Raw genomic sequence first — 72,089 nt, 5'->3', positions numbered from 1 at the left:
GTTCAGACTCCCCTACCTGCAGTGCTTATGGCCTACCAAGGCGAATCAAGTGCTATGGGAGATCAACGAAGGTCTTTACGGCAGGCCCAAAAGGCCCTACAACAACTATTTGTAGACAATGAAGGCCAACGATAAGGTACCTAACCAACTCGTGGCCATTCGCACAATGGGGAATTGATATACTTCGCCCCTTCCCATCGGTAACTGAGCAGAGAAGGTTCTTGGAAATAGCAATGGACTATTTCACCAAGTGGGTAGAGGCTAAGTTGTTAGTATCCATCACAACTCGAAATGTATTGGGCAAAGAAGGTTCCTTGCATGCTGACCTTCGACAATGGAAAGTAGTTCAAAGATATCAAATTCCAAAATTGGTGTGCCAAGATGGGGATCCAATAGAATTTCATCGCGGTAGCTCATCCTCAAGTGAATGGGCAGGCCGAAGTGACTAAACAAGATATTTCACGATGTCTCAACGCTTGATTATCCTAAGCTAAGAGTTTGTAGGTGGATGAGCTACCCAATGTCTTATGGACATCGCACGATGGTTAGGACAACAACCGGTGACTCTGTTCAACTTGACATACGGTACCTAGGTTGCCATTCCCACTGAGACTAATGTACCTACATTGCATTCTGAAGCATATGAAGAAGAAGTGAATGAAGATGAGTTGTGAACAAACCTCAACGTGGTAGAGGAGGTTCAACACTCGGCGTATATTCAGACCGTGGAATACCAACAAAGAGTGGCTTGGTACTATAATGCTCGAGTTATGAGACACCAATTTGATAGCTATAAATATAACCCTAACAAGTGCACTAGTTATCAAATAGTATAAAAAATATCGTTCCCACGGGGATTTAACAAAATAAGCATTAGAACCACCGTCTTCCCTAATTTTCTAGACAATCGAATTTTAGATTTGAGCAAGATCTACTGAAAATAAAAACTAGCATAAGAAAGTAAAAGCAAAGGTGATCACTAATCGAATCTGCAAAGGATGGGATCGCTAGGGCTTTTGGTCCACCTAACCAAAGCAATGAATATTTATGGGTTCGATTTACTAAGATTAGTTGTCATTCTCATAAGCTGAAGTCTTACCAATTTTATTTAATATTCTCTCTCGAGATATACTAAATCTACGCCCATCAGGTAGCCCTTTGATCTCTCGAGTAGAACTCTCAAGATGGGAGTGCATTAAGTCCAAGAAGACCATGAAATTCAGATGAATCATGTATATATATCTCTATATACCATTAAATTCACACTATGAATTATTCAGTTGATTATGTGAATTCCTCTCTGATTCATTCACATAACTCAAATCAATTAAGAGGTGGTCAAGCTCTTAATTGCATTAAGCACAACAATTCATAGACCATATGAAAATCACAATCTTGAATAAATCATAAAGATAAAAATATATTCATTAACATGATTAGGCTTTCCTCAGCCCTAGCAAGAAACAAATCAGTTCATGATAGAAGAATTAAAGCAAACAAAGGGAAAGAAAGAACTCTTAGAATCACCCATGATGCTAAGATCTCCTCCTCTTGCCGCCACCTTCTTAAATTCATGCTCCTTTCTTGACTGATTGCTCCTTTCTTCTTGATTCAATCCCCAAGATTGAGTGATTGTGTGATCAAGTGATGCCTAAAGCTGGTCTGCCCCCTCCTTTATATAGCTTAAAGGGGAGGGGGTGGTCTCCTACGTCCTCTTGAAGTTGATCTTTTCAAGAATAGAAAGTCCTATCCTAATTCTAATCTTATCTTTTTATCTAATGAACTTAATCCTCTTATCTCTTTACGATTACATCAAGAATTTAGATCTGGGAGGACTCTTCTCAGTTTCTTGTTCTTGGATTCGTATTAGACCTCCTCTGTGAATTGGGCTTCAGCTGCGGATTGGGCTTTCCTACGAAATTGCCCCGACTTCGAGCCCGGATTAGACTTTGATGCAGGCCGAATCTGTGAAAGCCCAAAACATGAACGTTGTGGCTTTTTCTCTTATCTTTCCAGTGAATCTTGAATCAACCCATTCGGAGTTCGAAGACACGAGTTATGCCCAGATCACTGAACAATGTCGAAATTGTGAAAAAATCATCCGATTTGTCTTTTTTTGCTTTTGATGCCTTCTTTCATACCCTGGACCAAAATACAAGAGATATGAGTCCAATTAGATGCTAATTTAGTATAAAAGACAGAATAATTGGGGATAAAAATATGATAAATTCTATTCTCATCACAATTCTAAGCTAACAACCTAGTACTTAAGAAGGTTATGGTACCAGAGCCCGGTTCAGGGAAACTGGGTCCTAACTGGGAAGGCCCTTACATGGTAAGCAAACCGATTGGATCCAAAAAACAGTGAGAGTTGCAAAGATATTATGTCTAAGAGCATTGCAATTCCGACCTATGTATGCTCAAGTGCAGAAAAAGGTGAGAGTTTCTAAGTGTGGGAAGACACCTTGGCAAACAAGCTATTCATAACTTGACCACCCACTTTGGCAACCTGGTCAAACTGACCCATGCTATGAGCACTTTGGCTAAAAACTAAGAAAGGGTAGCCTAACCACTTTTAGCACTAAGGTACCCCTAAGCCAACCTATCCAAAACACGTTGGCAACATGTGATCGGCCTGTGCCATATGCAGCTTGGCACATTGAAACACTTAGGCGACATTGCGAGTAAAGCCAAATTTATAATACGCCAATCTGCTATAGCACTTTGTCTTGTAAGCACCCCAACACCTTAACAAACGTTTTTGACTTAGACAAATTTCTAACTTAGAAAATTAAAAGTCAAAAGGGGGAATAACACATCGGCAGAAACAGATTTTCATTAATAAATAGAACGAAAGTACATTGAAAAAAGGAGAGAAGAAATATTTATTGAGCACACAAGCTCGAAATACATCAAAGAAAAAAAATCAAACTAAGGCTACTACTCCTCCCGACATCATCTTCGTTGTCTCCACCATTAGTATCAATCTCATCACCCTCCTCGTTTGTTTTGTCCTCCTCCGTGTTGGGCTCAATGCTGACCTCATTGGCCACCTCCTTAGAAATCGCCTTGAGGGACACTACACTGAAGTCAAAATTTGGGTGAAGCGACTTGAGAAAGTGGTGGCATAGTTTGAAGCCCTTCTTAAGGGTAGGCACAGCAAGTTCCTCTTCTTCCCATTCATACTTTGGCAACTAGTGGAATTCATCAATAGCGACCTCTTATTCTCGGCGAATGTCCTTGGAGTATTTACTTCACCTATCTTTAGTTGATGGGCTTGTTGCTACACCTTGGCATTCAGATTGGTGACATTTCCCCTAGCTTCTTCCAACTAGCATGTCAGGCTAGTAGACGTGTCGATGAAATCACTAGCGATCTTCCTCAGCCTCTAGTTGAACACCATTTAGCTGAGACAGAAGGAATGCAACGTCTAACTTCATTTGGTTGGTGTTTCACTCTGAGGTGATGGCTTGGTGGAATAGAACTTGGGCCACAGAATTGGCCTACAAAAAAGATTGAAGATAGAGCGGTTACTACAAAAAAGAGACATACGAACAAGCATCTGAGGTAGAGACACTCATCGAAAGGATGTGACGAATCATCTTTAGACTAATCTCGGCAGTGCCTTTCTCGTTGTAAGATTTAGAATCCTTAGGAAGAAGAATTCCTCTACTCACTTCAAGCACAACGCAAGGGTCCCATATCCAGTCTGTGGTGGGACTTTCTAGTTCGGAATGTAGATGGAGCCACGTAAACTAGAACTGTTGGGGATGGAGTCATGGGCTGACCCTTGAGGTATCTCAGGTGGGGTGAACTGGTCTGGCACATTATGCGAGGCAGGACCGACACCGGATCAGTGCCTCATCGTCAAGGTTAAGTATGTCATGCTCCTTCTTAGCAAACCTCCCCTTTTCCTACGAATGTGAAGACTCAATAATCCTTTTCTTCTTTTTAGAGGCCCTCTTGGCAACACTCTAGATTGAAAAGGCAGTAGACATGTCAGCCACAAAAACAAGGGACAATCAACTAAGGTAGAAAAGCATGCAAAAACAATGAAAAATCTAAGTACAACAAGGGGGACCTACCTAAAGTTCTTAGACCAGCTCGGACAAGCATCGGTTCAACTAAGAACTCATTGGCTAGTGATTGCCTCCAGGACCTTTTTTATGTTTTCTCTCTAGGCCGTGTGATGAGTGCACAATTTACACATAATTTATGAGGTTTTATGCATGAATTTTATGCTGGTTTGTGTGAGTTTCACCCCAATTCAGCTTAATTTCAGGAAAACCAATTCAGGAGAAAGAAAGAATAAAACAAGGAAAAAGGGAGCTAAATTGAAGGTAATTCAGCCCAGTTGGAACAAAAGCCCAGTTGAGAGGTCAAGAGAGGGTCATTCGGCCCATGCAGCCCATGCTGCACTCTTTGGAAGAGCCCAACGAGAGAGCCTAGTCGCAGCCTTCCAAGGGAGCCTATTCGGCCCAGCAAGGAGGATACCCATTTGCAGCCCAAATTACTGCCCAAGAGAAGCTAGGGGAGGCAACTTATAGAAAATTCAAGAGAAGCTAGGGGCAGCAGCTTCTAGAAGAGCCAAGAGAAGCTAACACCAGTAAATTCTAGAAGGTTCAAAAGAGGTTAAGGGCAGTAGCTTCTAGAATTCTTGGAGAGCTGAAGGAAAAACTATATAAGGAGGTTTCTTGGAGGGAAAAGGGGTTTGAATACCTGATTTCAAACTCTCATTGACATCTTGCAAACTTGAGTTCGAATTCTTAGAGGGAGAAGAGAGAGATAGGCGCAAGAGAGGAGAAGAAAGGAGATTCAAGCAACTTCAAGAGGAGAAGAAGCTGAATTCGAAAGGAGAAGAGGCCATTGGAGATCTAGGTGTTTTTCTTCTTTGATTTCTGCACATTTGGTAATTGAAATCGGCTAGGTTTCAATTTTTTTCTCCATTAATTTTGCTTTTTTGCTGTAATTGAAGCATGAATTCTGTAATTTTAGATCTATAATTAGCTTTCTTTGTAAATTCGAATAGAGTAGATGCAATCTTGATGTTTCTTGATTAGAATTTGACTGTAGAACTGCTAGTCGAACTGTTGTTTTGCAATTTCAGATTTTGATTTTGTAATGTCTGAATTGCTTGAGAAAAAATTCAGGCAACATTAATTCTGTTTGGTGGAATTATTCTTGGTTCTTGGAAGTTCTAGAGTGCTTGAGAAAGACTCTAGAATTTCAGATTTGCTAATCAAGAACCGGATTGAGTACAAGGTTAGAGAAAAATTTGCAAAATTCGGTTGGTGTTCATTCAGTTGAAATGATGTTCATTCAGCTGAAATGATGCCCTAGAATTGCTAGATCTTAATGCATGCATGGGGATTAGATTCTTGATAGAGATATAAGAATCATCTCTCATGCATAGGTTGAACATGTGCTTGAGAGAGGCTGTTCATTGCCTTGGGGTTTCACCAAACCAAGGCTGAATCCTAATCTACTCGAATGACCTAGAGAACTAATTGTTGAATCAATTTCTATGCATATTTAGCTTGTCTTCTCAACATGCATGCAAGGTGTTTGATCCAATTTCTTAGAAATAGTTTGTTAGCTAGGATTTCAGATTTGACATAGATATACATTTCAGCTGATCAGATAATAGAAGGTTGATATATTACTAGTAGTTGCTACATAAGTCCTCGTGGGAAACAATACTCTATTCAGCACTCTATTATTTGTGCGGCTAGTGCACTTGCTAGTGTAGAAAATATGCATCAAATTTTTGGTGCCGTTGCCAGGGACTTATTGCAGTAATATTAGGAACTATTATCCACTGTTAATCTGATTTCTAACTCTGTGCATTGTAGTTCAGAATTTGTGTGCATTAACTTCTATTGCTAATCTAAGTAGTTCATATTTGCTTCTTACAACCGATTCTCTGTAACATAGGTTGTTGTTCTAGTTCAATAGTGTAAATGATTTCAGTAGTTCGATACATTACATTTCAGATCTGCACACACTAACCTACAGTATTGATTTAGGTTATCTCTTTCTTCTTGCCGAATGCTTTTAGTTCTGTACTAGGTAATCTGATTTTTTTTTCTGCTGTATATTAGGTTCAGATCTGTAGATAGAGTAACTTTCCTTGCTGATAGAAGTAGTTTTCTTGTTTATTGTTAATTGCCTTTATCTTAGTTTGCTGATCTAGTTTCAGATTTCTTTCTCCTTGCCGAATGCATCTACTCTAAGTTGTTGTCCTTGTTTCTGTAGAATGTAGCTTCTTGATTTTATAGGTTACTTTGCTGATTTGGTAGATTTCAGATTTGTGTTTGGTAGGAAGAATTCTACAGCTTGCTAGTATAGATTCCAATTCTGATTTGATAGATTTTTGACTTGATAGATTTCTAATTTGTAGTAGGATGCAAATCTATATATAGTAACCTTTATTACTGATATCAGTAGTTTTCTTTCCTATTGTTGATTTGTTTAGTTTTTTATTACTGTTCTAGTATTGCTATTTTAGCTGATTTTTTGTTTTGTATATCTCATAAAAATAGTGGAGTTCAGATCTGTACACATTATCTTTCATTGCTAAGTTCAGAAATCAGATCTGAGCACAAAGAAAAAAAATAATAATAGTTGTTCTAGTTTCAGTAGTGTAGCTGATTTCATTTTTGTATATCTTATAAAAATCTTATATTTCAGACCTTTGTACATTGACTTTCATTGTTGAATTTAGACATCTTCTTTCATATTTCCGATTGTCCCTATCTTAGGCTGCTATTCTTGTTTCAGTAGGGTGCAATCTGCTTGAGTTGATAGGTCACTTCTCTGATTTCAAGCTCGTATATCAGGTTTCAGATCTACTCATATTAGATTTCGGTAGTGTTCTTTTTCTTGAGATTTTTCTTTTTAGGTAGATTGTTGTTCTCTGTGTTTTGTAGATAGTAGCTCCCTTAGTATGTAACGGTCCCTCTTTTTTAGGTTGTTGATCACTTGATAGCATACATTGCTGTTATAGATTTCAGTAGGTTGCTGTTATTATTTTCAGATCTGATTTGAAAGATTTCTGAGTTGATAGACTTCTATAGGTTGCTTTTCTTTTTAACTAGCATCCAGCCTCTGTGCTTTGTAGATTGCTGATTATTCTTCCTGCAGACTGGTTTTGACTTAGGTTGTTGTTATAGATTTCAGTCTTGATTTATTACTTCTCTGATTTCAGTCTTGTATACCAGATTTCAGAGCGGTTTATATTAGCTTTCATCTTGCTGATTATTCTTATTCTTGAAGATTTTCTTGTTAGATAGCATTCGGACTTCTTTGCCTTGTAAATTTCTGCTATATTAGTATTTAACAATACCTCTTTCTGAGGATTGCTGATTATTTGATTATTTAAATTTTTGATTGGTGTACATTAGTCTTTTTATTGCTTGGACTTGTACAGTTTATGACAAGCAGACCTGAACCTGAGGAAATCCTTTATGATCCGGAGATAGAAAGAACCCTACCCATCCGCCTTAGAGCTGCTAGACAAGTTAGAGCTGAAATTGAAGAGATGACCGAAACAAGGACAATGATGGACTATGCCAAACCAACCCTAACCGGGGCTGCTTCAAGCATTGTAAGACCAGCCATTGCTGCTAATAATTTTGAGATCAAACCAGCCATAATTCAGATGATCCAAAACATAGTTTGGTTTTGTGGCATGGCTCATGAAGATCCGAATTCCCACATAGCCAATTTCTTGGAGATTTGTGACACTTTCAAGCATAATGGGGTGAGTGATGATGCTGTTGAAGGGATTAGAGATCCATCATATGGATGGCCAAATCCTGCAGGTAGGTTGGGCGAAATTTCAAAAATTTCCTCTCCCCTAACTTGGGAATCACATTCCCTGTTCTGGAAAATCTGCATTTTCAAAGATCAACCTTGAACCATAAATCGAACTAGATCTGAAACCAGAAGTAGGAGAGGGATATACCTGATACGGAGAAACAGTATCTCCCAATGGAGGTGTTCACGCCCAAGGAAGGGACCAAAAACTGCTCCCACTGAAAATGGCGCAGTGTAGGATGGAGCAAAATCAACAATGTTCGTCTAATGAACTGAACCCTTCACAAGAATTTCCTGGAGTATGTGAGCACAACTTCAGATCAACCTTTCTCCTAAGGCTGATATCAAGATCCAATCTTGATCGCTCCTACTGTCGTGGAGATGCACTGGCAATGGCGGCGGCGGTAGGGAGAAATCATCGCAATCTTACTAGAAGCTATTTTCTCTCTTCTGTAATCTCTTCTCTATAGGTGAGAATGTGATGATCTTCTAAAGGTTGTCGCCCCCTCCTCCTTTTATAACCTTAAAGGGATCAGCTCCTAATCCCATTAGGAGTTGTTGATCCAAATCATATTTGGATATGAATTCCCTTTAAGAGATAATGATAGACCCTTATCTTATCTACAGATTAGATCAACCCTCTCTAATCTTATCAGGAGGTTTTTAGATCTGAATCTATATTCAAATTTGGACTCTCTGAGTGGATAGGGTTAAGACCCTATCCTATTTGCTAATCTAATATCAGATCTGCCCCTTAGTTTAACTAATCAAATCAGCCCAGTTCGAAATGGGCTTTAGGCCCTATAAGTATATGCGCTCACCTAGCCTTCCAAACTATTGCCTAGTTGGGCTTCCTTGTATGGTGTGGGACCCAAGCATTGATCTACACATCAGCCACAAGGGTTCGGCCCAGCCTTTGTTAGAAGGCTTAGCCGAATTCACTAGAAAGCCCAGTGAACCCCCTGAGCCCATCACATGGACTCTATGGGCCAAACACTTACACTAAGTGGTCCATAGGCCAAGCCACCTTGTAACACCCAGTGACTGTGGGCAGATGCAAAATTAGCCCCATCAAGTATTACCCTCAATGGTCTTACACTTAACCTCTCAGCCCATAATGATCATACACTGCTCGACAAGAGAAGACCTCTCCCTCAGCTGCAAGAAACAGTGATGCACTCTTTGCTCACATGGATCCCGGAAATTAAAACCTTTTTGCAAATAATTTGAAACCGTAATATATATATTTATATCCGTATAAAATATATTTTGCAAAACAATTTCAAACGATTGAAATCGGCTACCGGTAGTCTTGGTTTCCATCAGAGAGAGTGCATCCCCGATCATTACCTTTGTCTGACAAAGGGGCTGATCCTATCACTATGATCACCCACTCAGATGAATTCTCGGATTGTCCCAACATACCCAGGTTTTGACCCCCTCTAAGGATCTCACTGATTGGCATATCAAAAATAGCCCAATCCGACACCTAGTGCAGTATCATAATCGAGTCTAGGGGTCAGGTGTAACTTTCCAGTTTGGCCCACTAATCACCAAGGTCCAAGGCAATACTAGAAATCTAGTCCGGTTCAGGGTTTCAAGTAAACCTACATTGCGTGTACCTCGGGTCTCACCCTAGCAGCTGAGACAGGCCACCCCAACACTTGGCGGTACATTAGTGTCAGCCTTAGCAGGATAAATCTCCCCAGACTTATCCAATGGCTGTGAACATTTCAAACTAACACGAGTCTCATTATGTGTCCAGTTTAAGGGTATTACACAGAAAGACACCACTATAACATGAATCAAATATGTACTTTATTCATTTTCAATAAATGTCATAAGTACATCAATCTGAGTGGATCTAAGGGCATATAACTGTCTAACAGCTCCCACTTGCACTTAGGTCCAATCTGGTATAAGCCAGAGCCCCATACTTTCCACGTGTTTCTCAAACACTTTCTGTATCAGGGGCTTAGTCAATGGGTCTGCTACATTCTCCGCTGATGCTACCCTCTGAATCAGGATGTCCCCTCTACCAACAATCTCCCGCAGTACATGGTACTTCCCCTCGATGTGCTTCAACTTCGAGTGGGCTCGTGGCTCCTTAGCCTGAGCGATGGCTCCATTGTTGTCACACAACAACGGGATGGGTGATGTGCTGGACGGAACTATTCCCAATTCATGAATGAACTTTTTCATCCACACGGCTTCCTTGGCATTCGGTTGTGGAGTCTGCCGTGGACCCCTGTTTGTTGTTTTTCCAGGAAACAGCACACGATCCTATCGTGAAAACATACCCAGATGTAGACTTTCTATCATCTGGATCCAACTGGAAATCGGCATCAGTATACCCCTGGATCTGTAGTGAGCTACCATCGAATACCAGACAAAACTCTTTTGTCCTTTGAAGGTACTTAAGTATATTTTTCACAGTGGTCCAGTGCTCCTGCCCTGGGTTGGCCTGGAATCTACTTACCACACTCACTACCTGAGCAATGTCAGGACGAGTGCACAGTATAGCATACATGATGCTCCCTACGGATGAGGCATAGGGAACGTCCTTCATGCCCTCAATCTCCTCAGAGGTCTTGGGAGACATCTTCTTGGAGAGAGTGACTACGTACCTGAAAGGAACATTTCCCTTCTTGGAGTTCTCCATGTTGTATCTCTTGACGATTTTGTCAATGTAAGCAGATTGGGATAATCCTAATATCTGCTTCGATCTATATCTGTAGAGTCGAAGACCCAGTATATAGGAGGCTTCTCCCAGATCTTTCATGGAGAATTGTTGTGAAAGCCATACTTTCACCGTAGTCAACATTCCTACGTCATTCCCATTGAGTAGAATGTTGTCTACATACAGAACTAGGAACATAACCTTATCCCCACTGGACTTCCTATAAACACAGGGCTCATCTGGATTTTGCTCAAAGTCAAAATTTTTGATGGTAGAGTCAAACCGGATGTTCCAACTCCTAGAAGCTTGCTTAAGTCCATATATGGATCTATTTAACTTACATACCATGTGTTCCTGACTCACAGCTATGAAACCTTGTGGTTGTTGCATATAGATATCTTCAGTAAGATCACCATTCAGGAATGCAGTTTTGACATCCATTTGCCAAATCTCGTAGTCATGGTATACTGCTATAGCTAGCAGGATCCTAATCGATTTAAGCATGGCTACGGGCGAAAAGGTTTCCTCATAATCGATGCCCTCTTTCTGAGTATACCCTTTCGCCACCAGACGAGCTTTGTAGATCTCAACCTTACCATCGGGGCAATTCTTCCTCTTATAGATCCATTTGCAACCAATAGCTTTTACCCCGGGGGGCGGATCTACTAGAGTCCATACTCCATTGGTCTCCATTAAGTCCATCTCAACTCTCATGGCATCTACCCACTTCAGGGAATCTATGTCCAACATAGCTTCCGCGTAAGTCACGAGATCCTCCTCACTAGTCAAGGCTTCCACCAGGTAACTATCCTTGTCATAGCCAAATCGGACTGGTGGCCTGGATACCCTGGTAGATCTTCTAGGTTGGTCAATATCTGGAACCTGTGGGACACCTCCCACTACTCCTGAGCTCTCCTTATCAAGAACAATTTCTTGATGATGGTTGTTCAGGATATAATCACTTTCCAAGAATTGTGCATTTCGACTGCAAAACACCTTTTGCTCACTTGGGTCATAGAATAGGTAACCCATAGAGCCTTTGGGGTAGCCTACAAATAAGCAGCGGATGGTCTTGGGTTCCAATTTGTCCGCACTTGTTCTTTTAGCATGCGCAGGACAACCCCAAATCTTCAAGTGTTTAACATTTGGTTTCTTTCCGGTCCAAAGTTCATATAGAGTGTTCGGAACCGATTTGGTTGGAACCCGATTCAATACGTATATCGCAGTCTCTAATACGTAACCCCAAAAGGATGTGGGCAACTCTAAGTGTACGAGAAGTGACCGGACCATATCCAATAAGGTCCTACTCCTCCTCTCTGAAACACCGTTAACCTGCGGTGTAGCAGGAGGAGCCAACTGTGATACTATCCCATTGACCTTCAAATAGTCCCTGAATTCGTCAGAGAGATACTCGCCACCTCGATCCGATCAAAGGGCTTTAATTTATCTCTCTAACTGTTTCTTGACCTCTTGTCTGAACTCTTTGAACTTTTCAAAGGATTCGGACTTGTGTCTCATTAGGTACACGTAACCATACCGACAGTAATCATCGGTAAATGTGATGAAATACACGTACTGGTTATGAGTCCTAACACTCAGGGGACCACATACATCAGTATGTATTAGGTCAAGCATGCCCGTACATCTTTCAGGCTTACCGTTAAATGGCCATTTCGTCATCTTACCCTGAAGACAAGGCTCACAAGTGGGAAGATCTTCTACAATTAGAAAATCCAAAGGACCATCCTTTACCAACCTTGTGATATGATCAATGCTGATATGGCCAAGTCGGTAATGCCACAGGCACATGGGATTAATTGTATCATGGATCATTTTTTTGGGGATATCAGCCAACATAGTTTCGGCTATATTAGTTTTTAGAGAAGGATATAGAACATAGAGACCGTTCTCCAGTTCCCTGTATGCGATGAATCTGTTGTTTCTTTTAATAGTAATCGTATTACTAAAGACGACAGAATAACCATCCGCACACAGTTTTGAGATAGAAATCAAATTTCTTCTTAAATTCTGTACAAAAAGACAATCTTTGAGTACAATAGATCTTTCTCTAAAAATTAATTCTACAGTTCCTATGATCGTAACCGCAACACTTGCAGAAGCCCCCAAGTAAAGCGTTACTTCTCCTTCACTCAGCCTTCTGCTTACCTTGAACTCCTGAAGTGAGTTACACGCATGAGTTGAAGCCTCGAAATCAATACACCAGGACGCAGAAGCTACCAACAAATTGGTTTCTATGACACAAGATTCGAAATTAGCTTTCTTGGATTCCAGGTATTGAGGACAATTCCTCTTCCAGTGGCCGGCCTGATGACAGAATTGACAGGCATCTGATGCCTTGTCTTTTCTCTACTTCTTGGGTTTGGTGGCCTTCTTCTAGGGCTTTCTCTTTGCCCTCCTCTTCTTGCCCTTCTTGCCAGTTTCAACAAGCATGGCTAGGGGCTCATCCTTCTTAATCAGTTCTTCGGCCCTCTGCAACATATTGCTGAGTTCCTGAACGCTGACATTCAACTTATTCATATTGTAGTTCATTATGAACAAATTGAAGGACGGAGGCAAAGAGTTGAGAATGATGTCTATTTGGGTCGTGTTCCTCAAGCTCAATGTTGTAACCCATCATCCGAAGACAATGGTCATGAACTTGTTGCCCCTTGGACATATGTGCGGTCATGAACTGCTTCAAGGCCTTCTATCGAGTAGAACGATTCTGCTCTTCGTACATTGTCTTAAGACTATCCAATATGTCCTTGGCAAATTCGATCTGATCGAACTGCCTCTATATCGGATCGTCTAGAGAGGCAATGATGTACCACCGGGCGAGGGAGTTTTTCTCCTCCCATTCCTGATAGTCCCTTCTCCCTGCCTTAGAAGCCCTATCTCCCAGACGTTCCGGGACAGGATTCTTGGCCACCTTATCCAGTTTTTCAGAGGTTAAGACTAGCATAAGGTTACGGTACCAGTCGGCATAGTTTGGTCCCTTAAGCTTGTTGTCGTCAAGAAGCTTTGCGAATTGTCCGTTTTCCATTTTCTGATAAAAGAGCAAACGTCAGTCCACAACCTAATTTGATTCATGTTATCTACATAGATATGGCTTTTAATCTATGTTCCATTCCCATTTATTCATCTATGAGATTTCCCTCCTATCTCAGTGACGGAGACTGCGAATTGTCTTTAGAAATGTGGGAAATCACATAGGGTGCATGGAGCCAACTGTTTTAGCTGCATAACCCCACAACCTTCCACTCATCGTATGAGTTTTCCCTTTGGCCTCTATCAGACAAGGTTCAGAGCCATTTTAGATTAAACCTTTCTGTCCAGTGAGTGCTCACTCATCATATTCGTGAACGCCAAGGTACCGTGAGAGAGTTCCTATTTTCTGGTGAAGCCCCTCCCACATCGGTCTATGACGCCCCTATCATCTTATGAAACACTCTGACAAATCCAACATCAAATGGATAGCCCATTTTCTAGAGCGTTTCCTCATTACTAAAGGACTCATCTTCATGCTAATGATGGAAGGCCTTTAGAGAGTTCATCATATGAATCTCCCTATCACATGCACTTATATTGCTGGAGGGAACAAAATTACGCCCTAGTTCAGTTTAGGTCAAACCAGAGTGGCTCCCACTAACTTTCATAAAGCCAGATTTCGGTGGGCCCTAATCGGCTAGAGTTTCGCACGTATCCTCTTCAAGAGGTGTGGGGCCCACCATTGAGGGAGATCATCCAATGATCTTTAGGACACCATGGCAATGATGTGCATTCAGCCATGGTGTGCGCGAGAGCCACTGTCGTATCTGCATGGGCCAAGTACTTATGGCCCATGAATGTTGCACATCACACATGCAGGGATAAATTGATCCAATCAATTAAATGTCCGTAAAGCCCATAATTAAAGCCCAATTTTATTCATAACATTAACAATTAACATTATCTAGGTATATGGGCCAAATTAGGGTTAAGCAATTCGACCCATATAGCTTTCCTGCAATTGTGGGATTTTAGTAGTTTTAACAATTTAAAACTCTTAATTAAATATCAATCCTTAGGCCTATCAGTGAGAACTTAGGAATGATATCAGCCTTGAATGAACCCTAGATTCGGTCCAACCAGTTTGGACCAATCTAGTTCGAATGGGTCTAGGGTTTGATCTTTAATTAAAGATTTAATCCAAGAAGCTGATATGAAATTAAATACTGATTAAAGAAAAACAAGAATCAGTCAAAGAGGGTTGTTCACACATTCCATCCTGCAAAACAGAGGTTAGATCACAGTATGCAGTTTCACAAACTGCAAATCGTAGATAGTGATTTTCCCATCTGCAAAATCTCCTTTCTATGCCGCCATCTTCGATCCAAAATTAAAAAAATAGAAATCCTAAAATTTTCTACTAATATTACATCAGATCGAATCCTATACATTCAGTATAAAAATAAAAAGAAAATATTTTACAAACCAAATGTAATAAATAAATCAAGAAACTGCATAATCGCAGTTTTCTGCGCCAATTAAGATTTCGATCCCCAGTTGTACGAACAACCCATAAATCAAGAAAATATAAAGAACATTTCTAAATAAAATTCGGATTTATAAAATTTAATTTCAGACCATTTGCCCTCTATCTAGGAAATTTTCCAGAAAGAACCCTAATCTGCGCAAATCGGGTAGAACGCCTTCTGCCCATTTGCGTAGGTTCAGATCTGCATTAAATCGGTTCAAGACTTGAACCTGGCTCTAATACCACTGAAAGGATTAGAGATCCATCATATGGATGGCTGAACCCTACAGGTAGGTTGGGCGAAATTTCAAAAATTTCCTCTCCCATCACCTGGGAATCACATTCCCTGTTTTGGAAAATCTGCATTTTCAATGATCAACCTTGAACCATAAACCGAACCAAATCTGAAACCAGAAGCAGGAGAGGGATATACCTGATACGGAGAAACAGTATCTCCCAATGGAGGTGTTCACGCCCAAGGAAGGGACCAGAAACTGCTCCCACTGAAAATGGCGCAGTGTAGGATGGAGCAAAATCAACAATGTTCGTCTAATGAACCAAACCCTTCACAAGAATTTCCTGGAGTATCTGAGCACAACTTCAGATCAACCTTTCTCCTAAGGCTGATATCAAGATCCAATCTTGATCGCTTCTACTGTCGTGGAGATGCACTGGCAATGGCGGCGGCGGTAGGGAGAAATCAGCGCAATCTTACTAGAAGCTATTTTCTCTCTTTTGTAATCTCTTCTCTATAGGTGAGAATGTGATGATCTTCTAAAGGCTGTCGCCCCCTCCTCCTTTTATAACCTTAAAGGGATCAGCTCCTAATCCCATTAGGAGTTGTTGATCCAAATCATATTTGGATATGAATTCTCTTTAAGAGATAAGGATAGACAGGATCTTATCTGCAGATTAGATCAACCCGCTCTAATCTTATCAGGAGGTTTTTAGATCTGAATCTATATTCAAATTTGGACTCTCTGAGGGGATAGGGTTGAGACCCTATCCTATCTGCTAATCTAATATAAGATCTCCCCCTTAGTTTAACTAATCAAGTCAGCCCAGTTCGAAATGGGCTTTAGGCCCAATAAGTATAGCGCTCACCTAGCCTTCCAAATTGTTGCCTAGTTGGGCTTCCTTGTATGGTGTGGGACCCAAGCATTGATCTACACATCAGCCACAAGGGTTCAGCCCAACCTTTGTTACAAGGATTAGCTGAATTGACTGGAAAGCCCAGTGAACCCCCGAGCCCATCAAATGGACTCTATGGGCCCAATGCTTAAACTAAGTGATCCCTGGGCCCAGCCACCTTGTAACACGTAGGGACTGTGGGAAAATGCAAGATTAGCCCATCAGGTATTACCCTCAATGGTCTTAAACTTAACCTCTCAGCCCATAATGATCATACAGTGTTGCACTCTTTGCTCACATGGATCCCGGGAATTAAAACATTTTTGCAAACAATTTGAAATTGTAATATATATATATATATATATATATATTAATATCCGTATAAAATATATTTTGCAAAACAATTTCCAACAATTGAAACCGGTTGCCGGCAGCCTTGGTTTCCATCATAGAAAGTGCATCCCCGATCATTACCATTGTCCGACAAAGGGGCTGATCCTGTTACTATGATCACCCACTCATATGAATTCTCGGACTGTCCCAACATACCCAGGTTTTGACCCCCTCTAGGGATCTCACTGATTGGCATATCAAAGACAACCCAATCCGACACCAAGTGCAGTATCATAATCAAGTCTAGGGGTCAGGTGTAACTTTCTAGTTTTGCCCACTAATCACCAAGGTCTAGGGCAATACTGGAAACCTGGTCCGGTTTAGGGTTTTAAGTAAACCCACACTGCGTGTACCTCGGGCCTCACCCTGGCAGCTGAGGTAGGCCACCCCAACACTTGGCGGCACATCATTGTTAGCCTTAGTAGGATAAATCTCCCCAGACTTATCCAACGGCTGTGAACATTCTAAACTAACACGAGTCTCATTATGTGTCCAGTTTAAGGGTATTACACAGAAACACACCACTATAACATGTATCAAATATGTACTTTATTCATTTACAATAAATGTCATAAGTACATGAATCTGATTGGAGCTAAGGGCATACAACTACCTAACAGTTGTTAAGTTGAGGTTATTCCCATTTTCATTGAAAGACAAGGCCAAGGCTTGGCTGAATTCATTGCCGGCCAGATCTATAGCCACTTGGGATGAGATGGTTAACCGATTCCTCTCCAAGTACTTCCCTCCATCCAAGGTAGCAAAAATGAGAAATGACATCACCACTTTCTTCCAACAAGATGGAGAATCTCTATATGTCATGGGAGCGTTATAAGGAGCTGTTAAGGAAGGTCCCTCATCATGGACTTCCATTATGGCTGCAAGTGCAAACCTTCTACAATGGTCTAACCGAAGCCAGAAAGACCTTCCTAGATGCGGCAGCCGGGGGCTCCACCAACAATAAGACCCCTGAAGTGAACCATGCACTTATAGAGGAGATGGCAGCCAATAATTACCAATGGCATTCAGAGAGGGCACAAGTGAGAAAGCAGCATGGTCTTCACAATGTGGACACATATACAACTCTATCTGCGCAAATAGGTGCACTTAGCAAAACAATTGATGAGATGTAGATGGCAGCCATGCATGTGCAGTCCATGACTTGTGATAAGTGTGGGGGAGGCTATATCAGCACTGAATGCCAAGTTGGCAATCAGTTTATACAGTCCACAGAACGAGTAAATTTCATTGGTAACTTCCCAAGGCAGCAAGGAACTCAGCACCATCATGCCTTCAACCCCGGATGAAGAGACACCAATTCTTAGCTAACAACCAAGTACTTAAGAAGGTTATGGTACCAGAGCCCGGTTCAGGGAAACTAGGTCCTAACTGGGAAGGCCCTTACATGGTAAGCAAGCTGATTGGATCCAAAAAACAGTGAGAGTTGCAAAGATATTATGTCTAAGAGCATTGTAATTCCGGCCTATGTATGCTCAAGTGAAGAAAAAGGTGAGAGTTTCTAAGTGTGGGATGACACCTTGGCAAACAAGCTATTCATTACTTGACCACCCACTTTGGCAACCTGGTCAAACCGACCCACGCTATGAGCACTTTGGCTAAAAACTAAGAAAGGGTAGCCTAACCCCTTTTAGCACTAAGGTACCCTTAAGCCAACCTATCCAAAACACATTGGCAACATGTGATCAGCCTGTGCCATATGCAGCTCGGCACATTGAAACACTTAGGCGACATTGCGAGTAAAGCCAAATTTATAATATTCCAATCTGCTATAGCACTTTGTGTTGTAAGCACCCCAACACCTTAACAAACGTTTTTGACTTAGCCAAATTTCTAACTTAGAAAATTAAAAGTCAAAAGGGGGAATAACACATCGGCCGAAACAGATTTTCATTAATAAATAGAATGAAAGTACATTGAAAAAAGGAGATAAGAAATATTTATTGAAAACACAAGTTCAAAATACATCAAAGAAAAAAAACTCAAACTAAGGCTACTACTCCTCCCGACATCATCTTCATTGTCTCCACCATTAGTATCAATCTCATCACCCTCCTCGTTTGTTTTGTCCTGCTTCGTGTTGGGATCAGTGTTGACCTCATTGGCCACCTCATTAGAAATCGCCTTGAGGGACACTACACTGAAGTCAAAATTTGGGTGAAGCGACTTGAGAAAGTGGTGGCATAGTTTGAAGCCCTTCTTAAGGGTAGGCACAGCAAGTTCCTCTTGCTCCCATTCATACTTTGGCAAGTAGTGGAATTCATCAATAGCGACCTCTTTTTCTCGGCGAATGTCCTCGGAATATTTACTTCACCTCTCTTTAGTTGACGGGCTTGTTTCTACACCTTGGCATTCAGATTGGTGACATTTCCCCTAGCTTCTTCCAACTAGCATGTCAAGCTGGTAGACGTGTCCATGAAAACACAAGCAATCTTCCTCATCCTCGAGTTGAACACCCTTTAGCTGAGACAGAAGCGATGCCACATTTAACTTCATTTGGTTGGTGTTTCACTCTGAGAAGATGGCTAGGTGGAATAGAACTTGGGCCATAGAATTGGCATACAAAAAAGATTGAAGATAGAGCGGTTACTACAAAAAACAGACATACGAACAAGCATCTAAGGTAGAGACACTCATCGAAAGGATATGACGAATCATCTGTAGACTAATCTCGGCAATGCCTTTCTCGTTGTTGGATTTAGAATCCTTAGGAAGAAGAATACCTCTACTCACTTCAAGCACAACGCAAGGGTCCCATATCCAGTCTGTGGTGGGACTTTCCTGTTCAGAATGTAAATGGAGCCATGTGAACTAGAACTATCGGGGATGGAGTCATGGGCTGACCCTTGAGGTATCTCAGGTGGGGCGAACTGGTCTGGCACATCATGCGAGGCAGGACCGACGTACACCGGATCAGTGCCTCATCGTCAAGGTTAACTATGTCAGGCTCCCTCTTAGCCAACCTCCCCTTTTCCTACGCATGTGAAAACTCAATAATCCTTGTCTTCTATTTAGAGGCCCTCTTGGCAACACTCTAGATTGAAAAGGTAGTAGACATGTCAGCCACAAAAACAAGGGACAATCAACTAAGGTAGAAAAGCATGCAAAAACAATGAAAAACCTAAGTACAACAAGGGGGACCTACCTAAAGTTCTTAGACCAGCTCGGACAAGCATCGGTTCGACTAAGAACTCATTGGCTAGTGATTGCCTCCAGGATCTTTTTTATGTTTGCTCTCTAAGTCGTGTGATGAGTGCACAATTTACACATAATTTATGAGGTTTTATGCATGATTTTTATGCTGGTTTGTGTGAGTTTGACCCCAATTCAGCTTAATTTCAGGAAAACCAATTCAGGAGAAAGAAAGAATAAAATAAGGAAAAAAGGAGCTAAATTGAAGGTAATTCAGCCCAGTTGGAACAAAAGCCCAGCTGAGAGGTCAAGAGAGTGTCATTCGGCCCATGCAGCCCATGCTGCACTCTTTGGAAGAGCCCAAAGAGAGAGCCTAGCCGCAGCCTTCCAAGGGAGCCTATTCGGCCTAGCAAGGAGGATGCCCATTTGTAGCTCAAGAGCAGCCCAAATTGCAGCCCAAGAGAAGCTAGGGGCGGCAACTTCTAGAAAGTTCAAGAAAAGCTAGGGGCAGCAGCTTCTAGAAGAGCCAAGAGAAACTAACACCAGTACATTCTAGAATGTTCAAAAGAGGTTAAGGGAGGTAGCTTCTAGAATTCTTGGAGAGCTGAAGGAAAAACTATATAAGGAGGTTTCTTGGAGGGAAAAGGGGTTCAAATACCTGATTTCAAACTCTCATTGACTTCTCGCAAACTTGAGTTCGAATTCTTAGAGGGAGAAGAGAGAGATAGGCGCAAGAGAGGAGAAGAAAGGAGATTCAAGCAACTTCAAGAGGAGAAGAAGCTGAATTCGAAAGGAGAAGAGGCCATTGGAGATCTAGGTGTTTTTCTTCTTTGATTTCTACACATTTGGTAATTGAAATCAGCTAGGTTTCAATTTTTTTCTCCATTAATTTTGCTTTGTTGCTGTAATTGAAGCATGAATTCTGTAATTTTAGATCTATAATTAGCTTTCTATGTAAATTCGAATAGAGTAGATGCAATTTTGATTAGGAATTTGACTGTAGAACTGCTAGTCGAACTGCTGTTTTGCAATTTTAGATTTTGATTTTATAATGTCTGAATTGCTTGAGAAAGAATTCAGGCAACATTAATTCTGTTTGGCTGAATTGTTCTTGGTTCTTAGAAGTTCTAGAGTGTTTGAGAAAGACTCTAGAATTTCGGATCTGCTAATCAAGAACCGGATTGAGTGCAAGGTTAGAGAAAAGTTTGCACAATTTGGTTGGTGTTCATTCAGTGGAAATGATGTTCATTCAGCTGAAATGATGCCCTAGAATTGCTAGATCTTAATGCATGCATGGGGATTAGATTCTTGATAGAGATATAAGAATCATCTCTCATGCATAGGTTGAACATGCGTTTGAGAGAGGTTGTTCATTGCCTTGGGGTTTCACCAAACCAAGGCTGAATCCTAATCTACTCGAATGACCTAGAGAACTAATTGTTGAATCAATTTCTATGCATATTTAGCTTGTCTTCTCAACATGCATGCAAGGTGTTTGATCCAATTTCTTAGAGATAGTTTGTTAGCTAGGATTTCATATTGGAATTATATATACATTTTGGCTTATCAGAGAATAGAAGGTTGATATATTACTAGTAGTTGCTACATAAGTCCTCATGGGAAAGGATACTCTATTCATCACTCTATTATTTGTGTGGCTAGTGCACTTGCTAGTGTAGAAAATATGCATCAAATTCTTGGCGCCATTGCCGGGGACTTATTGTAGTAATATTAGGAACTATTAGCCACTGTTAATCTGATTTCTAACTTTGTGCATTGTTGTTCAGAATTTGTGTGCATTAACCTCTATTGCTGATCTAAGTAGTTCAGATTTGCTTTTACTGCCGATTCTCTATAACATAGGTTGCTGTTCTAGTTCAATAGTGTAAATGATTTCACTAGTTCAATACATTACAGTTCAGATCTACACACACTACCTACAGTATTGATTTAGGTAATATCTTTCTTCTTGCCGAATGCTTTTAGTTCTGTACAAGGTAATCTGATTTTTTTTTTCTGTTGTATATTAGGTTCAGATCTGTAGATAGAGTAACTTCCCTTGCTGATAGAAGTAGTTTTCTTGCTTATTGGTAATTGCCTTTATCTTAGTTTGCTGATCTAGTTTCAGTAGTTTCAGATTTCTTTCTCCTTGCCGAATGCATCTAGTCTAAGTTGTCATTGTTTCTGTAGAATGTAGATTCTTGATTTTATAGGTTACTTTGCTGATTTGGTAGATTTCAGATTTGTGTTTTGTAGGAAGATTTCTATAGTTTGCTAGCATAGATTCCAATTCTGATTTGATAGATTTCTGACTTGATAGATTTCTGATTTGTTGTAGGATGCAGTGTAGGCGGTAGGGAGAAATAAACGCAGTCTTACTGGAAGCTATTTTCTCTCTTCTGTAATCTCTTCTCTGTAACTGAGAATGTGATGATCTTCTAAAGGCTGCCACCCCCTCCTCCTTTTATGACCTTAAAGGGATCAGCTCCAAATCCCATTAAGAGTTGCTGATCCAAATCATATTTGGATCTGAATTCTCTTTAAGAGATAAGGATAGACCCTTATCTTATCTGCAGATTAGATCTCCCCTCTCCTAATCTTATCAGGAGGTTTCCATATCTGAATCTGTATTCAAATTTGGACTCTCTGAGTGGATTGGGTTAAGACCCTATCCTATCTGCTAATCTATTCTCAGATCTGCCCCTTAGTTTAATTGATCAAATCAGCCCAGTTCGAAATGGGCTTTAGGCCCAATAAGTATATGCACTCACCTATCCTTCCAAACTGCTGCCTAGTTGGGCTTCCTTGTATGGTGTGGGACCCAAGCATTGATCTACACATCAGCCACAAGGGTTCAGCCCAGCCTTTGTTACAAGGCTTAGCCGAATTCACTAGAAAGCCCAATGAACCCCCGAGCCCATCAAATGGACTCTATTGGCCCAACACTTACACTAAGTAATCCCTGGGCCAAGCCACCTTGTAACACGTAGGGACTGTGGGCAAATGCAAGATTAGCCCATCAGGTATTACCCTCAATGGTCTTACACTTAACCTCTCAGCCCATAATGATCTTACACTACCCGACAAGAGAGAACCTCTCCCTCGGCTGCAAGGAACAGTGCTGCACTCTCTGCTCACATGGATCCCGGGAATTAAAACCTTTTTGCAAACAATTTGAAACCGTAATATATATATATATATATATATATATCCATATAAATTATATTTTGCAAAACAATTTTCAACAATTGAAATCGGCTGCCGGTAGTCTTGGTTTCCATCAGAAAGAGTGCATCCCCGATCATTACCTTTGTCCGACAAAGGGGCTGATCCTATCACTATGATCACCCACTCATATGAATTCTCGAACTGTCCCAACATACCTCAGTTTTGACCCCCTCTAAAGATCTCACTTATTAGCGTATCAAAAACAGCCCAATCCGACACTTAGCGCAGTATCATAATCGAGTCTAGGGGTCAGTTGTAACTTTCCAGTTTTGCCCACTAATCACCAAAGTCCAGGGCAATATAGGAAACCTGGTCCGATTTAGGGTTTCAAGTAAACCTACATTGCGTGTACCTCGGGTCTCACCCTGGCAGTTGAGACAAGCTACCCCAACACTTGGTGAAACATCAGTGTCAGCCTTAGTAGGATAAATCTCCCCAGACTTATCCAACGATCTAAACTAACACGAGTCTCATTGTGTGTCCAGTTTAAGGGTATTACACAGAAACACACCACTATAACATGTATCAAATATGTACTTTATTCATTTACAATAAATGTCATAAGTACATCAATCTGATTAGAGCTAAGGGCATACAACTGCCTAACAGTCGTTAGGTTGAGGTTATTCTCATTTTCATTGAAAGACAAGGCCAAGGCTTGGCTGAGTTCATTGCCGGCCGGATCTATGGCATCTTGGGATTAGATGGCTAACCGATTCCTCTCCAAGTACTTCCCTCCATCCAAGACAGCAAAGATGAGAAATGACATCACCACTTTCTTCCAACAAGATGGAGAATTTGTATATGTCATGGGAGCGTTATAAGGAGCTATTAAGGAAGGTCCCTCATCATGGACTTCCTATTTGGCTGCAAGTGCAAACCTTCTACAATGGTCTAACCGAAGCCAGTAAGACCTTCCTAGATGCGGCAGCCGGGGGCTCCATCAACAATAAGACCCCTGAAGTGGCCCATGCACTTATAGAGGAGATGGCAGCCAATAATTACCAATGGCATTCAGAGAGAGAACAAGTGAGAAAGTAGCATGGTCTTAACAATGTGGACACATATACAACTCTATCTATGCAAATAGGTGCACTTAGCAAGAAAATTGATGAGATGCAGATGGCAGCCATGCATGTGCAGTCCATGGCTTGTGATAAGTGTGGGGGAGGCTATATCAGCACTAAATGCCAAGTTGGCAATCAATTTATACAGTCCATAGAACGGGTAGACTTCATTGGTAACTTCCCAAGGCAGCAAGGAACTCAGCACCATCATGCCTTCAACCCCGGATGAAGAGGCCACCCGAATTAGTCATGGCTGAATCAGCATGTATCGAAGCCCTTCCACCAATACTTCCATCAATCAGAACATAAATCTAACCTAGAGGAGCTGATGACCAAGTTCATAGCTAGTGCTGAAGCAAGATTTTAGAATAACAAAGCATCGATAAAGAACTTAGAGAATCAAGTTGGGTAGTTGGCACAAATGATTTCAGCAAGGGTATCGGGCACTTTTCCAAGCAACACCGTGGTGAACCCAAGGGAACAAGAGGCATTTGGGAGACATTCCAATTCAGTTGCTTAGTCATAAACTGTCTTACTTTCTGCTTTTCTTAGTCATGTCAATTTAGTTTGATTTAGTTTTTGTTTCTTAGGTTATTAATTGAATAAAGTTGTTGATCTCTCTTTCTAGTTTGATGTGATTTTTAGCAGAAAGGCTTCCCATCAAAAGAGACTTTGCAGAATTCAGAATGATCTTCAGGGAAGTGCCCTAAACCCCTCCTATAATTGATATTGCTCTTCATGTAATTCCCCTCATTGCTGGATTTATTGTTACTCCCTAACACTAGGAACATTGAGGACAATGTTCATCTTAAGTGTGGGGGTGTTGGGCTGTAGCCATGCATCTCAATCATCCCAACACACACATGCAGGTAATGACATGACCAATTAAACTAGAAATCCCTTAAGATCATTGTTGTTTATTAGGTGAATTCAAAGAGGAAATACAATGAGTTTAGGGAGACCACTGTATGTGTCAGTTTTTATTCTTGTGAATGATCCAACTTAGCATAATGCATAAGGTTAAGGGATCTGAATATGACTTTCATCGTGACCAGCCCTAACTACCTTCATGTGTATGAGGCACTTGATTGAATTATTAATGGTCATTCGAGCTAGTTCACATTTGAACTGTTAATGCATGAGGTTCTACTACTGCAAAAGAAAAAGGACAATGTCCAATTGACTCTACTATTCCGAGCTGAATAGTAAAACTAGCAACTTGGAATATGAGTATTGTTATTTGCCTCAAGCCTGTGACCAGTGTGAGATAGAGCATAAAATGCACTCACACCAAAAGAAAAAAAAGAAAAAGAAGAAAGAAGAAAGTACCCCGTGTGAGATGGAGCATAAGATGCACTCACACCAAAAAAATTGGGGGAAGAAAAAAAAAATTTGGTGACGGCTGAGGTTCAAAGGGACAAAATGCGGTTGAACACTCAATGAAGTGTAGTGACAAATTTGAGACCTATCTCAAAATGATAGTTAATTTTGATGGTCAAGGAGCTGATCTACATATTGAATGAGAGTGAAAGTTGGAACTTGTAGAATCTCACATTCTCCCCTTCCTTGGCCCTTATGTATGTGCTAAGAATGGTAGTTCATAGGAATGGAGTAGAATACTTACACAAGTTTCCCGACCACTTGATGAGAACGAAAAATATCTTATTTTTCTCACTTAATATTTAGTCTTTTATATTTATTTTATGCCCAAATGCACTCATTATTTTCATATTTTGGTTTAAGGCACGAAAGGAGGCGTTAGGTGAGAAACAATGTTAATCGGGTCATTTTACACAGTTTCGGTGCCGTGTGGTAGATTGAGCATAAATCTCTCATCCGGACTCCGATGGAGATGATTCAAGATGCATTGGAAAGATAAGGAAAAGTTCTATAACTTTCATGTTTTGAGTTTTTGATAGATTCAAAATGAATCGGGATCAAAATCGGTCTTGAATTCTCTACAATTGCACTGGTGACGTGTTGAAGACAATCCTTTGCCTTGAAGCTTCATCCGCGATTTGATCACTCTCCCACTCACACAAGAACATTGTTTTATCTTATTTTTTAGTCTGGATAAGGGAGACTTGTATATTGATTACCTAGAAAAATCTTAGGAGATTTAGGAGGCTTCTTTTGGAGGATAAAAGGGAGAAAAACAAGGCAGGAGGGGGCGGCGGCAAAGGGAGAAGGAGACAGACAGCGGCGACAAGGAGAAGACAAGCTCATTGATCTCAACCTCAAGGGTGACATCATGAGTTCTTTCTTGTACCTTGTTTGTTTAATTTTCTTTATCATGAACTAGTTTATTTATAGCTAGGTCTGTGGAAAGCCTAACCACGACAATGGATTGATTTTTATTTAATTTAACCAAGTTGTTTTTATTTTCGTATTGTCTATAAGTTATTATGTGTAATGCAATTAGGAGTTTGGCCACCTCTTAGTTGATTTGGTTTATGTGAATGAATCGGAAGAGGAATTCATATAATAGACTAAATAATTCATAGTGTGAATCGAATGATATATAGGAATATATATACATGATTCATCTGATGATACAGGTTTTTCATACAACTTAGTGCACTTTCTATTTCGAGAACTCTAATAGAGGAATCAAAGGGTTACTTGATAGAAGTAGGTTCGGTATATCCTGGAAGGGAATATTAAACAAATTAGGAAAAACTTAAGCTTATGAAAATAATAAATTATCTTGGTTAATTTAATACGTTGATGTTCATTGGAATGGTTAGGTTGACCAATAGTCCTGGTGCTTTTAATTAGATCGTTGCAAGTTCAGTCATTGATTGCTTTTGTTTTTATTTATTCTTTTTTCTTTAATTTTCAGTAGTTAAAATTGTTAGATCCAAAATTCGGTTGTCCAAATAATTAAGGGAAACTATAGTTTTAGTACTTATTTTGTTAAATCCTCGTGGGAACGATATCTTTATACTACTTGATAACTAGTGCTTTTGCTAGGGTTATATAATTATAGCTATCACCACTCAATGCATTCCCCTCCTAAAAATTCAGCTGGTAAATGGTGAGAATAAGGGGGGATGATCAGTTTATGGCTGATGTCTTTGCTTGAGGACAAGCAAAAGCTTAAGTGTGGGGGTATTTGATGAGTGCATAATTTACACATAATTTATGAGGTTTTATGCATGATTTTTATGCTGGTTTGTATGAGTTTCACCCTAATTCAGCTTAATTTCAGGAAATCTTCAAGGGAAACCAATTCAGGAGAAAGAAAGCATAAAACAAGGAAAAATGAGCTAAATTGAAGATAATTCAGCCCAGCTAGAACAAAAGCCCAACTGAGAGGTTAAGAGAGAGTCATTCGGCCCATGCAGCCCATGCTGCACTCTTTGGAAGAGCCCAAAGAGAGAGCCTAGTCGCAGCCTTCCAAGGGAGCCTATTCGGTCCAGCAAGGAGGAGGCCCATTTGCAGCTCAAGAGCAGCCCAAATTGTAGCCCAAATTGCAGCCTAAGCGCAAGAGAGGAGAAGAAAGTAGATTCAAGCAACTTCAAGAGGAGAAGAAGCTGAATTCGAAAGGAGAAGAGGCCATTGGAGATCGAGGTGTTTTTCTTTTTTGATTTCTGCACATTTGGTAATTGAAATCAACTAGGTTTCAATTTGTTTTCTCCACTAATTTTGCTTTCTTGCTGTAATTGAAGCATGAATTCTATAATTTCAGATTTGTAATTAGCTTTCTATGTAAATTCGAATAAAGTAGATGCAATCTTGATGTTTCTTGATTAGGAATTTGACTGTAGAACTGCTACTTGAACTACTGTTTTGCAATTTCAGATCTGTAATTTCAGATCTTGATTTTATAATGTCTGAATTGCTTGAGAAAGAATTCAGGCAACATTAATTCTGTTTGGTCGAATTCTTCTTAGTTCTTGGAAGTTCTAGAGTGCTTGAGAAAGACTCTAGAATTTCGGATCTGCTAATCAAGAACCGAATTGAGTGCAATGTTAGAGATAACTTGCACAATTTGGTTGGTGTTCATTCAGCTGAAATGATGCCCTAGAATTGCTAGATCTTAATGCATGCATGGGGATTAGATTCTTAATAGAGATATAAGAATCATCTTTCATGCATAGGTTGAACATGCGCTTGAGAGAGGTTGTTCATTGCCTTGGGGTTTCACCAAACCAAGGCTGAATCCTAATCTACTCGAATGACATAGAGAACTAATTGTTGAATCAATTTTTGTGCATATTTAGCTTGTCTTCTCAACTTCCATAAAAGGTGTTTGATCCAATTTCTTAGAAATAGTTTGTTAGTTAGGATTTCAGATTTGAATTAGATATACATTTCGGATATTTAGATAATAGAAAGCTGATATACTACTAGTAGTTGCTACATAAGTCCTCGTGGGAAACGATACTCTATTCGTTACTCTATTACTTGTGTGGTTAGTGCACTTACTAGAAGTTTGTAGCCATTGGCTAGCCATTCTCCTAGGACAAGAAGAAATATCTCGTCTTCCAGTGTCTCACCTTAGAAGGAAAACTGCCTAGAAGTTTGTAGCCAGGTTGAAAGTTCAAGTAAAAGCAATAGTGCTCTTTGGGCATTCTTTTTATGTGACAGAGGCCCAAGAAAATACCCATATTCAAAGGGAAGCCAAAATGTTGGCAAAATGGGATGGTTCCAACTGTAGTCCTAATAGAGTTAGGGTGGATTTGACCTAAAGTGATTCCATAAAACCTAAGGACCTCATAGAGGAAAGGGTGGAGAGGAAAACAAAGTCCAGCCACTAGGGCTTCTTCGAAGACACTGACTTCAATTGGCTTATGACTCTAAGGATACTATTGCTCATCGGGTTGGATACAATTGTAAGTGCTTGGAATATTGAGGGTTCCCCGAAATTCCTTTCAAGACTTTTTCAGAAACTCTCATTTTTAGTAGTTAATAACGGTTAAATTGGCTCCCATTAAAAATGTACTCAAAAAAATTGTGAGGGTTTTAAAGCAAAGAAAAAGTGAGATAGAAACTGTCCAATATAATCCATTCAAAGAATGTAAAAGACATATTTTCATGTATATATGTATACAACTATACTATATTATAAAGTGATTAGGTTCCACATTAGCACCCCTCTCCTTCTCCCATTCCCCTTCCCTGTTCTCTTCTTAAACCACTCTCCTTTCTCCCTTACCCCATCCTTGCTCTCCCATTCACTCTCTATTTCCTCCCTTTCTTCAACCTAGACCTCCTATTGAACCACATGGCAAGGCTCAATCTACCACTAACCCAAATCATGTTAAAGTTGGAAGCTTCCTCCTTAAATCTCTCTCTCTCTCTCTCTCTCTTTCTCTCTCTCTCTGTTGTGTATCATTCCCAACTACCTCCTTAACCCACGTCATTATCATCTCCTTGCTCCTTGCAACTATCTAAAGCCAATCTTCAAAGGCACTTTTCTTATGATAATTACTCCATTTTTCTAAGAAAGAAGACATGTTAGGAATTTAGTTATTTTCTTTAAAAGGCATGTTGAACCGAGAATATTTGATTTTCAACAAATATGGATCGATAAATGGATAAAACTATGGATCGATAAATGACTAGACGACAAGGGATAAAACTATGGATCGATAAATGGTTATGACACATCTTTAATTGTTAAGGACTCACCGGCATAAATTTCCACTACATAGAGTGTGAGTTGAGTTGAACACACCAAAATCCAAACTTTAACTGATAATATGACTAGTGTCATTCTGACAGTTGACATCATGTCATCAATGAAGAGAGAAACTAGGCAAACAAACTGGAAACCAAACCCACTGATTCATGCTTGGCTACGCAGGAGATGGGATGTGAAGACCACAATGAAGAAGGTAAACAACGTACGGGCTGCTAAATGGTGATACCATGAGAACAGGGGTACTGACTGAGAGCAATCTCTCTTCACGAAGATGATAGAAGCAACAAGGTTAATGAACAAGTGCGACGAGGGAGAACATGAGCGTGGTCCATGGTGATAAAGATGAATTGAAGGATGATTCCTACGAAAACGATAAGTGAGAGAATGATTACAAGAAAATTAAAGGATTTAAAACTAACATAAAATAAACATAGCTCTTTGTACTATTGTAAAAATACTGATGCATTTTATATTCCTGGTGGTTCAACCATGACTTCCTAGTGGTAGCTATAGTGTTGCCCTACAATGTAATATTAGGTCATCTAGTCATCAACATACCACCATGCGATGGAGTTCCCAACTGAATTTAGAGTAGAAGTTGTGCGTGGAGACCAGTTGGAGTCTTGCAAATCTTATGTGACAACCATAAAAGGCAAAGGAAAGTAGAATGTTGTGGTAGACCCAAAGCCACTTCTGGAGACTAGTGAGGAAAGAGCTCACCCCACAGAGGACATCATCCAAGTGTCGGTCTCAGATACTTATCCCTAGAAGATGGTGTATATCGGCTCATGGCTCAATGACCATTGCGCTCCAAATTGGTAAGTTTTTTACTTTTGAATTTAGATATTTTTCCCGGTTAGCTGTCGATATTCTTGGCATGAGCCTCTCTGTTATTACTCATAAGCTTAAAGTTCACCCCCTAGTTAGACCATTTAGACATAGGATAAGGAACTTCACCTAGGAGAGGTGGAGAAGAATTGACAAGGAGGTCGAACACCTGATCTAGATTGCGAATGAAATGCTCGTAAAGAAGGCTAATGGGAAATGGCGCATGTTCGTCAATTACACCGACCTAAATAGAGCCTACACAAAGGACAACTTCTTTCACCCTAAGATAGATCGGCTGGTAGACGTGACCTTGGGGTTCGAGTTGTTGAGCTTTATGGATGACTATTTCGGTTACAACCAGATTCAAATGAATTATGTTGATCATGAAAAAACTACTTTTGTAACTAAAATAGGTTTACATTATTATAAGGTCATGCCCTTCGGCCTAAAGAATACTAGGGTGACCTACCAAGGACTTGTAAATAATTTTTTTTTCCAATTTGATTGGTAATAAAATCGAAGTTTATGCTGATGATATGATAGCAAAAAGCAAGTCTTCAAAGTCTCTAATCGTTGGTTTAATTGATGTGTTTGTTATACTAAGAAAATTCTATTTGAAGCTCAACCCAAATAAGTGTGTCTTTGGTGTCACATCAAGCAAATTCCTTGATTACATAGTAAACTGACATGGCATCAAGGTTAACCTTGAGAAAATCCGGGACGTCCTAGATATGCAACCTCCCAGGTCTATAAAAGAGATCGAAAGGCTAATGGGTCAGGTAACTGCCCTGAACTGATTTATGTCCAATTCGGATGGGCAATGCCTTCCATTATTTAAGGCTATTAAAAAGCCCAAGACTTCGAATGGACTGAAGAGTGTCAGTTTGCTTTTGACAAGCTCAAGAAATACCTTAGTTCCTTACCCTTGCTAACTAGGCCAGAACCTAGAGACGAGCTCAAGCTCTACCTCTCTATGAGTGGTGAGGTGGTCAGCTCAGTCCTAATCTAAAAAGTGGATTAGGTACAACGACCAATTTACTATGTAAGTAAAGTGCTACACGTTGCTGAGAATAGATACCCTAACATTGAAAAATTAGCTTTCTCATTGGTTATAGAAGCCTGCAAGTTGCACCCATACTTCTAGTCTCATACGATAGTTGTCCTTACCAATAAGCCTCTACAACAATTCTTATAGAAACCCGAGGTGTCGTCCAACGATCAAGGCGTGGGTCTTGGCTGACTTCGTCACTAAGTGCACGTTCAGCACACCGATCCTTGGGATGAAGATCCTTGGATCCTCCATGTTGATGGTTCATCCAATCAGAGAGGAAGTGGGGGCTAGACTGATTGTCCTTGGACCTAGTGAGGTCAAGTTAGAATACACTTTTCGATTCGAGTTCCATGCACCAAATAACAAAGCGAACTATGAAGCACTCATCCCGGGCTTATCTTTAGCCAAAGAGGTAGGCTCAAGGCACGTCGTTATCTATAGTAACTCTCAATTGGTAGTCAACCAAGTAAATGGGTAGTATGAAGCCCAAGAACCTTCCATGTTGGCATATTTGACCAAAGTAAGAGAGCTACTCCCAAATTTTTGTTTGTGGCACATCCATCAAATCCCGAGGTCTAAGAATGCCGAGGCCAACACACTTTCTAAACTAACTAGTGTAATGGATAGGATGCAAAGGACCGTATACATAGAAGACCTACCATGCCTGAGCACCGAGAAGGTGGCAGAGGAGGTCACTTTCGTCCTAGTAGAAGAATCAAACTAGATTGACCCATTTGTTGATTATCTATGCCACGGGACCCTACCAGCAAATTGCATTGTGACATGGAGGGTAGAGCAGCAGTTGGCCCGCTATATATTCATAAGCTAGCTACTATACAAAAGATCATTCATGCTCCTCTACCTGCAGTGCTTATGGCCTACCAAGGCGAATCAAGTGCTATGGGAGATTGACGAAGGTCTTTACGGTGGACACTTGGGGGAGGGGGGGTAGGGTGCTGGTCAAAAAGGCCCTACAATAACTATTTACTAACAATGAAGGCCAACAGTAAGGTACCTAACCAACCCGTGGCCATTCGCATAATGGGGATTGGATATGCTTAGCCCCTTCCCATTGGTAATTGAGTAGAGAAGGTTCTTGGTCATAGTAGTGGACTATTTCACCAAGTGGGTAGAGGTTGAGTTGTTGGTATCCATCACAACTCAAAATGTGCAAGGCAAAGAAGGTTCCTTGCATGCTAATCTTCGACAATGGAAAGTAGTTCGAAGATATCAAATTCCAAAATTGGTGTGCCAAGATGGGGATCCAATAGAATTTCACCGCGGTAGCTCATCCTCAAGTGAACGGGCAAGCCAAGGTGATTAACCAAGATATTTCACGATGTCTCAATGCTCAATTATCCCGAGCTAAGAGTTTGTAGGTGGACGAGCTACCCAGTGTCTTATGGACATCACACGATGGTTAGGATGATAACCGGTGACTCTGTTCAACTTGACATATGGCACCTATGTTGCCATTCCCATTGAGACTAATGTACCTACATTGCATTCTGAAGCATATGAAGAAGTGAATGAAGATGAGTTGTGAACAAACCTCAACTCGGTAGAGGAGGTTCAACACTTGGTGTATATTCAGACCATGGCATACCAACAAAGAGTGGATTGGTACTATAATGCTCGAGTCAAGAGACACCAATTCTAAGCTAACAACCTAGTACTTAAGAAGGTTATGGTACCTGTGCTCGGTTGAAGGAAACTAGGTCCTAACTGGGAAGGCCCTTACATGGTAAGTAAGCTGATTGGATCCAGAAAAAGGTGAGAGTTGTAGAGATATTATGTCTAAGAGCATTGCAATTCCAACTTATGTACGCTCATGTGCAGAAAAAGGTGAGAGTTTCTAAGTGTGGGATGACACCTTGGCAAACAAGTTGTTCATAACTTGACCACCCACTTTGGCAACCTGGTCAAACTGACCCACGCTATGAGCACTTTGGCTAAAAACTAAGAAAGGGTAGCCTAAACACTTTTAGCACTAAGGCACCCTTAAGCCAACCTATCCAAAACATGTTGGCAACATGTGATCGACCTGCGCCAAATGCAGCTCAGCACATTGAAACACTTTGGTGACATTGCGAGTAGAGCCAAATTTATAATATGCCGATCTACTATAGCACTTTGTGTTGTAAGCACCCCAACACCTTAACAAACGTTTTCGACTTAGCCAAATTTCTAACTTATAAAATTAAAAGTCAAAAGGGGGAATAACACATCGGTAGAAACATATTTTCATTAATAAATAGAATGAAAGTACATTGAAAAAAATGAGAGAAAAGAAATATTTATTGAGCACACAGGCTCAAAATAAATCAAAGCAAAAAAACTCAAACTAAGGCTACTACTCCTCCCGACATCATCTTCGTTGTCTCCGTCATTAGTATCAATCTCATCACCCTCCTCGTTTGTTTTGTCCTCCTCTGTGTTGGGCTCAGTGCTGACCTCGTTGGCCACCTCATTAGAAACCGCCTTGAGGGGCACTACACTGAAGTCAAAATTTGGGTGAAGCGACTTGAGAAAGTGGTGGCATAGTTTGAAGCCCTTCTTAAGGGTAGGCACAACAAGGTCTGCTTGCTCCTGTTCATACTTTGGCAAGCAATGGAATTCATCAATACCGACCTCCTTTTCTCGGCGAATGTCCTTGGAGTATTTACTTCACCTCTCCTTAATTGATGGGCTTGTTGCTATACCTTGGCATTCAGATTGGTGACATTTCCCTTAGCTTCTTCCAGCTAGCATGTCAAGCTATTAGGCAAGTCGATGAAATCACTAGCGATCTTCCTCAACCTCGAGTTGAACACCCTCTAGCTGAGATAGAAGGGATGCCACGTCTAACTTCATTTGGTTGGTGTTTCACTCTGAGGCTATGGCTTGGTGGAATGGAACTTGGGCCATAGAAGTGGCCTACAAAAAAGATTGAAGATAGAGCGATTGCTACAGAAAAGAGACATACGAACAAGCATTTGAAGTAGAGACACTCATCGAAAGGATGTGGCGAATCATCTTTAGACTAATCTCGGCGGTGCCTTTCATTGTAGGATTTAGCATCCTTAGGAAGAAGAATTAATCTTCTCACTTCAAGCACAACGCAAGGGTCCCATATCCAGTTTGTGGTGGGACTTTCCAGTTTGGAATGTAGATGGAGCCACGTGAACTAGAACTCTCGGGGATGGAGTCATGGGCTGATCCTTAAGGCATCTTAGGTGGGTCGAACTGGTCTGGCACATTATGCGAGGCAGGATCGACGTACACTGGGTCAGACCTCATCGTCAAGGTTAACTACGTCGTGCTCCCTCTTAGCCAACCTCCTCTTTGCCTATGCATGTGAAGACTCAATAGTCCTTTTCTTCTTTTTAGAGGCCCTCTTAGCAACACTCTAGATTGACTAGGCAGGAAACATGTTAACCACAAAAACAAGGGACAACCAATTAATGTAGAAAATCATGCAAAAAACAATGAAAAATCTAAGTACAACAAGGGGGACCTACCTATAGTTCTTAGACCAGCTTGGACAAGCATCGGTTCGACTAAGAACTCATTGGCCAGTGATTGCCTCACTACGAGGAGTTGAACCTTGTCGACTAGTGCCTCATTGAACTCGACCTCCAGGACCTTTTTTAGGTTTGCTCTCTAGGTCATGCCCATTGGCCAGCCATGCCCATTTGCTCTCTAGGTCACACCCTGTCACCTTAGAAGGAAAACCGCCTAGAAGTTTGTAGCCAGGTTGGAAGCTCAAGTAAAAGTAATAGTGCTTCTTGGGCATTCTTTTTATGTGACAGAGCCCCAAGAAAATATCCATATTCAAAGGGAAGCCCAAATGATGGCAAAATGAGATGGTTCCAACTATAGTCCTAATAGAGTTAGGGTGGAGCTTACCTAAAGTGATTGCATAAAACCTAAGAACCTCATAGATGAAAGGGTGGAGAGGAAAACAAAGTTTGGCCACTAGGGCTTCTTCGAAGACACTGACTTCAGTTGGCCTATGACTCTAAGGATACTATTGCTCATCAGGTTGGATACAATTGTAAGTGCTTGGAATGTGATAAGTGGTGATCAGATCTACTATTTCCTCACTACTCAGTTCGGTGGGTCCAAACTCTGACCTAGCAACTGATTGGCGATGAGAGGTTGAGGCCCCTCTCTTGGATCCTTGCTGCTCTTGAGTCGAGGACCTCTCCCTAGATTGGGTGGCCTTGTGATACTCCCTCTCCAATTCACTAGAAGACATGAGTGGTAAAGAGAAAAAAAGGGGAAAGAGGACTCACTAACAAGATTAGAACGAAATTGGACTAACCTTGCTAAATCAACCTCGACCGCTTTCACCTAACTCTTCGACCTCTTGCTCTATTTCTCCATAAAACTCCAAGAAACAGTGCAAATGGGACCCCTTGGGGACCTCAATATATAAACAAGTGATCCAAGTGACCAATGGTTGAGATGTTTTCGCTCCGATAGTTCATGCAAGCGCACTGCTTCAAGTTCTGAGGGTGGTTTGTATTCAAACTTTGTGCACCATGTGTCAAATTCAAATTTGCCACGCTGAACTTGCACACCCTGTTTAAAGTTCGAATTTGCCACATTGTGGTTATGCACTCTGTTTAAAATTCAAATCCGTTGCACGATGTTCACATGCCCAACACAACCTGTCAAACCAGTTCGGGCGAGCAAATTCGACCGATGACGATGAACCGATTGAAGCCGGTCACTACAGTCTAGAGAACTTTAGTGAACTACTCCCTTTACCAAACTGACTTCTACTCAGGAGTGGGGGGGCAATTGATGAGGGGTGATTTGGCCTTCTAGTGGCATCATGCCACATGGCACTCCTAAACCATTGCATGACACCTTGGCACCATATATTCAATGACATGCCTTTGCCTAAGTTGGTCGAGTTCACCTCGGAGCCACCTCTAGTGTACCTTTACTGACCAACATCACCTTGGCACCTTGGCAAAACAAACCAGTGACCTCAACAAGAATAGTGATCTCCCTTAGGACTTACTGATCTGATTGGGGATAAGGTGGCGACGTACATGACATGACAAAAGACTTCCACTATGTGTGATTTATAGGTTCTAAGTCCTCTGAGATCACATTTCCTGGCCGATGAGGTTGACTTCCGTGCTGCTCGCTTCATAGATAACCAAATAAACCTTATCACTATCCTCGAAAACTACCTCTGAGTGTGATAGGCCGATAAGACACGTCCTTTTGAAGATCTCAAATACACTACGTGAGGCTCACAACTACCTGCACCTATATAAAGGCGCCCCCTTCAACCAGAGAAGGTACACACGATTTATCTTTTGAAACTCTCTTGCTCTCTCACTTTCTAGCATCCTCATTTACTCTTCACTAACTTAAGCATCGGGGTGCCCACCCCGGGTACTCTAATTGTCTTCTTGCAGCTCGGCCAGTCAACCTCATTAGATAAGCATCTGAGCTATCATCTAGTAGGGAGCACCAGAGCATGCATCATCAAAACTATAATAAAATGACTTTTATATCCTTTCTCAAGCAAAGAAATAGAGAGCAATTTTAGTCCAAAAAGCTTTCGCTCTACATCCACACTTTTATATATAGTATAGATTTATTTGCATGTGATATCATGTGCAAACGAATGTTAATGGATTATTGATGGAAGGGGAAATTTTGTCTAATGACTTGACAAGAGAGGATCATAATTTAGATATGGGCATATTGTATTGTAATATTGAGGGTTCCCCGAAATTCCTTTTAAGACTTTTTCAGAAACTCTCATTTTTAGTAGTTAACGGTTAAATTGGCTCCCTATAAAAATGTACTCAAAAAAATTGTGAGGGTTTTAAAGCAAAGAAAAAGTGAGATAGAAACTGTCCAATATAATCCATTCAGAGAATGTAAAAGATATATTTCCATGTATATATGTATACAACTATACTATATTATAAAATGATTAGGTTCCACATTAGCACCCCTCTCCTTCTCCAATTCCCCCTTCCCTCTTCTCTTCTTAAACCTCTCTCCTTTCTCCCTTACCCCATCCTTGCTCTCCCATTCACTCTCTATTTCCTCTCTTTCCTCAACCTAGACCTCCTATTGAACCACATGGCAAGGCTCAATCTACCACTAACCCAAATCATGTTAAAGTCGGAAGCTTCCTCCTTAAATCTCTCTCTCTCTCTCTCTCTCTCGTGTATCATTCCCAACTACCTCCTTAACCCACGTCATTATCCTCTCCTTGCTCCTTGCAACTATCTAAAGTCAATCTTCAAAGGTACTCCATTTTTCTAAGAAAGAAGACATGTTGGGAACAGTTATTTTCTTTAAAAGGCATGTTGAACCTAAAATATTTGGTTTTCAACAAATGGATAGGTGTTCCACCAATCAATCAATTAATTATATTATAATTAAAATGAAAAATAATAAAAAGTAAACAGTTACAATTAAGTACAAAAATACTAAATATAAAAACAAAAATGAATAATTATAATAAAAGTAATAAAATTTGTTTCTCTTAACAAACACTAAAGCTAATAATTTTAAATTAACTAGAATATAGAAACAAAAATGAATAATTATAATAAAAGCAGAAGCAGATGATGGAGCTCATAAGGGAACCTCGAAGTGGATTAATTTCCTAGAGTGTTTTAGGGATCTTGCAAGCAAAATTAGAATGTCAGGGAAAGGTGATCTTAGTAATGGATTAGATCCTCTACCAATCAACTAATATGAAAACAAGGGAACACAGATAGGTCTGAAAATTGGATAAAATTAGATCAAGTGAAATAGAGAGTTGAATGATATATAGTAAAAAAAAAGTTGAAAACTACAACTTATCTTGAAATTTATGTCTAAATTCAGTCTTTATTTAATGGTTACAGATACATACATAGAATTCTAATTTTTCAGATACAGATACAGATACAATTTATTTTTAATGGTTACAGATGCGATCACAATTGTAGATGTATTGGCCATCTGTCAACTTTCCATTAATCAAACACTTCTTTCAATGTATTTTTCTACTGAGCCCTCCAAAATTAGTATAGTCATTAGCGAAGTTAACAGATACATTGGATTTAGAGTAATTATATCTGCAATTGTTTAGAATAATAATTGTCTCTTACCGATCCATCATATTCAATTACATTTCATTCTACTTATAAAGTAATCATCTCTTACCTACAGCACTTTGCAACTGTTTTTGAACAATTGTATTTTACCTCTAAAAATCATAATAACTGCCACTGATGAGTAGAGTATATTTAGTAATGGTGACCAGCAAAAGGAAACGGAAAACAGGGCGAATGGCAAGGTCTTTACCTTCGGTGAAACAAAGTTGGGATTACCTATCAACAAAAGATGTTCCAACACCCTCCTAACATGATTTGACATAAGGGTCCTACTTTTACATCGAATCCCAGTCTCGTGCTGACATGTGCGGTATCAGATCATGTTGGAATATATTTTATTGGCAGGTGATCCAAACTCGGTGAAACAATGGGGGAAGAGGGTGGGATTTCGGAGAGAAGAAAATGAAAAAGCAAAAAGGGGTTTTGTGAGGTTACCACATTTCCCTGCCCTAAGTCTAACTTGTAAACTTAAATAAAAAAAAAAAAAAAAAACAAAAAATAGAAACTAACGCCTGCTTTTGTTGGGCCTATTACTAGCTTCAATGTGGCACAAAGCTATGCACTCTGGGCAGGAATTCTTGCCCAGATAGTGAGCAACTAAAGGTTTTCCTGGGTGACAACAATCCGATCTCCTAGGTTAAAGGCCCAAGTTAGTGACCGGTTCATCATAACAACCCAATCCAATGGATTGTGGTGACAATGATGCCCTTGATGAAGAACTTCCTCGACTTTGCAATGAATCTTGATCAGATGTTTGATCCATCAATTGAAAAAACTACTTTTTCTTAAATCCAAATCCTATGACACACCATGAATTTAAAGCCCTTTGAGAGAGGTAGCACCAAGAAGCCTAATCGATACTTGATACACAATAAGGGAAAAAGATGATGCTGGTGAGAAGATTGTGACATCTTAGCCTTCCAAGATCACACAAATCCGGTGGGTTGTGGCCTCTCAGCATTTCAATTCAGTATGCTACACTTTTCTAAGTGTCAGATCTCAACATTCGACAATTTTGGTGGTCTTGAAGACTCTTTCTCGGGCTGGTTGGAAATTTTATGATCGAGCAGGAAGTTAGGGTTGAAGAGACTGTACCACAGATCAAATCACGAACAGATTTTTTTCACACCCCCTCCCCCTCCTTTGGAGATTGAGATTCTTTGAAAACCGACTGGCTCTAGTGAGCTGGTGGTGATGATCTGACTCCAAAATTCCGGAGAATGGCGGTTGGAGAGATTAGTGATTCTCAGGAGGGAAAAGGGGGAGAGAGAGGAAATATGGGTTAGTACCCTTTTCTCATGGTTTTCAAAACTGGATCGGACCGAAAAAATTAGGAACTGATCAGGTGATTGGTTCCATTTTATCTCATGCAGAACAATTATTTCACCAAAAACCGTTGATTTGGTCAGTAAACCGCTGAAGTTTGGCCGTTATTTATTTATTTATTTATTTTTTATCAAAATGAACCATATATTCGATTTAAACGGTTAGACTATTTGATCCGAGAGCCGGACCCTTGACTGGTTCATTATTTGATTCGATTTGAAAAACCTTATCCTCCATAACGAGTTTGATGGATATGTGATAATGGACTTTTTGTTAATAGGTCACCATATGGGTATGGGGCTCGCTTTGGGCTTTAATATTCCAAAACTTTCTTGTGTTTTCCTTTTGCCTACTTTTCCTTTCATCAATTACTAATTTAATACTTAATTAATGTACACACCTTTAATTGCTATTTGAATCTCAAATGTTCTTAAATGCTATTATTCTAAAAGACTTCATTTTTTTAATTGTTTGTAAATACTTTTGCTTAAATGGATAATTGACTTCAGTTAGTCCAAGTTATATAAATCCAATGTCTTTTTTTGGGTTATGCCAACGTCTCACAGGTTTATGTAACCAGTTATCTTTTTTAAATAAAAGCCATAGGGCTAATTCATTCAACTTATTTCATTGGGGAGTCCTATAAAGAGATAAACCTTGCAACAGTTGAGCATATAAAATCTAATAAATCTGACCAAGTATAAGTTCTAGGGGTTCGGCTTCAGTCAAAGCTTGATGGGTTCGAACACCGTTCAAACATTATGAGAGAATTACACGCATCCATAAGCGTGTGTGCATTCCTCATTCATGTGGGGATGGTAAACGGGCATTTATCATGAACGCCATTAGTCAAACCCTCATTCAAAGTATTTTTGTGAAAAAACCTTTCATTCTTTTCTTTCCCACGTCTCTCCATTCTCCATCCAAACCTTTCATTCTGCTATCTTCTCCAATCGGCGAAAGCAAACTTCTTCCGATGACTGGCGACAAAGATTTAGTGCTTTTCTCCCTGTGATGGCTCATTTGCAACTGAAACCCCGAAAGACAAAAGGTATCAACGGCTTCATCTGCAACTTTGTGCTTCTACAGCTTCATCTGCAACGGCTTTGTCAATATAGCTTCTTCTGATTCAAATATTACTCTTTTAAGCTATTCCTAACGTGTATTGGTGCAAAGCCATGCCGCCGACGTTTACGGTGATTACTTTAGATTGGTTGTTAGAACCTGGGGCTCCAAAATCCGTTCCCAAACTTCTTAATTCGAAGCTGCAGAGCCGAAAGCCATCCACAAAAAAGACAATTCACCGGCCATCGCCGAGTCCCTATGCTACTCCTGAGGTAACTCCTCTTCTAGATTCTCCATCGTCTTTTACTCCTTCCCCATACATTGTTAATCACAAAAGACATGGGCCTCGACTTCTCAAGACCGGTTATCAGGATGATTGATGCATCAGTGAAATAAGCTACAGAGGAAGTGAAGGTTGATGCAAATGAGCAAAAACGTCGATAGCGAGGTTGTAGGTTCAAAGGACGTTACTGTTCCTCCAATGGTCTCCAATCCTTGTGATGATGCGGTTGTGAATGGTTTCCACGATGATAAGCCGGGGAGCTGTAATTCGAATGATGGGTTTGATGGGGCCGGGGATTCATCAAAGGTGGATGTTGCAGTTGATTTGGAGATTGAAGAAGGGGAGGATTTGTTTGATCCTCAGGAGTCCATGAGTTTAACCAGCAATAACCTAGAAATGATTTTACATAATAGAAAACAAATTAACCCAGAAATGATTTTATTATTGTTTTGTTCTAAAATATATCAAAGTAAAATGTAACTGTTGTAGATGAAGTCGTTGATGCCTTAAAACCACCTAGGGAGAAAAGTAATTGAACCACCACAGGGAGAAAAGCACAAAATCAAATGAAGCCGTAGAAGCACAAAGTAAAGTAATTGAACCACCGTAGGGAGAAAAGCACGAAGTAAAATGAAGCTGTAGAAGCACAAAGTAATTGAACCACCAGAGATAAAGCCATAGAAGTACAAAGTTGCAGATGAAGCCTTTGATGTCTTTTGCCTTTGGGGTTTCAGTTGTAGATGAACCACCGCAAGAAAAGCACTAAACCTCTGTCGCCGGTCACGTGGAAGAAACTTGCCTTCGCCGGTTGGAGAGGATAGCGGAACAAAAGGTTTGGGTGGAGAATGGAGAGACGCGGAAAAGGAGAGAACCAAGGGAATTTTCACAAAAATACTTTGAATGAGGGTTTAGCTAATGATGTTCATAGTAAATGCCCATTTACCATTCCTGCAAGAATGAGGAATGCACATACGCTTATGGACGCGTGTCATTCTCTCATGATGTTTGAATGGTGTTCAAACCCATCAAGCTTTGACTAAAGCCGAACCCAAGTTCTAGAAAGAGATAAACTTTTTTTTTTTTTTGTTTTTTTTTGAAAAAATCTATGATGCAGAAAATATATGATATTTTTTTTATAAAACTTTTTTTACTAATATATTAACAGTTTTATTATCATAATGAGAGAAGATGTCTAAGTAAAATCTGCAATCAACAATATCAATTCAAAGTTGCCAACAGAAGCTTAACAATACACTAATATATTAGTATAATCTGCCAACAGAAGCTTAACAATACACTGAGCACCACCTTCAATTAAGCTTAACAAATATGTGACTTATTATAAATGAATACATTAGTGACCTATGCACATGATACCCATATGTACTATTGTGGTGTAGTCTATCCATGGAGATAGGATAAACCAACACAAAATATCAGCACATGTGGCTGAGCAATCTATTTACAAACTAACACATCTGTGTATGGAACGAGTTCACATCTCCCCCCCACAATGCCTCAAACACATCTCCGCCATGTATTAGAGAAAAATAAATTGCCCAACCTGCTGCATATGATTTTGCCTGCCGGACGGAGTCATGTGGGTTCGTTCCATGATCATGAAATACTGACGTGTTCACTTGTGAGTGGTTATTTAGCCCATTTTGGAAGTCTTTTTCGCTACAGATCCTGATGCCATAGAAATGTTTATCAAACATCAACATTTACTAGTAGGCCCACCGCCACGTTGTGGACCACGAACTTGTCCTGATTCCGACCTCTAAGCTTCGCCAAGCACACGAAACACGTGTGATCATGTCAGCCACGAACCCACCCAACGCCTTCAAAATAGAATATTCACACTGAGCAACGACTCCACAGTCCACACAACATCGATAAATAGATAGATACATTCGCATGCAGACTCCATCTGTAGACGTTCATCTCGCATAAAAGAACTATTTCGCATGCCCTTCTTGCATCAGATTCCAATCAAACGTTTTCGAAACGATCTACAGATGTAGATTTTCATAGCGGATTGGAAATAGGAAACTGACAACGGTAAACCGTAAACCATAAAGGTCCTTCAGAGATTCAGTTGTTCACTTGTTTGTTTCTTCTCCCGGCAAAAGCCAATGAAATAATTTTTAAAAGAATCAAGAAAAAATGAAAGACTGAATAAATGAGGGAAGAAAAGAACATGCCATTAAAGCCCAGCGGATCTTCCTCGAGGTCAGTAATGGCCTCCCTGGGCTCTCTCTCATTTCTCTTCTCCAATTCCAAACCCCATTCCTTCCTTCCCTCAAACCCTAATGCGAACAGTAGACTACGCCTCTCTCGAACCCATATCCTCAATTTCTCTGCGAATTCGGATCAGAAGAATGGGCTCAGCGATTCGCCAGTCTCTGAGAAGAAATCCTTCGCGGTGGCCACGGGAGAGCTCTTCCTTGGGCTAGCGTCGAGGTTTATAAGGAGGAGTAACTCTAATGGAGATGGAGATTCTGTTTCGGTCCCAGTTACGATGTTCAGAGACGCCGAGAATTCGAAACAGGAGGCGTACTTGTCGGGGCGGAGGGGGAGAATTGCGACGGTTGTGGAGGACACAATTGAACCGGCGATCATTTGGGAGCAGCGGGTGAAGGACGTGAAGGCGGAGAGGGATCGTAGACAGATTACGAGCCCTGGGTTTAGCTTCTCTGCTGCTGGACTTCTCTTCCCTTATCATCTAGGTGTTGCTCAGTTCCTTATAGAGAAAGGATATATAAAGGTAGGCTGTTTCATCTGGAAATTCTATATTTGTGCCCTTTGATTTAGTACTATTTATTTCATTTGAAGATTTTGTTTTTGGAAAGGTAGTTTCGTTTGATGAATTGGATGGTGTAATTTGAAATTATCACCTTACCAAAAAAAAATGAAACTATCAGGTTTAATTTTATGCCTTTTTTTGGGGACAAATGAGGAGTATCAAGTGAATATATTTTGAAATACATCATATGTATAGCCATATCCACGTTTGTAGACTGGGGGGAATTGCCATTTCGTGTTAAAATGTGATATCTTTATCTATAATTAGCCCTTACAGTGTTATGCTACTGAGTTTTGGTTAGATTATTGCTATTTTACAGTTTCTGATCTTGTAACCCTATTGGGTTAACTTGTAATCCTTGTTTCTGAATGAAAATCATTCTGTTATTTATCCAAAACAAGGAAGTCCTTACAGGGTGGTATTCGACTGTTCAATAGTTAATACCCAGATGTTAGGTTTCTAAGAGATGTTCAGTATCAAATTATCAATAAATAATCCTTTGAGTCAACACTCAACAGGAAAGGAAATTTGTCTTTCTGTGTCTTTTCAGCAGTGTTGCATGGATATGGACGCATGAATCAAAATCCAACATGTGTCTGAGACTGACTTAGCAAGAAAGAAAAGCAAGGACTTGTAGACATTTTTTTTTTCCAATTGTAGCATTACATATCTATACAAAAAGTTCAGAATTTATCTTTGCTATTTTCTAGAAAAAATGGAATTGATTGTGTTTATTGGCTATTCATTTGTGCCATATATGCAACAACATAAAGGAAAATGCTATGTTGGAGTGTCCATGAAGAATCCATTGAGTGTTGGAATCCAACACATGTGACATGGACACTCATCCACTTATTACAGTCCTTGGTTGATGTAACACTGCTTTTCCGCAAATGGTTTTGTAACTTTTGTTACTTACAATTACATTGTTCATTACTCATACAGGAAATTTATTATCCTGCTCCTTAGAATCTATTTTCTTTCTTTATGATTCAGGAAACCACACCATTAGCTGGTTCCTCAGCTGGTGCTATTGTCTGTGTGGTGATTGCCTCTGGAAGCAGCATGCAAGAGGCCCTAAAAGCTACCAAATTACTGGCTGAAGATTGCCGTCTTAGAGGAACTGCATTTCGCCTTGGGGTATAAGGATAATCTAATAGTACAATAGTACTGTTATGTTCTTGTTCATGCTACATTTTTATTTGTATTGCGTATCATCTTTCCTCCTTTCTGGAGAAAGGGATGTGTTTCCACCATTAGTTAAACAAGATATCTTTACCTGTGAGTCTGTGACTGACACATAATCCTCAACATTCACATTATATTGTACAACTGTTGAAAATTTGTATGTTCTGAGAAAAGCACTCTTTTGGTCAAGTTGGTCAATTAGGTGTAGCCTGTACAAATGGATGTATTTAATCTTCACCTTGTTAAAGCCTTAAATTTGCACCCAGTAAGAACAGTGACTTGTTGCCACTGGTGCATATGTTGGTCATTGCTTTATATTAATCAACCACCTAGATTAAATCTATGTTATGCTGGTACAACAGAAGTGCAACTTGGATGTAGCATTGTATTCAAGTGAAGTGTTCGACTTTGACATGGGTGTTGCTTGCCTCTGTGGTGTTCTGGTAGCATAGCTTTCTGAAAATGAGTTAGTAGCGTTATTAAAGTAACTGATTCTATTAATGTATAATCTGGCAGTGTTGGAAACCATGGGCTGTTGTTTCAGCACGGATAAATAGAACTAGTGGCTTTGAATTATCTCTTCGTCATTTCAGTTTGCTTTTTGATATGACAAAAAAATTAAGGCTGTTCCTTCGAATAATACATACTTTAGTTGGGTAGTGTCCTCTGAATAACCTACCCGATGGCTGTAGAATTGGCTATAGGTAGCAGTGGTCATTGAAAAAGAAGACTGGAAGAGAGTATTGCTTTGGACCTTGTAAGCTACTTTCTTAACTATCAATAAATTTGTACTTATAGGAGTATGTACACACTAATATTATTGCTTGCAAGAAATGACTTCCATTTGATGTTCAAAATTTTCAAAACCTTATAGCTTCTATAATATTTTGATCTTAAAGATGCTCAGCTTTCAATTTAGAAGCCTAATAGTGAACAAAGAGCTTTAAAGATGTATCTGTATGTTAGTCGAAAAAATTTTGATTAATTTTTTGCATAACACAATTAACTTAATTAGACTAATAACTAGTTTTTTTTTAGTATTTTGGCAAGTCTCATTCAAGATATCACATAGATATTCCTTTATTTACATCTTTGGTACGGGTCAGAGAAAACCTTTTGATTTTGATGTAGGAGCGTGAAAACCAGAGAACCAAAAAACAAAAAACCACCTAGAGATATTACAACTATGCCTAATACATAATATGTCTTTGAACCCCTTGCTTGGCTAGTGCATCATCCAAACAATTTGCAGATATTCTAACCAACAACTTGAGTATTCATATCTCTTGAGAGCTATTCAAAGCATCTGAAATCATTCCTTGGGTGCCAAATCACCCCTACCCTCTTTTTCAACCATCCCACAACAACCTTCGAGTCCCCTTCAACAATCAATCTTCTAATACCCAATTCTTTGGCTTTTTCAACCCCATAAACTGCTGCTAAGAATTCTGCTGTAACTGCATCTCCTTATCCAACTGGATCTGAAAACATTGCATGTATATTTCCTTCTTCATCCCCAATGACCCTTCCAATTCCTGAGGGCTCCGGATTGCCCACACTACTACACCAAAATTCAACTTCATCCAGCCAGTAATCGGGGGTGACCAGGCCATCAATTCTCTTTGTCTTCTAGAGGATGAACCAGATATTGCTCCCCAAGATCTGAAAAATTCTTCTACCTTGAAGTCTGAGAAGAGTTTCATGGTCTTGACCCAATGAGCCACTGTTGAGGTTATGATTTCTATCATAGTCTCCTTGTTCTCAAAAATTCTTGAATTTCTTTCTTCCCATACTGTCCAAATCACCACTGCCCTAGTACATCTCCACAATATTCTTCCCCTCCTTATAGTGCAACTATGAATTGAAGGGTTAAACAACCTTTCCAAGCAAGCAGGGGTGTTCCACTTACAACTAAAAAGTGAAAGAAACCAATCCCAAATAGAGCCAGCAAAGGGACAGGAGATTTTTCAACCAAGTATAATTCAGTTGCAGAATTTTGAATAGAAAACCCTAGTGTATATTCCTCTTTAGTTTGGAGAAACTATAAGGAGTAAATAAATGGACCACTTTATCTATAACAACCATGTAGGAATCATAGTTAGCCAAGTTTCACGGACAAGGTTGTAAGTGCTACCCCCCCCCTCTCACCCACCACATAGAATCAAGATTTTGTAGAGATTTTAAAATTAATAAGATATAGGGAACCATTCTTGGCCAAGTTTTATGAGTGAGGTTATAGATGGTTTTCTCCCTTATATAGCATTAAATTAATATTGTCTAAGGAGCCATAATCAGCCAATTTTCATGAAAATGTTTTTAAAACCAACTTAGAAATGAAGCCACTTTTTTATCTGAGTGGTTGGTTAGTGGTTCAACTTCCCGAGTCAAAGGGGTCAACCTGTGATGTCAAAAATTAAATAAGAATATAAGAATATAGAAAGAATAAAAAATTATAGAAAAATTTAGCATGTCTATAATATTATCAAATTCCTCATATTAAACAAAAGTAAGTATGACAACTGAGAAAAATTGACAAAAATACAAAAAGAATAAAACAAGGTAATAAATGTCTGACCTGTTGACTGGGTCAAATAGATAGCAGTTCAACCAACTTGGTTACCAATTCACTGACCAGGTAAACAATATTTTTTCCTTCTATTGAGCAGTTTAGGGGTGAAATGGACCTGGAAATTTTGCTGGGTGACAGCATGACTGGTCGATTGGAGTGTAGATGGCTGCCTGCTCTATATAGGATTATTTATTTATTTATTTTATGTAGAGACAAGTAAGAAAAGAAAAAATAGAGAGTGTAAGATAGATAGAAAACAAGGGAAACATAATTCTCCTTGTAGGGGAGGTTGTATGGATGTAATAGTGAAGAGATTAAAGGAAATTATCTTTATCCCTACCTTCACAGTCTTAGGCTGGAAATCTTTGTTCCTCTTCTTTAGTTCTCCACACCTCCCCTTTTTTTCCTTTTATTTTTTCTTCTTTGGTTTTTCAAACTTTGGTTAATAGAATGGCATTAGCCCCACCTAGGATAGGGGCTTTATAGAAGATAGAGGTGCTTAGATAACTTCTCACCCCCTTTCTCCTTGGGTGCTATGTGTTACCCCACTGGCTTAAGGCAGGTGGGGCTGGACTTGAAGATCTCTAGGTGGGCCTCTCTTAATTAACATGAACCCAACTGTTTTTTAAACATATGGCCTGTCACCCAATGAAGTGGGCTTTACTGCAGGTCAGTTTATCTCAACTAAAAATTTAATAAGCTGTGATTGAGGGTTCAACCTTATTTTGAACTAATTTAGGGCCTGCTGTTTACTTTTTTTTTTTTTGAGGAGTAAGAAAACAGGACACAGGTTAAGAGGTGACAAGATGGCACCTCACCAAAATAGAACAGCTAATGACCAAAAAATACAATCTAATCGCTGATACAATTCTGTATTTCAAGAACATTCCAAAAGATCTCCCCCAAATCTGATCTTCTATTCTGTTCAAAACCAGGGATCACCAACTGAACTAGTAAAAAATAATCTGATCGCCTTTGAACTGACTCCTGTTTCTCTCATTCAAAACGGCCCTGCACACAGTTAGGGGGATAAAACTCTAGACCTTTGTCAGAACCACAGCAATCTGTCAACCTTTCACCTTTCTTCCTGTATACCCCAGGGTCCCATAACAAGACCACACCCCCTAAAAACCCTTAGCATCCAATTCCAACCATTTCCTGCTGCCTCTTTCCCAAATCTCCTACTTCAGGTTCAAATTGAGGAAATCCAGATTTGTTTCCTGTAACAGAGCTGCCTCTGGACTGTATTGCCTGACTCCAAACCTAGTCACTATTCTTCATTTTCTCCCTCAAGCCCCTAACCTTCCAACTCAAACCCTCATCCTTAACCCCCTACCTGGCCCCTGATGCAATTTGAGCTTTGTCTCCTTACAGATCCTCTCCCAACTCCTCCTCACCCCGTTTTGCATCTCAACCTCTGTTCTTTGCTAGAATTTCTGCTCTCTTATTCTTCTCTTCCCTCCTGACCTTCTCAAACTGCTCAATAGCCTTTCTTCTGAAATCTTCCCCTCCCCAGAAAAACAGACCTAGAGATTTGCCCACTTCCACCTCCTTCTCAACCATTGTGTTAATCTCTAAACTACCCTTGCAAAGCCCTTCTAAGTCCCCTTGTCCCCTTTCTTCCCCCTTCTCTGTTCCTTCTCTCTCCGCCCTCTCTTTCTTTGGACACCCTTTCCTCCTCTCCTCCTCTCCTCCCTTCTCTCCTTCCGTTTCCATTACAGGTCCCCCAACTTTTCCTTTCCTGTTAAACACTATTACTTCCTTGTCTCCCCTTCCCACTTCCTCTGTGGCCTTCCTCTTCCTACTGCTAGCCCCTCCTCCTCTGAACTTGTTTCTATCATGCTCCACTGCATTCTCAACCAAGAGCATATGGGTATTAGGAGTACCTACCCCTTTCTCAAGCTTCTCCTCCACAGGCCTTTTCACGCTCGCTGCATCGTCATCAACATTCACCGATCCTGTGCCTTCATCCACTGGCTATGATTTTACTGAGAACGTTGGCACTCCCTCTTCCGGAGGAGGAGAACTGGACAGCAACGACCTTTCTCAGACTTTTTTGTCCTTGTAGAACTTCTTCCCTACCACTTAGGCTTTAATTAAACAATTTAATCCTACTTGTATGATTGGGCCTAAATGAATGGCTTAGAAGAAACTAAATTATAGGCTATTATTGGAAGTAATCTAATGGCCTACTCCCAATCCAGCAACTTTGAGGCCTCAACACTGTAAAATTATCAGAAAGAAGTAAAGATGCCTATAATTATCACTATCATAGTGGTACAGTGGGTGAAGTCTCTGGTTTTTTTTGAGGATATTTCCACAGATGTTTTGATTAGAAATTGGAAGGAAGTGGCTAATTCAGCCCCCTCAAAACCATGATCATCCCCTCTTGGTCTCCACCAGCTAATGGATTCACTAAGTTGAACTTTGATGGAAGTAGTGAAGGAAGCCTGGATCCTTCAGGCATAGGAGTTTTCAGGAATGAGGAAGGGAAAATGATTGCTTTATTTTCAGGTTCTATTGGGATAGATGACTCACTCAGGGCAGATGTATTGGCGGCAATGGAAGGTATACAAAGAGCAAAGGAGCTGAACATTAGAAAACTGATTATTGAAGGTGATTTAAAATTGGTGATAGGCTGGTTGCAAAAGAAGGAAAATGGGTTTTGGAATTATGTTAATGAAAAAAAGGAAGTTTAAGTGGCTGACCTAGGATTTCAAAATGAAACTGCAGTGAATGAAGAGAAGTGCTAATTCCTTTGCTGATACACTTTCTAAGCAAGGGGTGGGAAGGGATCGTTTTTTTGGGCATTGTTGTAATCCTGAGTGCTCTCTATTGGGAGGGTTAAGAATAGAGCTTACTTCTCCCCTTTCCTGTTTCGTACCTTTGCTAATGGTCATTAATAAAATGTTTTCTATTATTGATAAAATGACTGTAAAACTAGAGACCAGGAAACTACGAAAGAAAAGCAAGAAATCATACAGAGGAGACAAGATATAATGTGGTTTTGGGATTTTAGTAAAATTTTACTGGATGGACTTCTGTAAGATTTCTCTATATGCTTAATTGGAATTACAACCCTATCAACCCTATTTCAATATCAATAGAGAATATGTGCATGTGTGGAATATAAAATACCCGAAGTATTCTTGTTACAGAAAATTGTTTGGACAAAATTTTCCTTTGGCTGATTTATCAAAAAAAAGAAAAAAAAAGCCTTTGGCTGGTTACATGTAAAAAATAGGTGGATCCCATGATACCCAGACATGGATGCTAAGACTCCATTTCCTAAAATCAAGGATATGGATACAGGATGAGTATACTATATAATATGCTTATGCCATGCTTCTATGTCTAGTTTTTTAAGCTAGATATCATTTCTCAAAACATATGTCCTGCCAAATTTAATTACGTTTCTAAAAGCATACCATGTTATATATTTCAAAAGTGTTAATGCTATAGAGTATTTCTAGAAGAGTTCATGCAGTTTTGGTGTTGTATTGGGTATGCATTGTGTTGAAAACCAGTATGGTAGGCATTTGCAGGTATCAAGGAATCATAGTGGCAGATCTATGGTTGAAAATTATTTTGGCTGTGTATGTGTGTGGATCTCAGTTCATAGCTCCTGTGATACATAACCAATATAGTTACCATTTTATCTAAAAGAAAAAAAAACAATTTTTGTACAAAGGAATTCCAATACTGTTGCCTGAAAATAAATCAGGTATCTAATTTGATCCATGCTTCTATGTGCAGGCTGTTCTTAGGGGTGTTCTTGATGAGTTTTTGCCAGATGATGTTCATACTAGGTCCAATGGGAGGGTCCGTGGTAAGTTCCTTTTACTTTATCTTTTCTGATTATTTCCTTTTTCTTATAATCATTGACATTACTCATAAATATAATTTCTATTATATCTGACATTATTTAGTAATGAAAAGTGTTTCTTAGTTTACATGATATAGACTTCACTTTTATCTTGCCTCATCTCTATCATTACGTCTTCTGAATCTGAGGGAGGTATATTCAAGCACCATTCTTCTCTCAGACATGTTTGTTCTTTGTCACACTAATATTGGATATAGTACAGATGAAGATCTCTCTCTCTCTCTCTCTCTCTCTCTCTCTCTCTCTCTCTCTCTCTCTTATTTGGAGCACTTATTATCCTGTAAAACAAGAATATGCATGGGAAAAAGGATAAGTAGTCCTCAAAGAGGATAAAGGGCTGTCTATTCAAATTACAAAAAGAGACAATTTAAAGATCTATTCCCTAAGATTCCAAAAAAAAAAAAAAGATCTATTCCCTAAGATAGTATCTAATATTCCCAACATTAACCCCATTTCTCTTTACTGTAAGTAGTCGATCAAGACTACAATCAGTCTTGAATTCGAAAGAAAAAGGAGAGATTTCAGAAGAAAAGAAGAAGAAGAGAGGGAGAAAAGAAGAAGCATACAAAGGGATTTAGAAAAGAGAGAGAGGGTTGATCAATAGATCTGCCAACCCACTCTTAATATTTATATATGTTGACTAATTGTAAAAGGGATGAATTGCCCTTATTGCTTACATGGAAAATAAACTAATAAACTGAAATAACTACCAATAACTACCAATAGCAACAAACAAAACATATGCTATGCTGCCATATGAACACAATGGGGTCCACATTAGTCATGCTTAGTTTTGTCATGCTGTACCGGATTATGAGCTATATTAATAACAGCCTAATTATCACAATACAACATTAAGGGCTTCTCATAAGCAATACCCAACTCCTCAAATAATGACTTCAGCCATAGGATTTCAACCACACCATTAGCCATAGATCTATATTCAGCTTCAGCACTAGAATGAGAAACAACACTTTGTTTCTTACTCCTCCAGGAGACAAGGTTACCTCCTACAAAGGCACAATATCCAGAGGTAGACCTTCTGTCATCAACACTCCCAGCCCAATTAGCATTTGTATAGACCTCTATCTTCATGTGATCATTATTCTTGAATAATATACCTCTACCTGGACATCTCTTCAAGTATGCTAATATTCTCTCAACTGCAAGGAGGTGAGTAGTTCTAGGAGAGTGCATATATTGACTGACAACGCTGACTGCATAACTGATGTCCGGTCATGTGAGACAAAGATAGAGGAGTTTTCCAACCAACGGTTGGAACATAGCTTTGTCTTCAAGAGGCTCTCCACCCTCTGCATTGATCTTGTGATTCTGTTCAATAGGTGTATCTGCATGCTTAACACCTAACTTTCCAGTTTCTTCTAATAGATCTAGAACATACTTCCTTTGAGAAATAAAAATCCCATGTTTAGATCTAGCAACCTCAATACCCAAGAAGTATCGTAGCTCTTCCAGATCTTTCACCTCAAACTCTTGATGAAGGAGTTGTTTAAGTGACTCAATCTCACTGTTATCATTCCTTGTCACTACAATATCATCCACATATACAGCAAGCAAAGTCAAGGAAGAGTCCACTCTTTTAATGAACAATGTATGGTCTGACTGGGCCTGTACATAGTCGAATTTTTCAAGGGCTTGTCTGAATCTATCAAACCAGGCTCTGGGGGACTGCTTTAGTCCATACAAGGCTTTATTCAACCGGCAAACCTTCTTACCTGTCTCTGCATCATAAAATCCAGGAGGTAACTTACATGTAGACTTCTTCCTATAAGTCTCCATTGAGGAAGGAATTTTTAACATTCATCTGGAATAAGGGCCAAGAATAACTGGCTACAAGGGATAGCAAAACTCTAATAGTGGTCATCTTTGCTACTGGAGCAAAAGTCTCCAAGTAGTCTATACCATAAGTCTAAGTAAATCCCTTTGCAACTAACCGGGCCTTATACCTTTCAATGGAACCATTAACATTATGTTTCACAGTAAATACCCATCTACATCCAACCAGTTTCTCTCCTTTAGGCTGGTCAACTAGCTCTCAAGTATTATTCCTCAGAAGGGAATCCATTTCAACCTTCATTGCATCTTTCCACTCAGGAACTGACAAGGCTTCCTGCACTGTTTTGGGAATAGGAATATCAGCAATGGATGTGAGAAAGGACCTGTAAGAGGGGGACAAGATCATAGGACAGAAACTAGGAAATGCAGTGAGCTGTGGATGTGGGGCAATGCCGTTTGCCTTTACAGACTGCAATGGGGAGGTCAAGGTCATCCAAAGGAGGTAAAGTAGCAATAGTGGAAGGTATCTCAGGGGGACCTGGATCTGAAAAGGGACTGTGGTACCTGGATCTGGATCCGCAGAAGGAACTGGGGCTAGCCTGGACTGCTGATGACCGAAATCAACCTGCCTCCACCGCCTGTGATAGCCTCTCAAATCCTGACACCTCTGACAACCCTCCCCATTATATCCCTCATCACTCAATGGAACAGGTAAAGGAACTTCTGATGAGTTAACCTCATTCTCACTACTCTCCCCCTGAGGAGAAACCCTAGGGTAATAGGGTACCTCCTCAAAGAAAGTAACATCCATCGAGACAAATCTCCTCCCAAAAGTAGGTTCATAGCAGCAATAACCCTTTCGAGTTTGTGGATAACTGAGAAAAATGCATTTGGAAGCCTTAGGATCAAATTTGGAACGAAGAGGTCCAAGAATCTGAACAAAGCAAGTGCAACCAAAGGTTTTAAGGGGAACAGTAAACAATTCTGTATCGGGGTATAGAAGGGTAAATGGAGGCTTCATGTCAAGAACCCGTGAAGGAACTTGATTAATGAGATACACTGCTATAAGAATAGCATCGCCCCAGAAACGAATAGGCACATTGGAGTTAAACATAATGCTTCTAGCCACCTCCAATATGTGCCTATTCTTCCTCTCAGCAACCCCATTTTGTTGTGGTGTATAAGGACAAGTACTCTGGTGAATAATCCCATGATCAAGCAGATAAGAGGCTAATGGCTTGGTAAAGTATTCTTTCGCATTATCGGATCTGAAGATTTTGATTTTGACCCCAAACTGGGTTAAAATCATCTGACGAAAGATCTCGGTCAGACCTGGAACCTCATCTCGAGAACGCATAAGGTAAACCCAAGAAAAACGGGTATAGTCAGTTTTAATTGCTAATGAGAGTGTGGAGAACTTTAAGAGGGATAAGAAGAAGGGAGTGGTCTGTAAGTTGGACTTGGAAAAGGCTTATGACTTAGTGGACTAAGACTTCTTGAGGAAAGTTTTGATTAAATTTGGATTTGGGGCTAGATGGTGTAAGTGGATCATGGGATGTGTCCGGAATTGTCATTATTCAGTGCTAGTGAATGGGACAGTGGTAAATTTCTTTCTAGCCAGTAGGGGTATAAGACAAGGAGACCCCCTTTCTCCTTTCTTGTTCATTCTAATTGCGGAGGTTTCGGGGAAACTGATTCACAGAACAGATTCTAGGGGGCTCATTAGAGGCTGGAGAGTTGGGAGGGTGGAAACCCCTCTCACTCACTTGCAGTTTGCTGATGACACGATTCTGTTTTGTGAAGGCGGTAATGTGAGCTTTATCAAGAACTTGAAGTCGTTGATACAACTGTTTGAGCAAATGTCCAACTTGAAGGTTAACCTTGGGAAAAACTGTGTAGTGGGGGTGAATTTCGAGGAGGGAGAAATCAGGGAGAGTGCTGAAGTGCTGGGGTGTGAAGTCTCGGGGTGGCCTTTTAACTACTTAGGGTTGCCTTTAGGTGATAATCCCATGAGAGAGAGCTTTTGGAACCCGGTGGTGGAAAGGTTTGAAAAGAGACTGGTTTCCTGGAAAAAGAACTACCTCTCTCTTGGTGGGAGAATTACACTTATTAAGGCCACGCTTGCTAACTTACCCATTTTTTTCCTGTCGGTGTTTAAAATCCCAGTGAAAGTTGCTAACAGAGTGGAGAAGCTAATGAGAGATTTCTTGTGGGAGCCGGGAGAGGAGAAGAGTGATCATAGAGTTAGCTGGGAGATAGTTTGTAGGAGTAAGACCTGTGGTGGTTTGGGGCTTGGGAGTATTAGGAGAAGGAATATGACTCTGTTGGGAAAGTGGTTGTGGAGATTCCCTATGGAGAAGGAAAAGCTATGGGCTAGAATAATGGCAAGTATACATGGGCTGGAGCATAATGGATGGGACGCTGGAATCAGAGCTAGGACCACAAGCAATTATCCTTGGAAAGCCATTCATGACGTACTACCAGTTTTCTCCCCTAATATCAGGTATGATTTGAATTCCGGTAACTCTATAAAATTTTGGGAACAAACCTGGGTGGGGAGTGCCCCTCTAAAGGATCAATTTCCTTCTTTGTATGCTCTTTCTGATTTGAAAAATGAGCCAATCTCGTCTTTCACCACCCCATCCTCTTCCACTTTTGGGATTGGGTGGAACTTGGGTCTAAGAAGGGATTTGAGGGACTCAGATTTCGACAGTATTTCGAGCCTTATTGCACTTCTTGATAACGTTGTCTTAGACCCCACTAGGGTGGATTCTAGAATTTGGACACCTACCCCCAACAACATCTTTTCTTGTGCTTCTTTCTTCAAAGTATTAAGTCAGTCCACCAGTCCTACCTTCCCCCCTTTTCTTGTTGATGAGGTTTGGTGCAGAGCAATACCTCCTAGAGTTGGTAGTTTTTGTTGGGAAGCCTATCTGGAAAGAATCAACACTGGTGATCTACTCCAAAAGAAGAGACCCAATACTTGTTTGTCACCTCAGTGGTGTGTTCTTTGTAAAGCGGATGGGGAGACTGGTTTTCACCTACTGGTGTCTTGCCATTTTGCGAGGTCAATTTGGGAATGGGCTTTCTCCCTATTTGGATGTAGCTAGAATCCTCCATCAGACTTGCAAGGCCTTTTTTCCCCTTCTTTTTTCAGGTGGCGGATAAAAAGGGGAAGGACAATGTGGAGAGGACTAAGGGCTGCAGTATGTTGGACACTTTGGGAAGAAAGAAACTCCAGGATATTCTCAGAAGCTCAGAGAGGAGCAGCAGATCTGAGGGCTATCATACATATTAGGGCGGTATAGTGGCTGAAATCTTTGGAGCTTTTCACAGATTACACTGTGGATGACATGTTGAGGAAGTGGGGTGAAATTCCAATTTGCACACAGACCAAGTGGGGTGAAATTAAACTTTGATGGGTGTTGTAGGGGAAATCCGGGACAATCGGGGATTGGGGGTGTTTTTAGGGATGAAAATGGGGTCATTTCTGCCATGTTCTCAGGCCCAATTGGAGTGGGTGACTCCCTTAGAGCTGAGATCTTTGCAGTTATGGAAGGAGTCCAGAAAGCTAAGGAGTTGAACATCAGGAAACTCATAATTGAAGGGAGATGACCTGGGGTCACAAGGCAAGCTTATGGAAGTACAATAATGAGAGGTGGAAATTCAAGTGGCTGGTGCGGGAGATGGAAGTTAAGACACGGGTTAAAAGATCGGCTAATTCCTTAGCTGACGGTTTAGCTAAACAAGGGGCAGAAAGGGATTCATTGTTTTGGGCTAAGCTGTAACTATAGTGTTTTTTTTTCTTTCTTTTTTTCCTTTTCTTGAGGTTCTTTGCTGCTCTTGGAAGATAAGTGTGTTTGTCTTCCTCTTGTAAATCTTATATTGATGATTTAATGAAAGTGTTATTGATCAAAAAAAAAAAAAAAGAAAAACGGGTATAGTCATCAACAAACAACAAGAAATATCTGTATCCCCCCATAGAAGGGATGTGATATGGGCCCCAAACATTGGTGTGCACAACATCAAAAGAATTACTACTTCTTTTATTACTCAAGGAATAAGATGTTTTACAATGCTTTGCAAGCTCACAACTCTCACATCTCAAATTTGACATCTGAACAGACTCAAACAAATTTGGAAATAAACTCTTCAAAGATCGAAAGGATAAATGACCTAACCGATTATGCCAAAGCATAACCTGACTAACAGACTGAGAAACAAAAGACTTCCTATCTTCACGATCTTCCCAATGAGAACTCTCTCCAAGCAGATAAATCCCATTCGTCTCACGGCTAGTCCCAATCACCTTCCTTGTCTCCAAGTCCTGAAAAATACATCGGTCAGGGAAAAAAGTTACTGAACAATTCTGATGTTTTGTAATACTACTGACTGAAAGCAAGTTAGTATCAAGCTTAGGAACATGCAGAACTGAAGATAAGGAAATGGTATTAGACAACTTGATGTCTCCCTTGCCAGAAATGGGAACAAGGGAACCATCAGCAATGGACACTTTATCTCTACCAGAAGATAAGTGATAGGTAGTGAACAGTGATGGTAAGCTAGTCATATGGTCAGATGCACCTGAGTCTATTACCCAACAATGTTCAGTGTTACCTGGAGTTGAAGCATGGTAAGCTGAGGCCCGAGTACCTAAATGAGCAAAGGCTGATGTGGAAGGAGCTGATGATGGCTGAACTGATTGATCTGAATTCCCAACCTCCTTTTCCAACTGAGTTAGGGCAGCCCGAACAACAGCTAAGGTGTCTAGGGGCGTGCCTTTTGTGCCCGATGAGGATGCAGAATCGGTATTAACAGCCATATGGGCATTACCTCTTTTGTTCCTCAGTTTTGCTGGAACTAGATGAAGGTGCAGCTTCCAACATGTGTCTTTAGTATGCTTAGGTTTCTTGCAATGTCACACACTAGATCCTGCTTATCTTCCTTCTTTATATCCCTCTCCATATCACCCCCGGACTTAGGTTTAACTGCTGCCAAGGCTGGTGGGAAGGGCTGATGCTACATCATAACCTTTCTCCTAGTCTCTTCGCTATGCACAAAGGAGTAGGCTTGAGATAAGGTCACACTGTCCTTGTTAGTATTTGCTGTCTCACAATATCATAGTCAGGATTTAGACCAGCTAGGAATTCAAAAACCCTATTAGTTTCAACTTGCTTTCTATGAGTCTATGCATCCTTCTGGCTTTCCCACTCAAGTGTTTCTATGAGTCAATTTCATGCCACAAAGATTTCAAAGTAGAGAAGTAAACCGAGACTGGTTTCTCTCCTTGCTTAAGGTTATTAACCTCCCACTTCAATTCATAGGCCCTAGCAACATTAAGGGGTTGGGAATAAGTCTCTTTCATGACATCCCAGACTTCCTTGGCTATTTTTGCCCACAAATAGTTCCGGCTGATATGTGGCTGCATAGAGTTGCACAGCCATGTCATAACCAAATAGTTCTCCTGAACTCATTTGGTATACGTTTGGTCCTCCTTAGTTGGTTCTTTCACATCTCCCAACAAGTAGCTGAGTTTTCCTCTACCCCCAATGGCCATCATGGCCGATTGAGCCCATTCTAAGTAGTTGGATCCATGAAACTTCACAGTTGTAATCTGAAAGGCATTCTCAGACATGTTACCAGAATTGCTAGTCCCAAAAACACCTTCCCCCTGATTCTTGAACTCCATTCTTGGTCAAGAATTAACAATAAAAAACTTTTGAAGCTAATGTAATAGAAAACAGCACCTAAACAACTGATAACAGCCGGCCTAGGTCTTCCAAAGAATAAGGAAAAACAGAATTCTGTATGAAGCCAGTTCAAAAACTGATCTGAAACCAACAACAGTTCTGAATTTTAGGGTTTTCTCTCAAAACCCTAGAAAGAAAAAAAAAGGTTTTCCAGCCTCACCTCTCAGAATAGACCAAGATGATTCTTTCAAGGTTATTCTCAAGCAAAAAAAACTTACTTTATGAAAGAAAATGTCTGGTCGCCACCTTCTGTCTGATGCAGAACCCTAATCTTGGGGATCCGAAGCCTTTTCTAATTCTTCCTGACTACTGGAACTCTCCCAGCCTTCTACAATCTTCTTAGTAGTAGCCGCACACTACCAGTAGCCTCCAAGAATCAGCCGATCCTCCTTTGTTGAAAAACTTCTAAACCTAAGAAATCCTCATGTAGTCAATCTAATTAGACTAACATAAGACCTCCTTCTCTGCAACCAGTTTTAGGTTTTGAACAGAAATTCTGATCGCCACCTTCAGTCTTGATAAAGAAACTGATCTTGGACTCTTTATCTTCCTCTGATTCTTCCTGATTATCAAGAACACAATCCACTCTTTGGACAGTTGCTACAGTCTCTGATAACCTCCAAGAATCAGCAGAAAAGGGATCCTCTTAATCTTCCAGCCCTAGGCAACTCTCATGTGGTTGGCTGGATCAGACTCACATGAGAAGCCCTAATCCTTGCTCTAATACCAAGTAGTCGATCAAGACTACAATCAGTCTTGAATTCGAAAGAAAAAGAAGGAGAGATTTCAGAAGAAAAGAAGAGAGGGAGAAAAGAAGAAGCACACGAAGGGATTTATATATGTGGGAGAATTGTAAAATGGCTGAATTGCCCTTATTGCTTACATGGCAAATAAACTAATAAACTGAAATAAATACCAATAACTACCAATAACAACAAACAAAACATATGCTATGCTGCCATACGAACACAGTGGGGACCACAGCAGTGGGGGGTCCACATCAGTGTTATCTACACTGTACGCGGTATTTTTTCATACAAAGGGCATATTGTATATTCTTTTTCCTTTATTAATGAAATAGTTACCTTGTCTTTTTTCATACAAAGGGCATATTGTATATTCTGTTTCCTTTATTAATGAAATAGTTACCTTGTCTCTTTCAAAAAGGGGGTTGTTGGATGTATGGCTCTTGGGTCCATACTGTTTACTTCATTGTGAAGGACTGTATGATAGAACATGGTCATAAGGTACTTATGTGACACCTTTAGAACAAGGTTTTAAAAGTCTAAAGGTGTAGTTGAGGCGTAATGGCCCAAAAAGGTGAGGTGTAAGCCTCAAAGCTTAAGAATAAAATTAATTAACTTAGTTAATTTGATCTATGGAAAAAAATCAATAAAAAGAAAATAAATCCATTAGGAAAAGAAATGAGAAAAATAACAAACCTGGAATATTAGATTTATAATAATAAGAAAACTCACTTGATATATCCAAGAGAAACTAAGAGCTTGATTCGCCCTTTTTGCATTGAACTCTCCTAAAACACTACGAGAAACTAATAGAACTTGATTTCCCCTATTGGTTTTTCATTTTACTTTTTATTTATTTGGCTCGAAATTATTGAAGTGTTTCTTCCATATATTTTGAACTATAAAATTGCATCAAATATATATATATATATATATATATATATATATATATATATATATATATATATATATATATATACGCTAAAGAATCATTGATACTTGAGGTTTACACCTTTTAACGCCTCAAGCTATGCCTCCCGCCTCGAGGCTTGAGGCGTACGCCTCATCCTGACAAAGGCTTATGCCTCCCGCCTCTACCTACAAGCAATTTCCATTAGGCGTGCAAGGAAAACGTTTTTTAAGTAGTCCAGTTGCTTATTTGTGGACATATTGTGATGATTGAATATTTACATAAACTATTTGTATGGTGTTGGTGATTGCTATAGCATTTAGATAATATTGCATTATTGCCTCCCGCCAAAAAAAAAAAGAAAAACCGATAATATCATATGACATAGAAAATGTACTGTAAGAGATATAATGTCTTATAACCTGTACCATTTACTTTTCCTTTAATTATATTAAGTACATTTTACAAAACAATTTAGCGTGTGAGTTGTTATACTTGTATTGTGGTACTGTACCATAGGTTATACTTAAACCAAATTATAACATCTACTTGTTCAAAGATTTGTGCACTTGATTGAATTATCTTATCTGTTCTCTTTAAAAGTCTCAAGTCTTTGGGTGTTTGGCATTGTTGTTTGTAAATAAACTAAAGGTACTTCATTCTAGTTAGTAGTTTAACGTTAACTACGAGTCAATAATATTGCTTAAATCATATGGGAGCAGTTACTGAATGCCTGAATATAGAATATATCTCCTATTTATAATCAGTAGAATAATGGAGACTATTTGTATCTGAGAATAGTTGTTGTTTTTCTTTTCTTTTTCCTTTTTTTTTGAAGAAGGTAAGGTATTATATTGCAAAAGAAAGGAGCTGTACATTGGGAATATACAAGAGACCTGAGAAATCAGTGAAAGAAAGGTCCAGCTTGCAAAAAAGATAAAATCTGGACACCATTGAAAGCCCTTTTACACTTAACCAAGCACACAGAAAGCCTATAATTTTGATCTTTTTCTTGACTTTTTATGTAAATTTCCTTATCATTTTTTTTGCTGTAGTTGCTGTAACCCAGATACTTTGGAGGCCGAGGGGCTTACTCGTGGATCAATTTGATTCCAGAGAGGATCTCATTGATGCAGTTGTAACATCCTCCTTCATCCCAGGGTATGTAATGCTTGACTTTATCTTCTGCAATTCTATATGCTACATAGTTGATGAAGTTGAGCTAATGACTGCAGGTATCTTGCACCAAGGCCTGCGACTATGTTCCGTAATCGACTTTGCATTGATGGGGGTTTGACCTTATTTATGCCACCAACATCTGCATCCCAAACGGTATTTCTTGAGATAATTTTGAATTATTTGGCATTATTATTTAATTCTTAGTTTCTTATTAGTAGTACAAAATGGGAAATCCTTCTATATCCTATTTTCCTAGAAGAAACAAGAAATTGGAATATCTTGCTAAGTGTCTTGAAATCCGAATGATGACATCCAAATTTTCAAAACATGAGGTCCTATCTTAAAGCACTTCCTTGTGTTAAGTCCAAGCAAATGATTGCTTCCACATTCATCACTAAGTAATGTGCAAGACCCAAATTGTTCTTGGAAGCTTCTCAATCACTTGTCAACATTCTGAATGGATTTCAATTATCAAAAAAAAAAAAAAAACAAAAACATTCTGAATGGATTTTAAATGGATTTGAATGCTACTAAGTCATTCATTTACTGCTCAAATTGCCAGTTACCACCTTCAAAACATGTAATGAGCAATTTTACCAGTACACCTCAAAACTAATGTATCTAGAAATGGCAAAACTTGGAGTTAACAAAAATTATTGGCACTTCACACTTTTGGACAAGGTATCATGAGAAACGAAACATCTGATAAGATGCCCCAAACATTACACAAACAAATGAAAACTAACTCACTAGTCCCTCTAGCCCTTTCAACTTGCAATAGATCACTTCTAATAGGTGCTGTCAATGGTCTTCTATGCATGTGGCCAAACAATCTTAGTCTAATTTATCTCATTTTATCACCTATTTGAGCTACTCCTAGGTTCCTTTGAATGAATTTATTTGTGACCCCAATTTTTTTCTAGTTTTCCACTCATCCATCTAAGCTTATGCATTTCTTCTACACATTTTTTTGGGCGTTTTGTTTCTTTTTTTTATCAATAACTGTAAACTTTCATTAAGATTAGGAAAATGGAATGGTACAAAGAGTAAATGTATATATAAAGACAGTGAGAGATAAAAGAGCTTATCTTTCCTCTTGACAACACCCCTTTCTTATTGTGCCCATAATAGATCTTGTCGACCCACCCCTTGTTTGGCTAATGATCTGCAAAGGAGTTGGCACTACACTTGCACCAACTGAAGGAGAATTCCATATACCTTGTTAACCACCTGAACTTTTTCTTCTCACTATTATAGATCCACATCTTCATTTCCTCACTTCAAAGCCAGTTTACCACCAATTGTGAGTTCCCTTCCACTATTAATTTCCTTACATTCAAAGTCCTCCCTTTGCACTCCTTCCATCATTGCTAGAACCTTAACTCTGAGAGAATCTCCCTCCCCAATCAGCCCTGAATATAGGGCAATAACTCTGCCCTTTTCATCCCTAAATACACCACCGATTCCTGATGGTCCTGGGTTTCTCATGCTTCCACTATCAAAATTGAGCTTGATAAACCCTGGTGACCAAAGATAAATAGTACCAGTCTTGTTTGGAGTAGAAGTTGCCACTTCCTTCCAATTTCTAAAGATGTCATCTGTAGTAACACTAGAGAAGATGTTTAAAGACTTTATCCAATGGGAAACCCTGATCATTATTATTTCAATCAATCCTTCCTTGCTTCTTTCTTTTTCCATGAAAATTCTTGAATTCCTTTCTTCCCATATCGTCCATAACATTGTCGCATTAATGCATCTTCACATTTATCTTCCCCTCTTATTTGGGCACGGAAAGAAAGTTGGAACAAACAGGCTTTGCACATCAACTGGAGAATTCGACTTACATCCAAAGAAAGAGAGGAACCATTCCCAAATAGATGCAGTAAAATTACAAGAAATGAGTAAGTGGTAAACAGTCTCACCGTTAGCTTTGCAGAAGACAAACTAGTGTGGGGATAAACTCCATTTTTTGTGCTTTCTTTGAAACACATCACAAGTATTAATCTTTTCGTGGACCACTTCCCAATAAAATGCACCAATCCTAGTAGGAATAGGTTTGCACTAGATCTCCTTAGTTGGGAAATAAGGCAAAGAACTAATGGAGGGAGAGCTCTAAAGAATGAAGCAGAAGGAGTCAAAGGGAGTACAAGTCCATATTCGACCATCCAGTTTAGAAGGATCAAGGGATACTTCCTCCAATAATTGGAGCACACTCATCACACGTTGAAGCTTAGAGTCTCTTATACCCCTCCTGAATCCTAAGTCCCAGCTTATGCCATTGCTAGAATTTGAAGAAACAAGGAACTTGGATATAGGTTCATTTTCAAAGAAAGTTAGGGCATAAAGAGAAGAGAATTGTTCTTTTAGAGGAGAAGATCCCAACCATTTGTGTTCCCTAAATTTAATACCATTTGCCACTCCAAAGATTATATCTAATAAAAGGAAGGAAAAGTGGTAGGATTTTATTGAGATGCTCGGTTTGCCCTTGCCAATGCTCCTGCATCCCTAAATTTAATATCCCAACCATGTATACTCGCGATGACTTTTGCCCATAACTTGTCTCTCTTGAGGTATTCTCCACAACTTCCCTAGCAAAGCAGTGTTTCTCCTTTGTATATTCCCTATTTCCAATCCCCCTTTATTTTTATCTCTTCAAGCCATCCCATCCTCTTGAGGCATTCTCCTTTGTTTCTCAACTCCCAACAATTTGCTCCATACAGCATAGTTGGCCTTACAACTTTTTCCACTCATTTCTGCCAAACTCATCTTTTGCACCCTCATACATATCCGCAATTAGGTCTATATACCTATTTAGGACCCTTTTTTCTTTCAAGACCTACCATCTAATCCCTCTAGCGACTCTATCATATGCTTTCTCTAGATAAATGAACACCATATGAAAATTTTCTATGGTTATCTCAAAAGAAAGATAGATTTCATGGTTGATCTCCTTAGTATAAACACAAATTGGTTCTCTAATTCATTTACTTGTTTCATGTCTTAACATTTGATCTTGGTCAGTAATATGCATACCTATTTCATGGGTTTGAAACCAGTGGAAGTGAACTGCATTAAGTAGCTTCAAAGATGAATTATAAAGTTTTGAAAACAACGATATTGGTTGTATGGTTCTTGTTATGATTCGGCCTGCCTTGGAGTTCTGTTTGTCTGAGATTAGTCACGTAGAGAGAGGTAGAAAGGTGGAAGAAAGAGAGAGAGAAAAAAGAAGAAAATCTGGTTCGAACTGGAAGTCAAAGAACATAACTCCCATTCGGCCAGACATGTGCTTTTATTATTAAAATTAATGGAAAAGACATATGTGCCCTTATTTAAGGAGCACTGGTTCTAACACAATATTACAGATCAACAACCTTAATCTAAGTATAAAGACAGAAATACCCCTATGCTAACACTCCCCCTCAAGCTGGTGAGTATATATTATATACTCTCAGCTTGTTACATATGTAGTCCACTCTAACCCGACTCAAGCCTTTTGTAAATAAGTCTGCCCACTGGTTTCTTGTATTAACACATGCGGTGTCTAGCTCTCCATTCAGCACCTTCTCCCTCACAAAGTGACAATCAACCTCAATGTGCTTGGTTCTTTCATGAAACACCGGATTAGAAGAAATATGAACTACAACCTAATTGTCACAATAGAGCTTCATTGGAGTATTGATGTTGTACCCTACTTCCTGTAGAAGGTTCCTTAGCCACACTAATTCACAAGCAGTATGCGCCATAACCCTATATTCTGCTTCTGCACTACTTCTTGCCATGACTGTTTGCTTCTTACTTTTCCATGTCACCAGGTTACCTCCCAGGAAAGTGCAATAGTCTGTGGTAGACCGCTTATCAGACATAGAAACGGCCCAGTCAGCATCAAAATACCCTTCTATTTCAAGTTTTCCGCCACTTTTGTATATCAAACCGCGACCTGGAGCCCCTTTTAAATACCTCACAATTCTCAGAACTGCATTCCAATGAGGAATCAGAGGTTTCTGCATGAACTGACTCACCACACTAACCGCAAATGAGATGTCTGGCCTAGTAATGGTTAGGTAGTTCAGTTTACCTACAAGTCGTCGGTATCTGTCAGGGTCTTCAAACACTTCACCCATGTCACTGCTTAGCCTAGTATTTGTGTCCATAGGTGTTTTAGTTGGTTTAGCACCCAACAAGCCTGTTTCTTCCAGCAAAATCAAGCACATATTTCCTCTGGCACAGATTAATACCATACCTAGATCTTGCTACCTCTATCCCCAAGAAATGTTTTAGTTTACCAAGATCCTTTGTCTGAAAATGATCCTGTAGATAAGTCTTCAGCCTATCAATACCCATGTTATCATTCCCGGTAATAACAATATCATCTACATACACTACCAACAGTATTTTTCCTCCTGGAGAGTCATGACTGAATACAGAATGATCAACTTGGCACTGTTTCATACCAAACTTCTTTACTACCTCACTGAACCTACCAATTCATGCTCGAGGAGACTGTTTAAGCCCATATATAGCCTTCCTTAGTCTGCACACCTTACCATCCTCCCTCTGAGCAACAAACCCTGGAGGTTGCTCCATGTAGACCTCCTCCTGAATCTCTGCCCCTAGTACGACCACCACCACGATTATAAGTAGGCCCACCATTGCCACTTCGGCCATACACCGAACCACTACTACCACCACGGCCAGACTGAGCTCCCCGAGCTCCACCTCTAGCACCACGGCCTCTCAACACAGCAAAAGCAGATCTATCTGAGATATTAGAATTCTCAGTAGATCCAATAGAAGTCCTCCGGAGTTGAGCAAATACCTCTTCTAAAGAGGGGAGAGCTGATCCTCCTAGTATCTGAGCCCGTACTGGTTCATATTCAGATTTCAGTCCCACCAAAAATCTAGTCACATCAAGTTGTTCTCTTTGTTGTTGCTGAATCTTGACATCAGAAGTGAGAGGGTGATAGACATTCAACTCATTACGTATGTTTCTCATACTGGTATAGTACTCCTCAAGACTCTGATTGCCCTGTTGCAGATTAAAGTACTCCTGATACAGCTGATACACTCTGGTTGTATTGTCCTGACCCAAATACAATTTCTTCGCATGGTCCCACACATCTTTGGCAGTGTCAAGAAACATGAAGTTTACACTAATCCTGGGTTCCATACTATTCCATAACCATGTGATGATCTGAGCATCCTCTTGCTCCCAGACTTCATACTCGTGAGAGTCAGTGGAGGGTTTCTCCTCTCTTATATGTTTTACCTTCTTCTTTGCCTTCAGAAAGACTTCGACGGATTTAGCCCAAGGCACATAATTCTCTCAATCTAGTTTAATAGAGGCCATCTAAACATTCAGGTAGTCTGTAGGCACCATCACATTAGGTTTACAATCACTGTTATCTCCTATTCTGTTATCACCGATTCTGCACACTTGCTGAATTCTATTACCACTGAGTTTTGCACACTGCACACGGCTAGATCACACTCGTCACATTGATTTCAACACTTGTTGCTGAAAAGTGTACTCTTTACACCACAAACCCTACTCCTACGACTACCTGAAATCTCACCACTATATGATCACAACTCTTCTTTCGAAATACACAAAAACAGCATAAACCCTAGCACACTACTGTCTGAAACCCCAGCATATGATCTGAAACATACTTCCTATTTGATCCACAACAGAAATCATGCACAGAAATCTCTTACCTTATCACTGAAGGAACAACCACACGAGCAGAAAATCAGTCCACACAAGACAGCCACTACACCACACAGATCGGCCCTCTTCTCTTCATCGATTAGGGGAGGGCGATCTTAGAAACCACAGCAACCGACCACACAAGACACGACTGGAGGCATAGAAACCTCCAAGGGGAGAGGGCGATCACTCCTTTTCAGCCCTTTCCCTTATCTCCAGTTGAATGCAGGAAAATCAAGAGAAACCCTAGATAGGGTGCGCAGAGAATAGAAATCTAGGCAGACAGAAATCTAGGCAGATTCGAGTGGCTCTGATACCATGTTATGATTCGGCCTGCCTTGGAGTTCTGTTTGTCTGAGATCAGTCGCATAGAGAGAGGTAGAAAGGTGGAAGAAAGAGAGAGAGAAAAGAAGAAAATCTGGTTCGAACTGGAAGTCAAAGAACATAACTCCCATTCGGCCAGACATGTTCTTTTATTATTAAAATTAATGGAAAAGACATATGTGCCCTTATTTAAGTAAGGAGCACTGGTTCTAACACAATATTACAGATCAGCAACCTTAATCTAAGTATAAAGACAGAAATACCCCTACGCTAACAGTTCTGATACGTGCCTTAGGAGAACTCACCCCTAAAAGCTAACTGTTAGAGGGAGGGAACCCAAGCACATATATACCACACAACAGTATCCCATACTACCGATGTGGGATATCTCACATTAGCATCCCATACTACCAATGTGGGACAAATGGATCGTAACAGGTTCTGAATCCAATGCATTCTTGATGAAGTACATAGAACTTGGATGGGAACTGAAGATGGACTGTTGGAGAAAAACATGATGGTTTATGAAAAGGATGAGACTATTTTTAAATATTAGTGAAGTTTCTTCTTTGACAGTGCTAAAATGAAAAATACTTTAAAGTTTGATGTGTAGCTTTTGCACTTAAAATTTATCCAGTTGTGGCAGGTTTTTCATGGTTATTTTGATTTGCAGGTTCGTGTTTGTGCTTTCCCAGCTGATAGATTGGGATTGAAAGGAATTGGGATTAGTCCAGATTGCAACCCAGAGAATAGGGCTAGCCCCAGAGAGGTGATTCCTTAATAATTCAAACCATTGTTTACATTCTCATATTTTAGAAAGAAGCACCAAAAGCATTACTTATTTTATACTTCTCAGCTTTTTAAGTGGGCATTGGAGCCAGCAGAAGATTATGTTCTTGACAGGCTATTTGAGCTTGGATATCTGGATGCGGCTGTATGGGCAGAGCAGAATTCAGTGGATAAAATAGTGGAACATGAAAACAACCCCAACTAAATCTTGGATTCTTCTGTACCTCAGCATTCCTGGTCAATGAAGACCTGGAAGAAGATAGGATCTGATCTCTGGGTGACTAATGCAATTCCTGGATCCTGGTATTTCACATTGAAGTAAAGGGAGTACAGGGAGAATTCTGATCCATATTGCAAGATTATGCCAATGGCGTCTACTGACCTTTGGAGCCTGTTCTTGGATTGGCTTTTAGATCTTCAGCAGAAAAAGAGTCAACCCTGGAAATACATCATGGAGCTATAGATGGTTGGCCATATTAAGCAGTAAAAGAAAGAAGAAGAAAGAAATAGGACTGAGAACTTAGAATGAGATTATAAAATTAAATTTTGTAAAAAAAACTTCAACATTCGTTTTTCTTTCTTTCTTTCTTCTTATTCTTGGCTTGACGCCGGTCAATGTAGATGGATGGGGAGGGGATGCAATCAAGGGCTAAGATAGTATTGTGCCTGGGTTGGAAATTGCAACTATGGCTTAATATATTCATCCCAAGTAGGACATCTTTTAAAATACAGGGGGAAAAAAGACAACATTTATACTTAATTTGCACAATATTTATTCTCTCCAACTTTCTCATATATTGGCTTTTATCCCGATAGTCCTAATGTTTCACCATTTCGTGTTAAATTGGGTTAATAAATTTTGAAAAGAATTTATATTAAATATGGCATCCATTGAATGGATTTTAATTTATAGATTTCCCCAGCTGCAAACCAGATGGAGATATAGACTTGTGGACAGTTCATCTCTCTCCAAGCTGTTAACCGCAGAGGTAGAACCATTAAGCTGTGAAGTAGAACTACTGTACATTTAAGGTGTGGGTTTACCATTTGGTCAGCTTATGTTCTCTCTCTCTCTCTGTGAAAGAGGTCCTTCTCTGTTAGAGCTTTTCTAGCATAAATTTCTCTTCTCTCTTCAGTAAACTTCTATTCCTATATTGTTCAATTTCTAACTATTTGTAATTTAGCCTCTGGGTATGTTTGGATTTTGGGCAAAGAAAATTTTCCAAAATGCTATTGTTTAATTCTTTTCGTTCGTACTATTTTTCTTAATAGTGAGTGAATCTGTTTCTGTTATTGATCAAAAGAAAAATATCATTTCATAAAATTTGGATTTTGTGAGTTCAAACATAATATAAAGATTATCTTCAGCACCTATTAGGAAAAGTAACCTGTTACAATTCGAAGAGGCTATATCTAGGGCTGGGTAGAAGTAATAAGAAAGGATTTAAGTGCCAGATAAATAAGGCACTCAACACTTCAACAGAACGAAATGGCAAAACATGACTTGTGTAACGGGGCCCTTCCGACGAGGCTTAGATGAAGATGATGATTGAATGGATATTGAATCCCTTGTTGAGACGTGGGAATTTATTTACATTGAAAAACTACATTACCAATCCAAACTACTTAGCTATGGTATCTCATTCGTTAAACGACTCAAAGTTGAATAATGCTTTAATTAAATCACTGTTTTCAAAATCGGATTGGACCCGATGGTCGGATCAGAAAAACCGGGAACTGGTCACTTGACCGGTTCTGTTTTCCTCCAAAACCATTTTTTTCCTCAAAACCGTTGATTTTGGTCAGCAAACCGCTGAACCGGCTGATTAACCGTTCAAACGGTTTGACCGTTTTCTAATTTTATTTATTTTTTTGTAAGAACAGACCGACCATTCGGGTCAAATGGTCAGACCGTTTGAACCGGTAACTAGACCCCTGACCGGTTCATTTTTAAAAACCATGAACTAAATATCCTAAACTAAAAAGAGAAAATATAATAACAGTTGAGAGTGAAATTAAGGCTGCTTTTGGGAGTACTTTTTGGCCTACATGGGCTTCTGAAAAACAAACTTTTTAAAATAGGTTCTTTTTTGAAAAATGTCTTTAATGTTTGGTTAATAACTAGCGTCCTTTCTTATTCAAAATAGCTTCTTGCAAATGTGAAATGCTAAATTGGAGTTTTTTTTTCTATTTTTTTCAGATGGACTTTTTAATGACTCACCAAATGATTTTTTATGGACTTCTGGTTTGGAGAAGTACTTACAAACGAAAGAACTTGGTCTGGAGGTAGAGTTTCAGTCTCAAGGAGCTTTTATTTAGAAGTTGTATTTTATTGCCCTTGCGCTACACATACTATATTGTAGTTAGACTTAGAGTTGGTCACAGCTAGGAGTTTTTAATCAAAAATTAGGTATCTGATCTCTAAGGGGCTATTGCTTGGAAGGTAGGAGTCATTTTAAGAGATTGGTTTTGAGATATTTAGAGGAATTAAGAAGTAATTGGCTTTGGAGTAGTCAATTACTACCTTTTTGTGACTACTACTTGTAACTCAATCTTGGCTGTCATGCATGGTTGACTATTGGCTTTGGAGTACTCAACAATTGGTTGAAACTGGTGACAATAGGCTCAGCTATCACATGTGGTCAATTATTAGTCTTAGTTCTCACACGTAGTTGACTATTGCCTTATGGGGAGTTGATTATTGGATATGATAACCTTAGAATGGTAAGCAATTCCTGGGGTCTAGAAGTCAACTTCTTAGCCATTTAAACTTGGTATTTTCACAATTTAGTCAATTATTGAGTTTAGGAAAAGCTTAAGAACCTTTTCTAATCTAACCATTGGTCTTTAAGGTTGTGGTTAATTGAGATAGGTCTAATTATATCCCATTTAATGCATTCTTCACATCATATTACATCAAGTCCGAAAAGATAAGAAAACTCTAAGACTCTACAGATTGATGTCTTTTTTTCTTTTTCTTCTTGTCATGAAAGAACACACTATTTGGAGAGAGTTCAGCCCATAATACAACAATCCACTTTTATCTCTAATCATTGGTACTCTTTGAATGAGTTTGTCGTCTACATTTTAATTCATTTGATGAAATAATTTGATATAGTTGCACA

The 72,089-nt window shown here is 39.7% G+C and overlaps 1 protein-coding gene and 2 non-coding genes across 3 annotated transcripts; 1 reads left to right on the top strand and 2 right to left on the bottom strand.

Annotated features, from left to right (window-relative positions):
• Positions 1–17,301: 17,301 nt before the first annotated feature.
• Positions 17,302–17,406, bottom strand: LOC148803070 (small nucleolar RNA R71). Its single transcript, XR_016081673.1, has one exon. It is a non-coding gene; the product is annotated as a small nucleolar RNA R71 (small nucleolar RNA).
• Positions 17,407–23,668: 6,262 nt separating this feature from the next.
• LOC148803069 (small nucleolar RNA R71) lies at positions 23,669–23,773 on the bottom strand. Its single transcript, XR_016081683.1, has one exon. It is a non-coding gene; the product is annotated as a small nucleolar RNA R71 (small nucleolar RNA).
• Positions 23,774–43,425: 19,652 nt separating this feature from the next.
• On the top strand, positions 43,426–69,775 carry LOC104590906 (Acyl transferase/acyl hydrolase/lysophospholipase superfamily protein). The gene is made up of 7 exons (XM_088896296.1): positions 43,426–44,080; positions 45,116–45,259; positions 51,633–51,705; positions 62,021–62,126; positions 62,201–62,297; positions 68,849–68,944; positions 69,032–69,775. Exons 1-7 carry the CDS (start codon positions 43,496–43,498, stop codon positions 69,167–69,169), a joined length of 1,239 nt encoding a protein of 412 aa, XP_088752422.1. The 5' UTR covers positions 43,426–43,495; the 3' UTR covers positions 69,170–69,775.
• The last annotated feature ends 2,314 nt before the right edge of the window (positions 69,776–72,089 follow it).

The sequence above is a fragment of the Nelumbo nucifera genome, chromosome 1 (assembly GCF_055504915.1).
Source record: "Nelumbo nucifera cultivar China Antique chromosome 1, China Antique-T2T, whole genome shotgun sequence".
Classification (NCBI taxonomy): domain Eukaryota; kingdom Viridiplantae; phylum Streptophyta; class Magnoliopsida; order Proteales; family Nelumbonaceae; genus Nelumbo; species Nelumbo nucifera.
Note: the sequence above shows the minus strand (reverse complement) of the source record. Positions and strands in the feature narration are given on the sequence as shown.

Bases quoted from the DNA above. Each gene is read 5' to 3' on its own strand.
- LOC104590906 (XM_088896296.1), top strand. From the start codon at position 43,496: ATGAGGGAAGAAAAGAACATGCCATTAAAGCCCAGCGGATCTTCCTCG. The intron at 51,706-62,020 runs GTAAGTTCCTTT...TTTTTGCTGTAG, and splicing joins GTCCAATGGGAGGGTCCGTG to TTGCTGTAACCCAGATACTT. The intron at 62,127-62,200 runs GTATGTAATGCT...TAATGACTGCAG, and splicing joins ACATCCTCCTTCATCCCAGG to GTATCTTGCACCAAGGCCTG.